The sequence below is a fragment of the Camelus dromedarius genome, chromosome 9, assembly GCF_036321535.1.
Source record: "Camelus dromedarius isolate mCamDro1 chromosome 9, mCamDro1.pat, whole genome shotgun sequence".
NCBI lineage: Eukaryota > Metazoa > Chordata > Mammalia > Artiodactyla > Camelidae > Camelus > Camelus dromedarius.
The window spans coordinates 23,091,274-23,162,122 of record NC_087444.1 but is presented as its reverse complement, the minus strand read 5'-3'; the positions used below and the strand labels follow the sequence as shown (position 1 = coordinate 23,162,122).

Sequence of the window (70,849 nt, the reverse complement as noted above, 5' to 3'; positions counted from 1 at the left end):
TAGGGAAAAGGTCATGGTGCCTGAGTTACAATATTTGGCTGGTCATTTCAAAATGACAATAAAACATTGCAAGAGAGAGAGTGACATGATTATAAACAGCCTTAGTTCTTTCTTAAGTGACAAAACTTAATTTTCTTAAATTATAAGGGACATAATAAAGTCAACACAAACCATAGAAGGTTATTCTAGTAGACAGTTGACACAGTGAAGAAAAGAACTTTTATATTTGTAGCTGAAGGAAATAAACAGTAAATCAGAAAACAAACAGATTGTAGTTAAATCCATCTTATAAGATTTTAAATATTTCATAATTTTCCAACTTGAGTAATTTAAACCAAAACAAATAGAAATTCATTTCGAATTTGTGTTTTTCATCCTGCTCTTTCCTATTCTGGAACAAGTAAAGCTGATATTTTACTTTAGGACCATCTTCTCAAGAGAGAAGCATCTCATCACGTACAAAAATCCTTAGTAAGATTATCAGCAGTGTTTTCATCAGTCCGGAAGGCAATAGGCAGACATATCCAAAATGCTAAAAGGGAAAAAATCTATTAGTTAAGGAGCCTGGATCCAGCAAAACGGTCCTTCAAAAGTAAGGAAGAAATTAAGACATTCTCAAATAAACAAAAGCTAAGAGGGTTTGTTACCACAAGACCTGTCCCGAAAGAAATGCTAAGAGAAGTCCTGCAGGCTGAAATGAAAGGACACTGGACAGTAACTTGAGGCCATTTGAAGAAATAAAGCTCTCAGTAAAAATAAACACATCAGCAATTATAAAAGTTATAAAAAAATTATACTACCATAACCTTTGCAATTTCACATTTTGATTTCAACATAATTAAGCAACTAATGCACTAAAATGTATTAGTTTGTGTTTTGGGACACACAACATATAAAGATGTGATTTTGTGCCATCAACGTCTAAAAGGGTGGTGATGGAGCTGTTAAAGGAGCAGAATTTGTGTATGTTATTGAAGTTAAGCTAATACAAATTCAAATTAAAGTGTTAGAATGTCAAATGTAATTTCCATGGTAATCACAAAGGAAACAGCTAAACAATATATACAAAAACAATGAAGGTATTATCCTTTTATAAAAAAATATTACTTTCAAATTTGAATAATGTATATATTTTTTAACAAGGAAAAATACTTGTAGATCCCCAGTTATAAGAAAATTATCTTCTTATATTTAATATATGCAAACATTAAAATAAGTATATATGCTTTATACTTAGTTTTTATAAAACCAAAAAAAATGACCTATTAAATAGTAAGAAAACCATATAGCTAATAAACTTCAAATTCACATTGATTTGGTTTAAGAGAGAATGTCAGTTTGCTGCAAGTCAAGTAGGCTTATAAAAGGAGCTGGTACGTTTTGCTATGGTTCAGATTCTTTTGAAGTTCAGCAATTACTTTATGGCTCAAATACCACGTTGCTTTTCTCCATCCAAACTACAACAAGGCCTTTGTTCTTTGAAAGCCGTGCAGCCACACTTGGCCTCTACTCCACACTGTGTCATAGGAAGTCAGCCTGTGCTCTCTCTCATTTACTCACAATGAAAGTAGTTCTACTTGGTACCAGTGAATTTTATCATGAATGCATATGCAGCGTGAAAATCTCAAGGCACTACTCAGAAAGTTATTAAACGTATTATACAGAAAATTATCTTTTTTCCTCCATTTTATCAGCAAAATGAAAAGACACTTTTAGAAGTTTTTTCAGAGAGCCAGCAAACTCCCTAAACTATTCTTACAGAGCGTGAGGGGTGCATGGTTTCAGCTTGAGAAGCACTTCTCAGTGTTTAGTTTCATAAAGCAAGTCTTTATAGTCCCACCTCAACCCAGGAGTTCTCTTCATGCCAGAAGGCAAGAACAAAGCATTTACTTTGTTGTCAAGCACACTTGGGTTCTAATCCCAGGTATGTCAATTAGAGCTGTGTGACCTTGAACAGCTCACTTAACTTCTGTAAAATGGGAGGACAAAAAAGACTTTTTTTAGGATCATTGAGTAGATGTAATGAAATTGTTCATCAAGGAAGGTATTAAATTGGGAGCACAGTGACATGTGTCTCTATACTCCTGTAGCAAATCTTCTCATTAAAGAAATAATGCAATTGAATGGCTACTCTCAGTGTATTGTAACTGTATATTGCCTTGGGCAGGCCTTGTCTTCTTCTTTTTTTTTTTTCTTTTTAGTGTGACCAGGTGAGGTTTATTCCAAGGATTCGAGACTCAGCACTTGAAAAATCATTCAACCATTCAACTTAATTCATGAAATTAACAAACCAGAAAAAAAGAAAGAAAAGAAAAGAAAAAATATAATTCAACATTTAGTAATAATAAAAACTCTCTGTATCTAAGGAATCGAAGAAAGTTTCCTCAACTTGATAATGAACATCTACAGCTAACATTATATTTGATGTTTACAGACTTATGCCCTTTAAAGAGTAATGCTTTTTTTTTTCTATAAAAATTTAACAGAAAGTTTTGATGCTTGATCAAATTTCCCAAGATTCATGGTAAGCAAAGTTGCCACAAGGAAAGAGGTGGATCATTTGCATATGCAGTTCCAGAGCAGGGGTGGCATGTAGCACCTGGACCGGAAGTGCCTTTCCTGTGGCAGTGAACAGACACACCAACTGAACATGCCTGACCCCTCTCTGATAATCAGAACACTAGAAAGACCAAGAGCAATAGAGGAAGACCAGCATTTGAGAGAGCAGTCTGCTCCTGGGGAGCACCCAGGTACAGGGGTGGCCTGGATGCTCAGAATCACTGCTGATTTGGGCAACAGCAGTGGACTGTGATGAGAGTGAGATTGAAAGGATCCTGCTTGAAGATTATTTTTAATGGGAGAACAAATCCAAAGTAGCTTGCAACGCTATTCACAGGAGAAGAGAGAGTAAATACAGCTTTATTAGAATATTAATTTTTCTGATTTCCAGTGTGATGATAAAGCAGGGAAATGCCTTAAAAGTGATTTTATTTTTTCAAGATTCTGCCTTTGTCTCTAAATTTCTGAAAAGACTGATCCTGTTCTTGGGACACAAGTGGACACAATAGAGCCTGGGTTACAAGAGCATGCCTGCTGCCCATGCTGGGGCCACCCACAGAGACGAGGGCTGACACGTGGAGCCGTCAGTGGAACACTCCGTTCGGCCAGACTGAAACGCGAGATGCCGGAGGAATCTTCCCCATCACGCCCCCTTGCACCCCATCTTCAGGGAAGAAATATTTAAATGTTGACGAGAGGCAGTACTGGCATGCTAGATAAAGCAGATGTCAGAAAGCAAGAACAAGAGGAGGTTAAGTTGGTTCCACTCCGTAGCTGGAGGGAAGTTCTTGGAAGCCTGAAAAACAGGATTTGAAAATATAGAGAGCTGAGGATAATGATAAATGTTTCATAACTTCTCAGAGAACAGAGGAGAGAGCTTCAGCCTTATAGCACTTTAGAGGATTGCCCTAATTCATTAGTTAAGTTGCTGCATACACAGGAAGAAGAAAAGAACTTCACATATCTCGTTACAACCCAACAGGCTTTTGAAATTAGCCAAGGAACAGAGTCCTGCGATTCTGGACCTGGTCCTGATCTTGGAAAGACCAGGCTCTACTGGATTAAGTTCTCCAGAAGGAATTTAAAGAGAAGCATTAGTGAAAAAGCCTGTATTCACCAGAGAATTGGTGGGCCATCCAAATGTCACTTACTGTGAAAACAACTCAGGAGGAACAAGAAAAGGTGACAGTATTGGCTGTTCTCACATAACAAATCAAAGAACAAAGTTGGACCTGGAAGCCTTTGAAGTCAGATCCCTGGCAGCAAGTCCTAAGGAATGGGAGAGAGCGGTCCCAGCCTCAGGTCAGAAATTTCCACAAAGAATGCAGCAGTTTTCCATTGTTTCACAGTTTACCACAAACTTAGTGTCTTAAAACAATACTCATATGTTATCTCAGAATTTCCATGGGTCAAGGGTCTCTGCATAGTTTAGCTGGGTCTTCTTGCTTGTCCAGAGGCAAGACCCAGATCGCAGCGGACACCCCCAGTTCTCTGCCATGTGACCCCCACAGACAGCTCAAACACGGTGGTCTGCTTCTTCAAAACCAACTGGAGATTCTCTCTCTTCTAATGTAATATAAGCACAGAAGTGACTATTCCACCACTATTCACCCTATTCGGTTGGCTAGAAGCAAGTTGCAGTTTCCATCTACAGTTAAGGGGAAGGGATTACACAAGGGGTGTGACTCATCAAAGGTCACCTTAGCATGTACTGCTGTACACTAATACAGTTTATTGTGTGTATGTTTGCATACATGTGCAGTGGGTATGTGTGTATGTTTATGGGAAAGGTCTGGGTCCCCCCAGATTCAGACACTGAGACAAGGATTCACATGGAATTGGGAGGTGACCCTAGGAAACCTGCAGGGGAATGAGGAACTGAGATAGGGAAAGGAGGCAGCTAATAAAGGGTGTGTGAATGAATTACAAACTGTGGGCCACTTGAGCTTTAATCCCTCTGAGGAACTCTGGAAGCCCACCTGGTATGCAGGCCTCAGAGTTATCACATGGAGGAGTGATATACACAGAAAGAAGGAAAGACCTTTACATATAGGCCAGGGAGTTGAGGTATTTATACACCAATAGCAGGCACTGAAAATGGTGAGGACTGAGAGGATACAGGCAGAGCTAGACACCAACATAACAATCCCAAAGTCACAAGTGTGATCACTAGACTCCCATACTCCCATACTACTTAGCATCTAATTATCTTAAGAAAGAAAAAAAAAAACAAAACAGAGAGGAGAAGAAGATAAAGAAATATGTTTGAACTGTTAAGTTAGTAGAATACACAGTTTCTTCTCCTAATCTATCCAAATCTAGAGAGTTTGTGAATCCAAAATTGTAAATATTTGCAAGTACTTTTCTTAGGTGAAAAAAAATGGAACAAGAACATTTTATTTGCTATTCACAAGAACTTCTGGAAGAGCTATTGAAGGCTAGAAGGCCAAGTAGGATTGTTCTCTGAAAGAGCAGCATACAGAACAACAACAACAATAACAACAACAACAAAAACTGTACCTTCCAGGGACTATGCAAAACAGGGTAGGACGCTTATTTGGAGCAGAAGCTGAAAATATTCATGAGCAGGAGGGATACAGCAAGGCTAAGAGCTGAGAGAGGACCCCTTGTTGGCCAGGCAGCCAAGCAGATCCTTTGGGAAGAGCAGGAATGTCTAATAAGATTTCTTTAACTTTTTTGAGGTATATAATATACACAAAAAAGTCTGCATATCAAAAACGCACACCTCAATGAGTTTTCACAAACAGAACACATCCATGGAACCAACACCTTGATCGAGAAACAAAGCATGACCAATACCCTAGAAGCCGCCCTTGCATTCCCTTCCAGTCATGACCCCTCCCCCCAGGGTAACCACCAGCCTGACTGTGAACAACATGTTTAGCCTTGCCTGCTTGGTGCTTTAAATGGGATCATGCAGTCTGTGGCCATTTTTGTCCGGCTTCTTTCACTCGGCATTGTGTATGTGAGGTCATTCATGCTGTTGCATAATTGTAGACCACTCATCCTCATTAGTTTTCCTGAACTTTTAGAAGGTAGAGTGGTGCGGGGTAGGTTTTCTAACTTTACGGAACTCCGCCCTCTTTTGTTTTTGTGCAGTGTTCAGAAACACAGCAGCTTGCGCTCTGAGATTTCCTGCCTCTGTTCCACCCCCCAGTGTTTGCCTCGACCTCCTGTTTCCTTCCTTGCTGTTGTCCTCATCCTGCTCAGTTTTGACTCCACTCCCAGCAGTTCCTATTCAGCCTCCCTTTAGTCCTGGAAAAGAGCCCTGATTCTTCCTAGAGTTCACATCTGACTCTCACTTTGCAAGGATCAGTTGTGCACATTTCTCCCCAACTTTGTATTCATGTTGGTAGCTTGCAGTCAGCCCTGACAGGAATGTTTACAGCATGGAAATCAGCAAACACCACAGACTGGACTGTTAAACAGGTGCCAACACACCACTGGCTATGCTGCTCCAGCTCCTGAAACCCTCCTGGGGAGCTAGGAATTAGAGTTTGCCTCACTGGCTCTGGGGTGGGCAAAACGACTTCCATTCTGAGCCAGTGCTCCCGAATTGGTCTACCTGCCCTCCAGCGGTTTCTCCTTGGCTGTTGAAGGGTTCTCTTGATCTCAAATTCCTCAGACACACCATTGCTGCCCACTGCTCTCTCCCTCACAAAGGCCACCGCAGGTTTTAGGACTGTTGGTTTAACCTCATCCATTTGTATTTTGGGGGTCACAGGGATATGCTATCACTTAATTTTATTGCAAATGTTCATGAGCTTTTGGTTTTCCTTGACCTGTTTCTATGTGGGGATTCAGAGCTTCAAAGAGAATGCCACCACAATCTTCCCAGTGTCTACAAGCTGGATGACTTGCAAAGTTTAAATTCTAGTTTTAAAATTGTCTGGGTTCAAATCACTGAAAATTCTTTTGTGAAATAGTAAATTGGATCTAGACTAGTCACTGGCCTCCCATGAGACCCCCAAAGTCCTCCTGCGGTCAGGGCTGGAGGGCTGTTGATCAGTCTCAGAAAGAGTTCTTATAGACGATCCTTCCTCTGGCCACCGGGCTCTGGGGCCCAGAGCTTCCCCTTTGAGCCTGATGGCGTTTTGCCTACTTCACACAGACTCTGAAGTTCCCCCGGCTCCCTGGTCACTGTTCACCTCAGCAGATGCCAAAGTGAGCAGATAAAACAAAACTAAGTTTTCATCTCCTCATGGACAGCTACTTTTCTGGAACTGCCGCCTCCAGAAAAGACGATCCCAGGACTCCCGGCCAAGAAATGTCTTCTTAGATTTGACTTCAGTTCCTCACTTTGCAAATAATATAATTTTCCACAGGACTAGACTGGACAGAGGAGTGAAAATATCTTCAATATTAACTTTTAAATAATAATGTTACTTACTCTGAGTTGTTCAGAAAAAGAGAACCAAATATACATATATTTATATATGTGTGTGTATATATATATATACACACATACACACATATATAAATATAAATATGAATATATATAAATATATATATATATATACCTCTTATTTGGGGGAGGGTCAGCCCTTTTGTTCTATGCAAGCCTTCAACTGATTGAATAAGCCCCATCCACACTAAGGCGAGCAATCTGCTTTACTCAGGCTATTGATGTACCTGTTAAACTCATTCAAAAATATCCTCACAGAAGTACCTGGAATAACATTTGGCTAAATATCTGGCATCCTGTGGGCCAGTCAAGTTGTCATATGAAATTAACTGTCACAATTACTAATATTCATTGATGCATTCCAAGTGTCAATTTCTTACAAATTATCTCATTTAATCCTCACAAGCCTTAAAAATCTCGGAATTTATTATTCCAATTTTACAGGTGATGAGATTAATGGCTGGGATGTTGAATATATTGACTAAGGCCTCATAGTGGAGTAAATCTCACAAGAAGATCCAAATCCAAGATTTTGTACCCTCCTTTCCATTTTCCTTTCCTTCTTTCCTTTCTCCCTTCTTTTCTCTGTTCTCTTTATTCCGTCCATCACAAATTATTGCTGCAAAAATTTAGCAGATCTTGGGGAGGGTATAGCTCAGTGGTAGAGTGTGTACTTAGCATGTACAAAGGCCTGGGTTCAACCCCCAGTATCTCTGTTAAAAAAATAAGTAAATAAATAAACCTAATTACCTCCCTCCACTCCCCCCCAAAACTTTAGCAGATCTTAACTTCGCATTAGGAAATAGCCCTTTGTATATTGATTTCTACATATAGCAGCATTAGGTTTGTAGCTGTCGACACAGTTAAGGATGAATGAAAGTTTCTGACATGGGAAGAAGTGAGAATTTCTAATCAGCCTCCCATTCCATATTGTGTCAGCAGCTCAATAGGAAGCATGAGGAAGACGGTGCTGTTCGAAGAGCTGCCGCATGGAGCCTGGAGTGGACCGATGGGAACTAGGGGCTACTGAGGAATATGGTTCTTCCTAAAACAGATAATTCTAGAAATCGAGGAGAGAGACCAGTGTGAGCTATGATGGATGGTCTGGAGAGAGTCTAGTAGGGGTGAGTCAGGCTCTGGAGAACGCGTGTCTTCGTGTCGATGGGAGGAATGGGACAACAGATATGGGACAAATATTTCTTTAGGAAGTACACCATAAACAACTTAGTAGTGTATAAACAGAAAGTGAAGGGGAAAAAATGACTTCTAAATTAGAATAAAAGAAAATCAGTGTGGGGACTTGGGATATTTGAAGTGCATTCACTCACCCACTACCAGCTGGAGGTGCTTAGAGTTTTCTCTACTGGTGGGACGTTTTTTCACCTTTAATATATCTGCTCAGAAATTACCCACTAAGGATACACATGAAGGTGTTAACCATGCTTCTGATAGAATCATAGTATGTTTTCTGTTTGCTTTTCAGCATTTTTCAGAAATGAGTTTTGTCTTCATATTAAGAAGACAGAAAACAAGAAAACTTCCTTTGTGGAAAAAAAAAAGTTCACATTTGCTGTCCAGATGATTTTATTAAGAATTTCAGATACTTAACAATAATTTTCAGGCATCAGAGTTTTTACAAGAGTCTGAAGTCCTTGATATCACCACTTGAGCAAAGCATTTCATTTTTCTGAGCCTGTTTACTCTGTTGAATGGCTTTAGTACCTGCCTTTTCATCTAAATCCTATCTTTCCATAACCAAATATGAACTGATTTCAAAAGGAAGGAGAAAAAGTTTCCAATGAGCACAAGAGGAAATTTATGCTGCCCTCTCACCCTGAGCTTGCAAGTCAGCCAAAAGCCAGACTAACTCAGACTGCATAGGAAAAATCCTTTATCTCATCAAGTTGTAATCAAGAATGACCTGTAGGTATAAATAAAAGATTGCAGTCTGATGTTCTAGACATGGACCCACCAAAGTTACGGGCTGTCAAGTTCCTTCTTTAAACTTCTTTGCCGAGTTCCTTCCAATGATTCTTCTTCTCATCTCATGAAAGGTTAACATTCAGACAGCAGAGTCTCCTTGATTTCCCAAGGCCCAGCCAGCATGCATCAAATAAGCTTCTTTGGTAGGAAAAAATGAACAGTGGGCAGTGAAAGAAAGAGAGCTTCAGATAAAGCCCAGTGGTGTCTACAGGTCCTCTTCAGCCTGTAGATACTGGTTCATTTTCTCATCCCCTCCCCAACACATGAAGATAATAATCACAACATTCATGTATTGAACACTTACTCTGCTCAATCCCTTTCATGCGTTATTCCACTCAGCTAGCTATCCCCACAATCCAATGATACAGGAAATATTATCCTCCACAGCTAACAAGTGAAGAAACTGATTCTGGGAAATTTTAAATTACATTTTGTTTTCTTTTGTGGGGGGAGGTAATTAGATGATGATGATGATGATGATGATGATGATGATGATGATGATGATTTTAAATGGAGGTACTGGGGATTGAACCCATGACCTTGTGCATGCAAGGCACGCACTCTACCACTGTCAAATTCTTGCGAGTGAGGAAATTTTAAATGACTATTTCAGGTCCTCCAAGTAAGATACGAAAAAGTTAAGATTCAAATCCAGGTCTGCCTGACTCTAAAGTTTATGTTAATACCACTGTAATATAAGATCATATAGCTATGGATACGAAATGTGTGGTTTTACCATTATTTATTTTTCCACTCTCAGCCCCTTCCCCTACCCATTCCTTGGTAACCATTCCTATTTCTATCTGTTTTTATAAAATATATATCATTGTTTTGTGAGTATTTAGTTTAAGCTTACATAAATGTTACTTTGTATTACTTCAGCCTTGCCTTTAAGATGCATCCAGGTTGCTATTTATGCATTTAACCTACTGTTTCTGTTTCATAGCCCTCCGGGTTATACTTCCAACCGCATTTTACCCATTCTCTCTCCAATGATAGGCACCCAAACTACCTCCAACTGTCGTATGAGTTCAGTTTCATTTTTCTCCACAAAGTACATCAACCATTAAATAAGCTATCCTCTCCCAACTGATTTGTCAGATATTAATATTGCTATCTCAACTTTCTCTTGATTCATATTTGTACAATATGTTTTATTCCAACCACTCATTTTCAACTTTTGTGTGCCATTGTGTTTAACAGATCTCTTTGGCAGGTGATAAATCGTCAAATCATTTTTCATTCCAATCAGAATAATGTTTTATTCCAATCAGGGTAATAATTTATCTATTAAATTTATGTTTTTTAATAGATAAATTTAACCTTTTGGAATCTGTTATAATTAGTATGTTAAATATGAAATCAGACAACTTATTTCATATTTTCACTTCATTTCATTTTTTAAAAACCTTTTCCTGTTTTCAAATAGATTAACTTTTATTCTGCTGGTTAAATTACATATTCTATTTTTGTTCTTATGGTAGTTGTCTTAAGACCAACACTTAACGTTTATTTACTCAGTTGTTTCCGTAACGTTATCAACATCTATATCTTTGCTGTAACACAGATCTCTTGTTCCTTTGGCCTTTTATTCCCCAACCCTCCCCCCATCATGTAGATAGATCTAGATTTTTTTTTATTGATTGTTATGGTTATACTTTCTCATTTTCTTTATTTTGGTTTGAACTTTTGTACAGGAAACAATACATTTACCAAACTGTATGATCACTCCTACTTTTTTACTCTACCTAGTGCTACATCCTTTTGAATTTATTTCTCTTTTCATTTGGGTACTTCCTTCAATTTTGTTTTCATGATAGGTCTTTAAGTACCTGAGAAAGCATTATCCCCTTACGTTTGATTGACAATTTGCTGTGTCATTTCCTTAACTCTCTAAATATATTACTTCATCATCTTATTGAGTCCAGTACTGTTATTGAGAAGGGCAATGCCACTTTTTTCCTTTTCAGGTGATCTTTCTCTCTAGAAGTGTTTAGAGTTTCCTCTTTGCCTATATGTGCTCTAGACTCATTTTCTCCTTAACTCTCTTGCTTGTTTCTTGATGAGTTTTTTTCCCAGAACTGAGATGTGTTATCTTTCTTAACAATGGGAAATGTATCTTTATGATTTCTTTCAATGTTTCTCATTTGGGGAGTCCCATTATTCAAGTATTGATACTTCTACATCTAGTCTTCCAGCCTCTTAGCTTTTTAAACACAATAGTTTCTCCTTTTGTTCTTTCCTGTTGGCCTTTTTGAGTGTTCCCCAACTGAATATTCCTATGCACTAATTTTTTTAAGCTACATTCCATCCTGTAATAGTTCTCATCTACCGAATTCTTTATTATATAAGATTAATAATATATGTAATTCTTTGCTGTGATTCTTACTAGCCCCCTATAGTACGAAATCCCTTCTTAAAGACACATTGGATGATTATTTAAAATTCTTGGTCTATCTGTTTCAAAAACTCTGTTTAGTGCACTATCTTCCTATCATAGACCTCAGTGTATCCTTATTTTGGAGCATGAGCTCATGTCCCCTGGGGATAATAGTACTCTCTACTGCTGTGTGCCACGGAGGCACTCAAGTCTGGCCCCAGACTCTGTTCTCTAAGGCATATTTCTGGTGAGAGGTGGGCACAAGCTCCACATAAAGAGCCCAGCCATCACAGAACCACTGATGACCATCCTGTTTGTCGCCACTTCACCAGGAGACTCTCCTGACCAGGGCTGCACGATTAAACTGCTAGGGAGAAACAGCTCCTGGAGAAAATATTCCCAGGCCAGCAGTTCAGGGTTTGAGGATGGAAGTTTGTTAGAGTAACTGTCAGAGTATGATTGTTACCAATTCCAAGCTCCTTCTGCTTGCCACACAACAGGCCATTAAATCGGGAGACGAGGTGTTGGGGCAAGGAATAGCGACTTGATTCAGAAGGCCAGAAAACTGAGAGGATGGCAAAATAACATCCAGGAGAACCATCTTCCCCAAGTCAGAATTCACGCTCCTTTTATACTAAAAGGGGGAGGGGGTATACTTGGTTGTGGCAAACTTCTTGGTGTAGGAGTTCTTTGTTCTTACATCTGTCCACGTGGGTCAGGTCACGGTGTCTCTGTAAACCTCCAACAAAACAAACACTTGTTACCTTTATCTGAATGGAAAAGTGTTAAATCCTTAAGGGTCAGAGCCTTGAGAATAGGCTCTCCTGTGTATTTCAGGCTAAAGGCAACATTATTTTACAAAAGGTGCAGAGCCAGCATGACTAAGCCCAGGAAACAGAGCACAGGGTTACAGTGAAAGGAACAGATCTAATGTGGAGTCAGATTTGTTCTTTCCGAACAACAAGCGAGGTACCAGGGTAGGGCTTTGTCAGCGTTCCTCCTCCTGCTGTCCCCTCCAGCCATCCTTCCCCTTAGGCTCCAGCCCTCATCCAACCTCATCCCTGCCTCTGCTCCCACATCTCTTGGTCCAGGACATCCTTCAGATTCCTCAGGGATTTCTCAGTTTTTTTCTAGGTTGTCCTTCATATGTATGCTTTATTCATTTTTCTAGTGTTTTCCAGGTTGATTAAAAAAGAGGCACGCAACAGCCTATGACAGTTTGCCATGTTGCCAAGTAGAAAAAAATGGACATGATAAAATGCTATGCAAATATAAATTATGATAAGACAAGTACATGATAATTATCTAACTACAAAATCCTGAATGCTCAAAAAACCAGATTACTTATGCAAATTGGTTATTTAAAATGACTGTGAGAACATGGTTTGGTTTTGTTTTTCCCAAACAGTTTAAATGCACGTGAAGATGAAGGCTGAACAATAAATGCCAGAGAAGGGGTGACAGATGATGCCAGGTTTTCTCTTCGAGAATCGTGGGCAATACCACCATCACACCACTGTCTTCCCCGTACAAATACGGAATCTTTTCCTCTTGAGACTGTGAACTGCCTTACTAGGTTTACTCCCTAGATGAAATAACAAACGCAAGGTAGCACCTGGAATGCTGCAACTCGAAAGAACTGACACCAGTGCTCCGTGTTCCTCTTGAGAGAACCCTCACCAGGCCTATTCCCCAACTTTTCTCAGGACCTCTCACCTAATTAGATAGGAATCTGTGCACGCTTCCTACAGGCCTCCATAGTCCTCCCTCATAAAACCCTGCAAGCTTTGGAATCAAAAGTCTGAAAGTCACCCCAGGCAATCACGAAAGGCAAGACCTGGCAAATGAGAGATTGGTTAACCAGTAACAAAATCATAAGTAACATTGCTTCCTCCCCTTCCACAGCAGAGTCCACGTGTAGGTGTGATGAAACAGCCCTAGAGTCTGGACATACAACAGAGATACCTACTTCCAGCCATTGTCATGAACTAGCCACACAGGCACAAGGCAGGCCACTTGATCCCTGGAAGCTTCACTGTCCAGATCAACTTTGTAGAACCGTTGTGAGTACAGATTGCATGTGAAAGCATTTCAAAATTGATGAAGCACCAGATATGCTTGTGTGGTATTAGTATTATTATTAAATAAACAGGGTTCATCTCCAACATAAAGACTTCCCTAGGTCTACACTTTCCGTAGAAGTAACTCTCCTACACACCTTCTGATGCCTGCAACTCTGAAAGCACCGCTCCTCTAAGTTGAGGTACAAAGTGTTAAGTCTGCAGGAGAGACTTGTCAGTTTACCAGTCATGGGGGCCTTGGCTAAATGCATTTTCAGAGCATTTGTTGAAATGAGGACAGTGAGTTTCTGAGGGAGAAGAGAGGTAGATGCAGCTTAAGAGGCTAAAGCTAGGTGCTTGGGAGCCTTATAAATAATTTCGCTCTCCTAAATCAGCTTTCTTGGCAGAATTGCATAAAAAAGCAAACATTGTTTTTGCAAGACTTCACCCTAGATATCTAAACTTTTTAATCCATAGTAATCAATCTCTGATTCTTACTGTTTATCTGGCACCTGACACACATTTGGGATTAATCAACCCTCTATCTTTCATCAACAGTCCAGCCAAAAAGCTGCAGCCCAGGAGTTGAAGGGCCCCACAATCTTGAAGCAAGAATAAAAATGTCGGTCTTCATTTAGAAAATATCAAAATGTGAGTATGGAGTTCATGTAAGAGTTTGAGAGCGAACCACAGCCGAGTGTTGTACTTTATTTCCATCAACAGTTTGGACAATTACTTTATTGCACTTGAGCATAATTACTTGACTAAGTCAACCAAATTCTCTTCACTATGAAAAGCTATCACCTGATGGTGTTTTACTGCCATTTCTCCCAATTTATACTTTATATATTATATTCCTGGTACTTCCTCAACCTACAAGTTTACCTTATTCCAAAGGAACAACTTAATGTTAGGTTTAACCACATGAAGTTGTCACTTGTTCAGGTCAAAAATGGCGGAAGATGGGCTCAGATTATACATCAATCTACACAGTCTAGATTCAAAGTCCATTTCAGCCACTTACACGGTCTAAAACCACAGTTGGTTATATAGTTTTTCTAAACCTCAGTTTCCTCATCTGTAAAACAAGTATAATAATAATAATATCAGTCTCAGTTGTGAGAATTAAATGAGATAATGTGCAAAAAGTGCTTAGCATAGTACCTGGCACACAGAAATTGTTTAGTACCTGCCGACTTAAAAGAGAAAAAGGAATGAAGTTGATCCATCCACCTGTATTTCCAATGCTTAGCACAGTGCTTAACCAGTTGTATATACTAAATAAAGCTTTACTGGGTTGACTGGTTTTGGTCTTAATTTTATCAAAATAATCCATTATGTATCTATAATTCTGTGTGAATGTTTGTGTATTTTGGCCTAAGAGACTAATGTTCTTCTTCAGTTTCATCTATTTTCTTAGTGAAATGAGAAGTGTGTGGGAACAGCCTGGAGCACTCCAAAATTTAGAGATCAGAGAGAGCAGTAACAGCTGTGAGGAGTGGCCTGTGATTTGGAGGAGAACCATGGGATTGTCAGGTTCTGTGAGCCAAATGAGAAAAGTATTTCAAGAAAGAGGGAGTGAGAAGACTTGCCATGTGCTCCTGAGAGTTCTAGTAAGCTGAAGGACCAACCGTTGGATTTGGCAAAAAGGAATTCACTGATGATCTTGACAAAAGGAATTTCAATGGAATTCTGGGGACAAAAGCCTAAATGGATCAGTTAAAGACAGAGTGAGAAGTAAGGATGTGGAAACACTGAGAACAGACAGTAATTTTAATGGCTATAGCTATGGAGGGGAGCATAGATTTGCTGGCACATTTGATAAGACATATAGAGTCAAGAGGGAGTTTTTAAAGATGGGATGTACAACGTTAAGAAAGACCTAGTCAAAGGGTAAATAATCAGGAGGAAGAGAGAGGACCAGTTAGAACCACAGTCCTCATGCAGAGCAGAGGCAATACATTCAGTGCAAAAGTGGTGACATCGGACTTATTAAACCCATGCAGGGACTGTTCCTCTGGATAGGAACAGTGGGAAGGTAGAGCATGGGGTATAAAGGCAGATGATTTGCTGAATTTGCTAATGAAAGATGGAGTGGTACTCTTCTGATTGTTTCCAGTTTCTCAGTGAAGTAAGAGTCAAAAGTAATCAGCTGAGAATAACCAGAGGAAATGGGTTGAGACAGAAGAGGAGGCATGACTAGTCTTTGGGTACTGGGAGAGCAAGTGAACTAGGAGAATGCAGTAGAATTGCCAGGCTCTGCTGATGACCCATTTGAGATGTGTGCTTGTAAATGTCAAGCTAACCGGTTGGTACCATATTGCGTTTTTCTTCAGCCTTGGTTAGCTGCTCAGATGCAGGCATAGAGTAGACCAAGAGTGGGTTTAACCAAAGTTGAAGGCTTGCTTGGCCAGTCTGACAGAAAGAGTAAATGGTGAGGTGTGTGCAAGGGATTATTTACCATCATGCTCCACGGGTGCTCTGAGCTGAGTAAAGAGAGAAAAGAGGTCATGAGATTGCTAAATGGTGAAAAAAGTAGAGGAGCCAATGGTCATCCCAGTGGGAAAAAACAGGTGAGGGTACTTTAAAAGTGAGCTGGAAAGATAGAGGTTATTAGAGTTGGGTTGCATGCAATTAAAATTTTGGAGGTGGTATAAATGCTGTATTGACAAAGTCAAGAGTATGAGTGTGGAATGGAAGACGGAAGGCAAGTGGAGGACAAGGTCTTGAAAGTGGGAACTTAAGTGAGAGGCCAGCATGGCCCGTGTGAATTATCTATGTGAGGGTCAGCATCTCCAAGGATGCTGAGAGGACTGAGGGTGGAAAGGAAGGCAGTGATCCATGTGCTTCAATCTTCATGATCGAGGGAAGTGGAGGAAGATTGAGAGTTGACTGCAAGAATGAAGGGCACTGGCCATCTGAACTGATAGCATGTGCTTGAAAAGAACGGGATCTTTGAGAGGAGGGAGAGGAAAAAAACACTGGAAGTGTCAGTGAAGAACAAGAGGATCTACGCTTTATTCCAAACACCTCAGTACATTGGGTACTGGAAGCCAGCGGGTGGATATTGTGTAGAGCAAAGAGCGCAACTGCCTTTTGAGAGCTGCAGTCTGAGATAGAGCAAGAAGCAAAGATTGGAAATAAAGAATTTTAAATTGGTGACAGAACTTTGGAAAGGGCTCAGTGGAAGGGCACAAGGTGACAGAACAAGGTGGGAGATTGGGTTAGATCAGTTATTCACCAAGATATTTAGAGGCAAGAATCGAAAGTTGATGAGAGGGGAGGGTATAGCTCAGCGGTAGAGGGTGTGCTTAGCATGTGCAAGGTCCTAGGTTCAATCTCCAGTACCTGCATTTAAAAAAAAAAAAAAAAGAATCTAAAGTTGATGGAAGACCTAGGAGACTTGGACTTCTGGGTGCACCTAGAAGTTCTATGTCTTCAGGAAAATGAAGTCACCTCTGTCTCCCTTAAAGCAGGAACCATTCTGGCTCATTTCCATGCCCTCCACAGAGTCATGTTAGACAGAAGGAGTAACAGGGTGAATGCAGGACTCTTGTGAAAGACAGAGGAAGATCGGTGCCACGAAGAAGGGATGAATGGAGAGATTCATTGGAAGAGCTTTTTATTGCAAAGTAGGAGACCCAAGTGGAAAGAAAGATCAGAATCTAGAGTCCAAAGACATGGTTGAGTCCTCAACCTTCCACTTGCAAGCTTTGGGAAAGTCTTTGGGAAAGTCTTTGGGAAAGCCGTGTCACCTGTCCACATATCACTAGCCTCATATGTAAAGTAGACCTTTCTTCCTCAGGAGATCTTGAGCTTCAAATGACGATCACCTCTCTGGGGCTTTTGTACTTTTATTAAAGCACTTGTTGCCTTTCACTTGAAAATGGTGCAAAGCTCTACAAATACAAGGGTCACAATAAAAACAGGAGAAATATAGCAGGCCCACATCCTCTCTAACACCCATTCGTTTGCCTATGTGCCAGTACCCTCTCCCAGCTACCTGAAGGGCTGCTGTGGAAAGATTCATCCTCTTTGGTTTTGAAAGATTTTTCTTATTCTGCATAATACATTAAAATAATGGCTAACTTGGCAGGGAGCATTCCGGAGCACCAAGCGAGAGGTAACTCAGACAAGGAGCCAAGGTCCAGGACAAGCCAGGTGGGGTTACCTTGGGATGTGTTACAACAAGGAACACCATAGCTCCCAAGATGGGAGAATAAACAAGGCTGCCACGAGAGCCCAGGAAAGAGGGATCAGAGCCACCCTTTCCCAAACACGCCCAGAGCAGGGCAGCTCCGTACATGTTGGAAAGGTAATGTTTTTCTTTGACTCACCCAGGTTCTGTGTGAGACCTTTTGCCCAGTGTGAGAAGCCACAGAGCCTTGATAAGCAGGGGCAGGGCTTCCGGAGGCAGGAGTCCCAGGGCTCTATAAAGCCTGACCAGACACCACTGGACACCCCAAGGACTGTGAACTGCTGGCTGGCTGCTTGCTCCTCTGAAAAATGCAGCGGCTGTTGACTCCAGTGAGGGGGGTCTTGCAAGTGAGGAGAGTGGTACAGGAAGCTTCCCTCGTGCCAGCTCGCCTTCTCCCGGCAGCCCACCAAAGGTGAGTCACCTTGGTCCCAGGGACTGCACTGGCCACTCTTTGAGAAGCATCACAGAACCCGTAAAAGACAGGCAGAGGACCTGCCATAGGAAAAGCTCCCTAGAATTCCAGTCAAAACCTGGCAAGCCTTTTGCACAACCTTAGATAAGCAAGTTAACCTCTCAGGGTCTCGGTATCTCATCTCTAAACAGACAGCCCAGGTCTGTTTACAGATTTCTGAGATCTCAAACCTCTGACACTTGCTGTTTGTAAACAATGACATGTTTCCTCCCCACCCCACCCCACCCCTGCTGCACGAAGCAGTGGAAACATCACCAGGGCCCATGGCATTCTCCTCTCCATCACTGTTTCCACCTTTACCCGCAGCCCCTGCTAAGAACTTCAGGATTCTGCACCAACTGCAGTGTGAGTAAAACCAGCTGCTTCAAGCCACAGCAGCAAGTTTCAAAATGGACTGAGGATAAGAAGCGTATTTCTCCGTCCTTTGACTTCTTAAAATGGGGAAGTGAGACGTAAAGATAAGTGTGTGTGTGTGTGTGTGCAATGTGCTTGTGCACAGAAACACACACATACTCCTTTTTTTGGGTAAACACTCCCCAAGTCTGGCCCAAGTGCTTGCAGTCTCCCATCATTGATGGTGACATGGCTACCGCTAGCACCCCAGGACCTGCAAACCATCCCCTGGACTTTGGGACAGGACAGCCCTTTCTTACCTCCCATTTCTACACCACATTCCGTGAATATTTAGGAAAAAATACCTTTGGTCTAGTGCCTTCCCCTGGCTGGTGCCCAGGGAACCTGAGCGTGTGGATGTGTGGGGTAGGAGGTGATGCTCTTCAGCCTTCGTATTTCCTTCATGACTCCCCACCATCGTCCACATTCCCCCCCTGCCCTCCACATACAGGTCAAATGTCCCAGCTCAGAGTTTAACCTGTTTCTGTATTTGCGAGGAAGGGATGGACATGGGTTTGCTTGTTTCAATAAGCAACTCTTGTCTGTCCTCCAAGAGACAAACCTCACTCCTCACCATCCCGCCCCCCTACTCCTTCCAATGTTCGTGGTTCAAACGTTTGGAATCATTGTTCATGTTTTCCTTCGGTGGACTCACAGCTAATCCCATTTTCCACAGCCTGAACGAATATGAAGAATCCTCTTTGGGGGAAGTGTATAGCTCAGTGGTTGAGCACATGCTTAGCATGGATGAAGTCCTGGGTTCAATCCCCAGTATCTCTATTTAAAGAAAAAAAAAAGAATCCTTTTTATGGGTCTCCTTTTCTCTGTAGGTCTTTCCCCTTTAATCCAATCGGCATCAGCTCTAAACCCAACCTAAGGACTGCTCCTGTCTCAGCATGCGCTACACCACTTTTAAAATTAAGGAAACGCCATGTCCTCTACTTCCTGGTCCCTACCTACTTTTCTCATGTGTTGTCTCCCTGCTCCCCTTCACTCTCCGTTCCAGGTAGCCTTACCTGTCCAGTCACCCCCTGCTGTGGCACTGCCCTGAAACCCCCTCCCCCAGCTCTTCATCAGCAGAAGCTCCATGTATCCATCAAGGCTGACCTTCATGGAGCCTCTTCCATGAAGCCATTCCTGATCCTCTCCCCCGCAGGGGAGCTCTGCTTCCTTTGAACTCCTGTGGGATTTTGTCCATATCCCTGTCGTGGCCCTTTATCACATTCTGACTTTCAGCTGGGTTACATGGGTATGAAAGTGCTTATCTCATTCTTCCCACTGGTCGAGGACGTCCACAAGAACCTTGACCTCCTGCTTTCTTTGCCCACCCCTTCTCCTCTCCAGCCCTCCCTAGCACAGCGCCTGGCATGTAGTAGCTAATTTTGAAACACAAGGGAAGGATGTGAGATGGAGTAAAGAAATAAAAGCTTGATGCATATTCTTGAACAGAGCAGCACCAGAACAAAACCAATTTTAAATTAAATAAACTAATTATTCTTTAGAGAAAATGAAAGATTAGAAGAGATTGGAAACTCTCCTTGCAACCTAAGATTTCTAACTGGGAAGAGAAAGATGGAATTAGGTCAGAGAAGACAGAGGGAGAATGAGGCTGAGGGAAGCCAAACACAGGACCAAGAGCTGGTTAACGTTAGCTCCTAGGTACTGGAGAAGTCCCTTCACAAATATGTGAGAGGACAAAGTCCAATTCTTTGGGTGGCACCAAATAAATAGGGCAGATAACTAAATTCCAATCTTCTTCTGTCAGACAGAACCCTTTATCACTTCTGTCAGATGAAACTTTATCACTTCACCTCACTAGCTTATGAACATATGATCCATTTTTGCTTCACAGCAGTCCTTCAAAGTGGGAAATGATGGGAAACCTGGGGTTACCAGAAGCCCAGAATCCTGATGAAGACAGGCACACTGGGTCTGAGCTACAATTCCTGTGGCATAGAGTTAAATTTATAAGCTTGCAGAGCCATCCTGTCACTCTTCCACGGTCAGGAATTCTGCAGCCAGATACAAGTCAAAGGAACTGGGGGGCACCCATGAGTGTGTGACACATTGGACTGGTGCCCAAGCACAGACATCCAAGGAGAGGACAGAATGTTTGTAATACAGGACAAACTAAGAAGTTACTCTGAGCACATCACTTCACCAGTGTGTGCCTGGCTTCCACCACATGTAAAATCAGACTATCACTAAAGGAAGCAGCTTTCAGGTCCTTTCATGTGCAACAGATGGAGGCTGGACTTGGTGAGTTCAGCTCTTCATAACTCTGGATCTTCACCAGAGGTATTAGAAGTCAGGGTTGAAGGCAGGTGGTGGGTCCAGGAAAGAAACAGTTCATCTTTTCCCTCTTTTCCTGACTCTGTCCCCCATTTTTCCTCTGCTCCCATTTAGAATGCCCTCTCTGCCATCTGTATTCTTACGGCCTTTGTTTGTTCCACATATATTTAGCTATAAAAATGCCAACGCCTCCATTAGACTCTGCTCCCTTTGTGAGTACAAAGGATGCCCTATTAATTACTGTGTATCTGGAACCCAGGGCTGTGTTGGGTGTGCTCAGTAAGTATGGGGAGGCCCAATCAGAAAAAGTAGAGAGGATGGAATGAAACAGAAAACTTCCTTAAAAAGAAAAACAGTAGGTAGGAAAAAAAAAATGGAGAAATGGGGATCACAAGACAGGCACTTTAAAGTGAATAAAACTTTCTAAATGATGTCCTATATAATATAGCTCAAAGGAATGGAGAGGAAAAATGAAGTTAAACTAAAGTAAGATTTTTATGCTGTTCAAAAAATAGCAGAAGTATTAATTTTTAAGTGAGATTATGATAAGCAAAGAACATATACTGTAATCTCTAGGGTCATTCCTAGAAGAAAAAGGACAGAACAAGATAGACCATGAAAAGAGTAATAGAAAAGCTAGGGCAGCTTCATTAACATTGGGGAAAGTAGACTTTATGGCAAGAAAATCACAAAGATAAAGAGGGACATTTAATAAGGATAAAAGAGTCAATTCAATAGAAAAATATAACAACTCTAAATGTGTATTCATCTGATCACATAGCTTCAAAATGTATTTTAAAAAAAATGAATGAAATGATTGCTATATTGTCTCCTAAGGAAACTAGCTAGACACCACTCATGGGATTTCTTTTTCTTTTTTTTTTTTTCATTGAGTTATAGTCATTTTACAATGTTGTGCCAAATTCCAGTGTAGAGCACAATTTTTCAGTTATACATGAACATACATATATTCATTGTCACATTTTTTTTTTGCTGTGAGCTACCACAAGATCTTGTATATATTTCCCTGTGCTATACAGTGTAATCTTGTTTATCTATTCTGCATATGTCTGTCAGTATCTACAAATTTTGAAATCCCAGTCTGTCCCTTCCTACCCCCCGCCCCTTGGCAACCATAAGTTTGTATTCTATGTCTATGAATCTGTTTCTGTTTAGTATTTATGTTCTTCTTCTTTTTTTTTTTTAAATTCCATATATGAGCGATCTCATATGGTATTTTTCTTTTTCTTTCTGGCTTACTTCACTTAGAATGACATTGTCCAGGAACATCCATGTTGCTGCAAATGGCATTAGGTTGTCGGTTTTTATGGCTGAATAGTATTCCATTGTATAAATATGCCACATCTTCTTTGTCCAGTCATCTGTTGATGGACATTTAGGCAGTTTCCATGTCTTGGCTATCGTAAATAGTGCTGCTATGAACATTGTGGTGCAGGTGTCATGCTGAAGTAGGGTTCCTTCTGGATATATGCCCAGGAGCAGGATTCCTGGATCATATGGTAAGTCTATTCCTAGTCTTTTGAGGAATCTCCATACTGTTTTCCACAGTGGCTGCACCAAAGTGCATTCCCACCAGCAGTGTGGGAGGGTTCCCTTTTCTCCACAGCCTCTCCAGCATTTGTCATTTGTGGACTTTTGAATGATGGCCATTCTAGCTGGTGTGAGGTGATCCATTTGTGGAATTTTTATTGTTATCTCTACTACAGGTTTTCTACAGTTCCTGCTGTCCCCTTGGCCAAAACAGATACTTGGCCAAAGGATGTGGGCATCCTTGCCCTGGAGGTCTATTTCCCAGCCCAATACGTGGACCAAACAGACCTGGAGAAGTTTAACAAGGTGGAGGCAGGGAAGTACACAGTGGGCTTGGGCCAAACCCACATGGGCTTCTGCTCAGTCCAGGAGGACATCAACTCCCTGTGCCTGACGGTGGTGCAGCGGCTGATGGAACGCACACAGCTCCCGTGGGACTCTGTGGGCTGGCTGGAAGTGGGCACTGAGACCATCATCGACAAGTCCAAGGCTGTCAAAACAGTGCTCATGGAGCTCTTCCAGGATTCAGGCAACACTGACATTGAGGGCATAGGTAACACCAATGCCTGCTACGGTGGCACTGCCTCCCTCTTCAACGCAGCCAACTGGATGGAGTCCAGCTCCTGGGATGGTACGTGCTGCCAGACGCTTTAGGTAAAGAAAGGAGCTGGGTTTACTTCTCTGTTCCCAGCGTGGTTTCATCCAGGAAGGGAAAGACAACATATCCACACAGCTGCTACTATCATCCCAAAGCTACAATGATAATAACCACCCAGACTTGTTTAGCTTTTATACAGTTAATTAGGTAGCCTGTTCACATAGCCATTCATTTAGAACAGCCTAGAAAGTGGGTGTTATGCCAGATTTACAGTTGAGACAGTGGAGATCTAGTATCTTACACATAGTGTGTGGCAGGAGTGAGACACCAAACCAAATCCAGTGTATTTCCGATTTCATTGTTCCTGTTTCTCCTAAGTCTTTGAGAGAGAGAGACTGGAGATGTTAAAAGATTTAAACAAGTTTAGATGTTAAGGAGAAAACACCCTGGTTAAAATAGACCCAAAGAATCACAGGATGGACTATTACACAGAGTATTTCTACTCTCTCTCCTTGCCTGGTTTCTAGAAAATTGCTTCTGCTTAACATATTAACATTACCCTGTATCTTACTTCTAACTTCCCTCCATGCTGTATCGGTGGAAGAACCTCTGTTGTGATGGACGGCAAGAAAAGGTTCAAGGGGAGCAGTACAAGTTGAGAGTTAGAAACCTATCTCTGTCAGTAATTGATGACAAGTCCCTTAACCTCTGTGAGCCTCGGGGTTCTCATGGGGCTGCCTGGCAGGGCTGGTAAAAGGATTAAACAACGTGTCAACGGAGTTGTGAAAAAGCAGTACCTGGGCAGACAAGGCACACTATTTACTAAGTTGGAAACGAGAATTGAAAACTTCAGAAACCATAATAAATATTAATTATAAAATTAATCATGAAGTCTTGATGTTGGCAGGGACCTTAGAGATTACTTAATCCAATATTCATTTTTTTAAAAAGCCCAAGAAGAAGAGTTTAATGATTTGCTTCTGTTCACACAGCAAGGCAGTGCAATTCCATACTTTCATTCAGTGTGTTTTTTCAACTGCCCTGCATAGGTTTACCATCAATGGTTCCAGCCTCTACATCATCAAATCTGTTCTTACAGTGCTTCTCCTGCTTGGCACTCATTATTCCCTCTCCAGAAACCCCTGCTACCATCACCGCCAATATATCCAACCAAGCATTTAGTTGGAGAGTATAAATGAAGGGCAAGGGACAATTACAGCGTTTAACCAAAAAATCAGAGCCCATATTTGGGTCCATTATAAGCTTCAAGCATGTCATTTCATTTGCATTTCTTATTATTTTTTTTTAATGGAGGTGCTGAGAATTGAACCAAGTCTCTCATGCACGCTCAGCATGAGCTCTACCAACTAAGCCATACCTTCACCCCCAAACATGTCATTTCCAACGAGTAGATTCTGCTGAAAGAATTGCAGGAAAGAACTGTAGATGCATCCTTCTTTAATGTGATGTCTTGATGGGGAAAAAAAAATTTAAACAAACTATTGGGATGTGACTTGTTTGTATTAAAACAAAAAGCATATTTAAGCTTGAGCCTAATGGCAACTGCCAAAACCAGACAAGGCCAGTGTAGATGTGATCTCTGTTTCTGACCGGGCCAACCATCCACCTGGGGACCCTCAAGTGGGAGGAGGTGGTTCTGGAACTCACCAGGAAGTTCTGAAGCACTCCAGAGAGACAGCAGGTGTGAGGGAAGGAAAGAGCAATGCCCGCTCAGATTGCCTGAGAGACCTCGTTTTTTCTTGTCTTTTCTTTTTAAATGAAGTTAATTGAAACCTACAGTGTGTGTGTATATAAATATATACATACATACATACACACACACACACACACGCACACAAAGCGTAAAGAAAAATTTCCCTTTGATACCCCATTAACACTTCCCAGAATTTAACACTAGCAGTTCTATATATTATTCCAGAAATTTTCTATGTACCTCCAAGCACATCTCATTCAGCTTTTAACATTGTATACTTTATTCCTCATCTCTATGATGCCTTAGAGGTCATTCTCTCTATATAGAGAGAGAGAGAAATATATAGAGGTATGTATGAGGTCTACTTTATTCTTTTAAAAGCCATGTTAAATTCTATTGATGGATACGCCAAACTTTAATTAGTCCCATATAGATGAATATTTAGATTGGTGGATTTTTTTGAAGTTATAAATAGTGTTTTAATGAACGTTGTACAGTAGCTTTGCATGCCTGTGATAATACGTTGTAAGAACAGATTCACAGAATTGGAATTGCTAGTTTGATTTAAAAGTTTGGTGAAATGTGCCAAATTACTCTTCAAAATGTTGTACTAAAGGACATTCCTACAATATCTCTTATCAAGCTTTCTAATCGTTGTCAATTTCATAAGCAAAATAATAGTATCATCGATTTTCCTTTTTTATTATAAGAAGCTGACATTTTTATGATGTTTATTGGCCATTTTTCTATTACATATCTTACCTTTCTTATGAGACTTTTATAAATGAAGGAAAATAGGATTTTGTTGGCTTTAAGAACTGTAAATACTTCCCCAGTTTGTCTTTTGAGTTTGTTTCTGATAGAAGGTTTTAATTTCTAGGTAGTCAAAATTCTGAACTTTATATACATATATAATTTGTTTATATACATTTATATTTATTTTATATTTTTATACATTATTTATAAATATAAAATTGGGGAGAAAAAAACAACACTGCTTTATTGGGGTTGAAGCTAAAGTTGTTATATACTCTTAAGAGAAAGTTCTTAGGTTTCAGTGAATTTGGGTTGGAATCCTGACTCTGAGTCCTTATCCTACCATCTATTACCTGTGTGGCTCTGGGCAAGTGACTTAAGTTTTGGGCCTTAATTTCTCTGTCTATAAGGAGAGGGTAACTGTATCTGATACATAGACTTATTGTGAGGACTAAACTGTATAGAGATATAACTCTCAGCGCAGTGCTGGGGTAAATCCTGGCAGCTTCCTCGCAGAATAGGTAGAATACTGGATACTCCTGCCATGTCTCTCCCACAAAGCCAAGCTTAGGGGCAGGCAGTACTGGCAGATGAAAGAGGAATAAATAATATTCAGGACAACAATCATTTATTGACTAATAGTCTGGCTATTATTGAAGTAGTTACTATAGATCATCTACATTTAATCTGGTTACTCAGCGTAAACTCTTCTCACAATGGAAGTAGTACCAAATAGTTCAAAGCACATGGTTCAGGATCCAGTCAGAACTGGGTCTGAATATAAAAGTCCACATTCACTACGAGGGTGCCCTTAGACAAGTTACTTGATCTCTCTGGAATGCAGCTTCTTCCTCTGGAAATGTGGGTATTACCTGCCTCACTGGGTTGCTTTAAGGATTGTTTGAGGGTAATTAGTATCTATCTAGTATTTCAAATATTAAGTTTCCCTCCCTATCCCTTCGCCTTCTGTGATTTGGAAGGAATTTCCATTTACAGCACCACAGAGTACTGTGAAGTGATCTGTACAAACCTAAATTATCTCCAGAAATGCCAATTTAGAAATTTTTCATTGAATTCAGAAACTGAATTCTGAATAAATGAGCATTTTACAATTAGAGTAACAGGACTCCGAGTTTTGACGTTGCACTTCAAATGTGTCATGATGAGTTTCACTAGAACGTATGTTCCACAGGGCAGAAAGTTTTATTTTGGCCCATGGATCTTACCGCCAATACCTAAAGTTATGCCTGGCACTCGGGAGGCTTTCAGTCTGCTTGAGACTCGGTAGTGATGATAAATATTTCTTGTCTCTTGTTACAGGTCGCTACGCAGTGGTGGTCTGTGGAGACATCGCAGTGTACCCTGTTGGTAACATTCGCCCCACTGGTGGGGCCGGAGCGGTGGCAATGCTGGTTGGGCCTAAGGCCCCTCTGGCCCTGGAGAGAGGTTTGTAGTAAATTACATGGTTCCAGGAGACTGTGCAGAGGATCACCAAATGACCCCAAGGTGGCATACACACCCACTACATGGGGCTGAAGTATGGATTTGAGAATGATAGTGCTTGCCTTCAAGAGACTGGATGGGGGAGCAGAGGGCAGGAAGGAAGGGGAGAGAGGGTTCAGCAAGGTTTCCTCTCTGTGCCATCACACACTGGGATAATGATGTGTGGATGGATGGCACTGATGCTGTTGACAAGGACCCTTTGGGGGCAACTGAAGATGAAGGAAGATAATTGGGTATAAAGCGAAAGTTTTCCTTTGAGACTCTTGGTGTCTATTCCAAATTTTTTAAGCCCATGTAGGTGTGGAAATGGAAATATAAATCTCACTTATATATAAGTAACAATCTAATCAGCTTCCTTTGAACACATGAGAGATGTTCAGTGGGCTCAGGCTTGTGCATGAGACCGGTAAAGACCAGGAGACTATTTACACACAGTTCTCCCATCCTCTCTGCTCGATGTGGGCTGCATCGTATGCCTCTGTGTGCCTTTCCAGGGCTTAGAGGAACCCACATGGAGAATGTATATGACTTCTACAAACCAGATATGACTTCAGAGTACCCACTGGCGGATGGGAAGCTCTCCATCCAATGCTACTTACAGGCCCTGGACCGATGCTACACGTTATACCGTCAAAAGATCCAGAACCAGTGGAAGCAAGGTATGAGGCTCAGAGGGCACAAGGCAGGGACTCTATCTACATGAGGCCAAGAGTTTGTCCTAAACACTTAAGATAAAGATTCTTTTATCCTCCCCAAATATTCTCAAGAGAATTGTTTCATATTCCATTCTAACACCCTTCTCTGGGTCTGTGCTAAAGTCCCTTTGGAAGTCATCCAAAGTCAAGTACGAAATTGCCTCTAACTTGAGCTAAATGAAAGAAAATAAATAATCCAAGGCCAAAGCTGAAGCCAGTGGGTGTCAGCCACCTGGGGAGGTGCTGTGTGAGCCAGAGTGACCGTGTTCTGTGGAGGCTAGGATTACTTCCCGCTGAAGTCAGGAGTGATCTGCCTCTCGGTTTAGTTTGCCACCTTTTAAAATCTGGCTGATGTTGAAAATTCTTACCTATATTTTCAATACACTTAAGTGTTACTGGTGATTTTTTTTCTCTGCATGGTAGTGTTGACTTGATTTTCACCTTTAGTTTATAACGTTTTCTGCTTAAAAAAAATTATGTAGTGATTTCATAATCAGAAGAGAAACAAAGCAGGGGAAGGGTAAGTTCCAGTGGCATACGTGAGGTCTTGAGTTCAATCCCCAACACTTCCTCTAAAAATTAAATGAATAACTAAGCCTAATTACCTCCCCTCCAAAAATTAAATAAAATTTAAAAAGAAAAAATGAAAAGAGACAAGTCATTTTTAAAATACAGAGAAACCTACCTACTTCTTTAAAAACTGAAAAAGGTTTCCTACCTGTTCAGCCACATCCAGATGGGCAACTGAAAAAGGTGAGTTTCAATGTGGGAAAAAGGATGTGCTGAAACATCAGAGCAGGGGTGCTTTAGGAGTGGCTTCAGGGGCCACTTCTTGCCTCTTTCCACTGTACTGGGTGGGATGCTGGCTGTCCCCATGGGTAAGGAGTCGACTTGGACCTCTCTGCCTCTGCCCATCCACTGTAAAAGTACTATTGGCTAATTACTCTCGCCTCCTCTAAATTCTTATGACATCCTAACTTTACTCCCTATTCTCACATGGCATTTGTTCGGTGCTGCTTTGAATCTCAGCACCAAACTGTAAACTTTGCAGGGGCAGAGGGTACACTGCCTTCTTCTTCAGAGTGAGAGAGAGAGAGTCTGGAGTGTAGAGTCAGAGACATCAGAACCTAAATCCAAAGCCAGTCATTTTCAAGCTGGGTGACCTTGGACACCTGACTTGGCTTCGTATTTTGAAGACTGTTTTCTCCCCTGGAAAACAGAGAAAATAATACGCGGTTGATTTGAGGAATTATCCGTCCTAGAGGTTGGCAACAATAGATAGGAAGAAAGTATTTATTTCTTTCCCTTCATTCTCTACAAGGAGAGGGTTTAGTAAGTTGCTTGTAAAATGAAAGAACAAACCTCTGTGTGTTTCTGGAGGCTCAGCCAGATCTCGGGGAGGGAGTCTAAGTGGCTCACGCCTCATCCTTGCTTTCACACCCCCTCTTCCAGATGGCATCAATCAGCCTTTCACTCTCGACGATCTGCAGTTTATAATCTTTCACACACCCTTCTGCAAGATGGTCCAGAAGTCCCTGGGTCACCTGATGTTCAATGACTTCCTGTCAGCCAGTGGCAACAGGCAGACCAGCCTCTACAAGGGGCTGGAGGCCTTCAGGTGAGTCCTCTTCACGAGGAGCCTGCAGGCTCTTGAGGGGTGAGGAAGGAGGAGGCTCCCTCATGCCTTAAGTCTGGACCACCAGCCACTCCTGTGGGGAAAACAGCAACTCTCCAACACAGTAGAAGTGACACCATGTCCCTGCGTGGGTTAGTGGGTTGTAGTCTATGTAGGGCCCTCACCCTGCATCTCAGGGCTCACACAGACCCTGCCAGTACCTCTAGACCAAGTGACTATAAGAAGCTTCAGAAAACGAGATAAAGGGGAAAGCGAGTGTAGCTAAGTCACTCAGTCTACAAACATTTTACGAACATCAGCTATATGTCAGGCATCATCCTAAACTCCGGGAACACAAAATGGACATGAGTCTCTGATCCCTGCCCGGAGGATCTCACAGTCTAGACAGACAGAAACACCTAGAAACAAACAATCACAGTGCAGGATGGCAACCTGGGGAGTGTCCAGTCTCATCCTCACTTGCCATTGGCTTAATCAATGTCTTGCTCCTTGCTTCGAACTCCTCCATCTATGAAATGGAGATAGCCCAGCTCACCCCTGCTACGTGTCAATAACGCAGGAAGAATGCTGTTTATTGATACATTACTCCAAGATATTTAGAAAAGAAGAAGCCACAATACAAACAGTTCTCACTGAGAAAGGACTCTTTACCCTTCTTCTTGGGATCTGTTCATTTCACATTTTGGAGTATTCTACCAACATCTGCCCCTGTTCCTAACTGCTACTGCTAACTGCCACTGACTAAAATGTCCAAATGAGCACAGACCCTGCTTCTAAGACTTGCCTCGTGGGAAAAAATAAAATAAAATTCTAACATATACCAAAGATAATAGCTTACTATCTTTTATACCTGAAAGTCTCATCAACAATAAGATAAACACACTAAGTGGAAAACTGAACAAAGGCTATGGATGAGAAATGTTCTCAAGGAAGAAACACACACAATCATATTTTTAAACGTTCATGTCCGTTAGTAACAACTATAAACAAGTTACTGTTTTCTTTACATAGCCTTTTTTTAAGAGATAGAAACTTTATTCATTCAGGGAAGGGAGTAGTCTTGATTACATTTTTAAAATTGAAGTACAGTTCGTTACAATGTGTCAGTTTCTGGTGCACAGCACAATGTCCCAGTCATTTACGTAGCTTTTTAAAATTCTGAATACCCAGAACTGACAAAGCTATCAGAAGATGGGCAATAGCAGATGTGTAAATTGATACAGTGGTTTTGGGGGCGTAATAGGAAAACATGAAACCTTAAAGATGTGCACACCTTTTGGCTCAGTAATTCCACGTGTTTAAAAGAGCATGTAGCTTTTAGCTGCTGAGGTCAGGAGGTGGGGAGGAGATTGGTTAAGGTAGGGTACATCCTACCACGGGCCATTTTGCAGGCTTTAAAAATAATGTTAAAGAAGATGATTTAATGTCATAGAGAAAAGTAGTGAAGGAAGCATGCTAAACAAAATTTATAGGATGATTTTATTTTCCAATAAACCATATAAAAGTAGGGATGGATTCCATAAGGAAGATATGACTTAAGTGCTCTCTCTGAATGGTAAGACTGTCAGTGATATTTTTTCTCAGTGTTTTCTGTATTTCCAAATATAATATAATATAATATAATATAATATAATATTTCTTATAGTTCCAAATATTCTAAAAACATGGGTCCCAAAGTCTTCTCTCCAGGAGCTGTTACACTTTCCCCTTGCTCCCTCCCCCGCTCATGTGGCTTCTCACCTTGCCTGTTTGTCTGGCTGCCTCACAGGGGGCTGAAGCTGGAAGACAGCTACACCAATAAGGACATAGAGAAAGCGTTTCTGAAGGCCTCTCTGGACATGTTCCACAAGAAAACCAAGGCCTCCCTGTACCTCTCCACCCACAACGGGAATATGTACACCTCGTCCCTCTACGGATGCCTGGCCTCGCTTCTGTCCCGGTGAGTACTGCCTCCGGCCCCACCTCCTCTTACCCCTGGCTCTGGTCCGAGGGGTCAACTAAATTTTGTTTCTCTTCTGGTTCAGAATTTTTTCAAAAAGGAAAGAAAGAAGGAAGGAAGGAAAAATGAAAGAAACTTCTTTCAAAGGTGGATGTATGGGCAGATTTATTTTCAATATTAAACAGTGGACTCCAAAGTGAAGTGCATGTATGATGCTGGGGGAGGTGCAAGATCTATTTGGATGCTGTGAAAAAAAAAAATAGCAGAACTTTTATGCATATTTTATCTCATCCATTTAAAATCTCTGTACTCAGTAAAGCGTGGTGGGTAAGCAAGTCTAGCTTTAGAGCCTACAACCTGCGTTCGAATCTCTTTGCCACTTACTAGCTTTGACCTTGGAAAAATACTTAACCTTTATGTTTCTTATTTTTCCCAACTATAAAATGTGTACAATAACAATTCCTACCTTCTTAGGTTTTGATGAATGTTAAATGTCTAAAGCAATTAAAAGAGTAATGCTCACCAGGTGCCCAAATGTTAGTTTATTTTTATAGATACTCCATTTTGTAGATTTGATAAGAAAATACTTGTACTATGGTTCATGCTTATAACATATGAAAAAAATATGACTGGACTTGCGCAAATAATTGCTAATGAGATGTTAAACATATTTTTAAACTGCTGAAATATTACCAGTCAATATGGGAGCCCTGAGGTGAGTCCAGGGGTCTGACCTCGACTTGGAGGTGCCTTCAGAGTTCGCTGAGTTCATCTTGTCTTCATGGGTGGGGAGAAGTTCCTTTCACATCCCCGAAATTCTGCTGTGCTCACTGTGACTTCTGATTCTTGGATTTCAGCTGCTCTCCTCTTGGCCAGCTGTCCTCCTTCTGGGTCTACCCCTGGGGTCTTCCAAAGAGTCCCTCTTTGTGTAGAGTGCCCAGAACCCATTTCTTGCTGCAAGAGGTTGACTAGATAGGGTTGATAGGTTGGTGGTTTATTTGCAGTGAAGACTATAATGCTGATGTGTATTGGGGGGTTTGATGTCCTTCCCTGCAGTCACTCTGCCCAGGACTTGGCTGGCTCCAGGATTGGCGCCTTCTCTTATGGCTCTGGCTTGGCAGCAAGTTTCTTTTCATTTCGAGTGTCCCAAGATGCTTCTCCTGGTGAGTCCTGCCCTTCTATCAGTCACTTCTGGGTGGTTTCACCTGGTAAAAGAAATGATTATCTGTCTCACCACTACTGAGGCTTCCGTTCTGACAGAATTATGTTGTTCTTAGGAGCAAAGGAAAGCCCTGAAGGAATTTAAGCAACAGAGTAACTTTGTCTAATTTGTGTATTTGAAGAAGCATCTCCCTTGCTACTACTTAGAGACTAGATTGATGAGGAACAAAGGTGAACATGGGAAAACCAGTCAGATTATTCCAGCAAGTAGTCTAGGCAAGAGGTGGTAGTGATTTGGTTACAGCTGGTTAAAGAGAAGTTGATGGATTTGAGATATCCAGTAAACATTTGCTGATTATTTTATGATGGATGAGATCAAGGGCATACATCTAGGCACTAAATGGGCTACCCCTTGACTAAATGAGTGTGTCTGCCTGTATGTTTTGCTAACAATGTGTTTGCTAATCTTTATCACTTCTTGACATTCTAAGGCACGCACAGAGCACTGTCCCCTGGGACAGGGGCTCCCACAGAGCCTGGCTGTCCATTGGACTCACAATTGGTAGCAGTGATAATGACAATGAAGCAAGTTTAAGAGTCTTACTTTTGCTTCCCAGGCTCCCCTCTGGAGAAGCTGGTGTCTAGTACATCAGATCTGCCAAAACGTCTTGCCTCCCGGAAGCGTGTGTCTCCTGAGGAATTCACAGAAATAATGGAACAAAGAGAACAATTCTACCAGAAGGGTAAGAAAAAAGGAATAAAGAGAGGAGAAGAAGGCAGTTTTTCTCAGATTCTATGCCACTAGCTGGGAAGCAGCAAGGGATTCATCAGAGGTCTAGAATACAGTGGGTGAGAGTGACGACTTCTATGAGATATAATTGGAAGAAAGCTTGTTAGATGCAAATGGGGAAGAACTGGGTGGGGAAGCAGAAGGCAGAGTTGGAAAGAGGTAGGAGGCAGCATGTGGCTTCCCAATAAAGAGTGTAGATAACGACCCAGTAGAGGATGCTGGACAGTTAGGGCCCATGGAAGCCAGATGGATGGTCTTTGAAAAATGCTATCTATGCAGCAGCTGAAAAAGCCCAGACTTTGGAGCTAGACTGACCTATGACACTCACCAGCTCTTTATCTTTGAGAAAAGTATTTAACTTTTCTCACTTGTCTAATTTCTAAAATCTTACCAACTTTGTAGGCTTGCCAAACAGATTAATGAGCGAATTAATTAATGATAAATAAGTTATCAACAAATATCACTGTCTCCTTCCAACTGCCCCCTTTCCTTAACCAAACATAAAGCAAAATATTGCCTCAAAAAGCAACAAAGGAAAAGTAAACCAAAGCTAACACTGGGACTGGAGAGACCAGGTGGTGATTTTAAAAGCGTGGTAATCATATTTTTTTCAAGCAAAACTCAGGACACATGGTTTGCACTGTGGTCTGAAAAGGAGGCGGAACATATGGGATTAGGAATGTTCCAGAAAACTCAGATATAGTAATCATTGATCTTACCTGGAACAGGGGAGGGACATGTTAGAGCAAGAAAAAAGACAATTAAAATAAAAATAGAGTTTCTGAGATGAATGTTAACGAACAAAGCTCTGAAATACTGCGATGAAACAGTTGGAAAACTTAGGGCTAGGCTGGAAGTGTCTGTTGGAAGACAGGGTTCTCTGAGGTACCCCTCAGGCTAGGGTACCACTGGCAGAAGGATGTCATGAAGAGTTCAACGGCAGAAGGACATGTTTCTTTGGGAAAATGCCAAACTCCTATAATAAAATTTCTAGTAGACAAGCCCTAGGTACCAGCTCCAAGAGAGCTGCTTCTGGTTCTTCTGCTGGCCCAGTGCTCTCCTGAGTGTAGACGAGGTGAGCCCGCAGCCCGCTGCAGCACAGCTGGGAGGCTTTCGCCATGACGTTCTAGGCCTCCCAGCCCCACATTGCCCTTTGTGAGTTCTGCCTCTTCTCCTCGTTCCACAGTGAATTTCTCACCACCTGGTGACAAAAGCAGCCTTTTCCCAGGCACCTGGTACCTGGAGCGAGTGGATGAGATGTATCGCAGAAAGTATGCCCGGCGACCGGTCTAAAGGTGGTGAGTGAAATTTTGGAGAGCTGGTGGCTTAACGTTTTCCTCTGGGCAACGGATGTGGTTCTGAGAGTGCAAGCAGACCAGAAATGGTTCGTAGTTTCCAAAAGGATCAGAGGTGGGGAGTTTGTACCATGAGGACAGTAAAACTCTTGAGGATCTTTGCCCTAAAAAGGCAAAAGCTAGGGGATTGAGGGGGCGGGGGGGGTGGCATGTCCTTAAATCTTGAATGTGAAAAAAAAAGAGTCAACTTTTTACCTAATCTGCTTATAATAGGAAGCTCCCCTAGAACCTTTATAGAAAGAAAATTAGCTTCTATAACAAGAAACAGTCTGTGAACCTGAAACCATGGAACTCATTACTCCAAGGGGGTAAGTCAGTGGCAAAGACAGATGAATAGCTTCAGAGAAAGTACACACCAGTGTGCTGGAGACAGGTTCTTAAGGAAGCAGGGTGTTGGGGATTCTGTTAGAGCCAGGAGGCTCGGCTGGAGGGAGTCAGGCTAATGGGCTGTGTAGCTATCCTCACTCCATGCGATTCCTTCTGGGGGGAAGCAGTGAGATTTGGGGAGTAAGTGTGGAGCGGCTCAAGGAGGAAAAGAGTTCTGTGGAAGAGGACTGGGGCCAGAGAAGAAATGGGAGAGTTCTTTATGTTGATTTTTATAGGAGAATCAAGGGTTCGGAATTAGAATCTTGTAATCCGTGGACCCAGATAGCTGCCTTCAGTTTAACTTCCAAATTGGTACCTTAAGCAGAATGGAAGAGTGAGAAGCAATTTGTTTTACAACTGATAAATCTTCATAACTCAGTCCCAAATACCTCCTCTATATTTTTCTGATTTTTAATTTTTTTACTCCTAAAGGAAAAGGAGGGAGGCTAAAAAGGTTTGGCATGAGCAGGGGAAGGGGAGGAAGGCGTCTGCGGGTAAAGGAGACACGCAGAGACAGCGAGAAGACTACAGGATGAGGGGGTCCTCAGTTCACTCCTAACCACTGCCAGTTCCGGGCCGTGTGGCCTCCTGTGCCAGGGCGGAAACGTGCCTCTGGGATGTTAAGAAGGGGCTGGGCCGGGGGGCAAAGGGGCTGACAGGCCAGGCTGCAGGTGCAGCTGAGAACGGCAGGGCAGTGTGCAGGTTCACCAGGCTCTGGCGCTACCAGGGAGTCGTCTGCTTGCTCGTCGGCTTGTTTGTTTGTAATATATTTCTTAAGAGCAAGTCAGTGGCAAAGAGGGGCTATTAAATGTGTCAAGTGAATTCAGTCATCAGAGGCAGAGAGAGAGAGAGAAGAAGGAGGAGGAGGAGGAGAGGAAGAGACAGAGAAAGAGAATTGGGATTTTCAAGGGAGAGTTTCCCAATCAGTCTCCCTCCCTCTCCTGGTCCACAAGCTTAGGCAGCCTTGTACCTACGAAAAGAAAAGCTGGGCTCATCCTCATCTCACAGGAGCACTGCACCTGCACCCGTGAGAGGTTAGTGACTGAAGGCTTTAACGCCAGCGCAGCGCTCCGCGGGGCCCAGCCTGCCCACCTGTCACAGGCAGAGCGGGTCGTGGGGACCCTCCCCTGGCCTGGGGCTCAGGGCGCTCAGGCTTCCAGCCTTGCTGCTGGGCGGGCAGTGGGACATCCCAGCCCTCAGGACGCAGTTAGGAGAGCCTGCCTCAGCAAAGAGCAGGTATGGGGGAGTTTGGGGTGCCCAGGGTGAGACTCACGATCGAATGTCCTTCTTTCATGTCTTTAAATTCTACAGATATGTGAAGAGGCTCCTGGGAAAAGTATGTGACAGGACTTTTGCCCTCAATCAGTCATATAACGCCCCCCACTCTTCACTGGTAAATAGATTGGATTGGACACAGCAGCCCCCGTAAGCACTGGCCTTGTAAGGCAAGGGGCCATCCTTTGGGGGGTCCTTCGTGCCTGTCCCTGCTGCTGCAGTCCCGTCATGGGCTTGTGCTGCCAGAGGAGACCTTTGTGAAAGAAGGAGATGGATGCATGGAGGGACGGCGCGGCCTTGAATCACAGACCAGAAATGTGGCAGACCCGTTGTCCCTTTCAAGGTCCAGCTAACTGGCCTCTGCTTTGTTGTCACTCTGTTATTACTGTTACTGTCATATTTCTGTGCTGTTATATCTTCATCTGTTTCTTAGGGTTTTCTGAGAATTTTGAAATTTTATGTTTGGTACTAAGCCAATATAACACCATTAAAAAGATAGAGAAGGAGGGACTGACAACTGCATTTCTTGGAAACCAGAACACAGACGATGCACCAGCGGAGAAGCCTGCCAGGCCTCCTGGCTCTGGGGCCCCACCTGCATGTACCCCCACCACAGCCAACTTTCTGAGCACCTCACACCCTCCCCCTCTGCCCTCCAATTCCGTTCTCTGAAAGGCACAGGGAAACTAAGAGAGATACAGCTTCCACCCCCAGCTTCCTTCCCTGATGGAAAGACACTTTACAGATGAGGGCCAGCAGACAGGGGACAGAAATGTCTTCAGATCTGCGGACCATGCTTTGTCAGTGTTGTCTGCACAAATAAACACAGGACAGAACTTATTAGGTTAAAGTTATGGCTCCTCCAGCCAAAAAAAAAAAAAAAAAAATTCAATACTCAGCCTGCAATGTTCCCATTAGAGGAGTGTTTTTCCCCCTTGAGTTAGGGCGCACCTTCATCTGGGATCCTCTTGTAAAAGAGCAGCAGTTCAGGGAGGTGGGGACTGAACTGAGGAGGGCAGTGGGAAACATCAAGTTATTCCCTTTTAGAAACTTCCGTAAGCCACTGCGGGAAAGGGGCCCTTTGGAGGAAGGAGGATGGTTTCTACTGGTGGGGAGAAGGGCTGGCATGGCGGGGCGGTACAGGGATATGGGACACTGGGCATGTGAGGATGAGATGCTGTCCTCTCCTTCGCTGCCTGCCCCAGGGTGTTTACGTCACAACAGGGGCCAGAAAATCCAGGATAAATCCCAATGTGAGCACTAATCCACCATCAGCTGACTCCCTTCCCAGGCCCCTGGCCACGTGCTGGCTGAACTCCTGCCGTGTTACACCCGCCGTAGCAGCTGCTACCTCCCACCCTGGCTGCCCCCTGTGGTCTGCTCCTCCTCGGGAAGTGGTCTGGGGGCCCTCGGGCCAGTTGCACCCTTGGCAGGACAACATGTGCCTTTCCTAAGATCTCTGGAGTAGTGTCTAGTCATGGAAGAGAAGCCAATATTTACCTGAGTTCCTGAGGTAGGAGACTCGGGCCGGGGGGTGGGGGGCTGGGGACAGGTGCTTGCCATCCATCCATATAGTTCACTGTGAGGTCTTTGTGTTGAAACCTGCCTCCAGTGGCCTTAGCAACCAGGAATTTCCACATCACCCAATGCTGGAGCCGGGCCTGCCTCTGCTCAGAAGTCATTTGGACACAATGTAGGGGTGACAGTAAAAATATTTAACAATGAAGATATCAGGGTGCTGGCCAGTTGAATGGATGCTGCCCATACCCTGCACACCAGCTGAATATCAGCCCTGGTTCAGGCGCAGGGCACCCAGGATGGCACTGGTCATTGTCACCACTGCACAGACAGAGGTTCCCAGCCCCTTCTACACTAACTTCGACACTAAGCCCTAGGCCTTCCTCTGGTGGCTCTGAGATCCACTTCATTAAATGACTCCTGCTGGCTCTGAACAAAGCCCGCTCTCCTGTGTAAATACGGTCAGCATATGAGGGAGTGGTTTTCCAATTGCCTGGTCACCATTTTCACCCTAAGGTCAGCTACGGTCATGCAGATAAAGAACTTCCCCATGTGGGCAAAAAATAATCACCTAGGACAACCTCGAGCAGGAAAGGTGGGTGGGGAGATTACTAGATAAAGGCACTGAGCCCTGCTATACTCATCGCGAGCAAGAATATTCAACATGTTATATTAAAACAGATGGGAAGACTGGTCCAACGCGCTGACCAGGAGGCAACTTCTGGTCTCCAGGGGACACACTAAAGACACACGTTTCTAATCTCAGAGTTGCAGGAGTCAGCGTCCTGAGGCCGGTTCCCTCCTGCCTTACTCTGCCTTCCTCACTCAGCTTTCAGCAAACTCTTCCGCTTCCCAGCCAAGGTACACAAGAAAGAAATTGCACTCTGAAGTCAGGCAGTGCCAAGATGCCATAAATCACAGGAGTAAACTGCAAGAGCTGGAGCTCAAAATGAATCTTGCCTTTTTAAATTTAGGAGAGTTTATGCGGTGAGCCACAGACAGGGTGACGCAGTGAAAGCGTCCCATGCCTTCGCATGCCACCCATGTGTAGGAAGCTATTCGAGGATGCTCAAGTCATTTGAGTTTCTAGAATTGTTCTGATCACCACAGAGCACAGAATATGGTTGGTCAAGGGGCTTCTGGGGAAAAGGGGTAGCAGGCTGAAGATTGAGCTCAATTTTTAACTAAGTTTTGGCTTCATCAATCTCAGCCTGTTTTGCTAGCTGTCAGCAGGCTCCAGTGAACCCCGTCACCAGATGCCACGTGATGCGAGATCTCTCTCCAGTAGGAGGGAGTGGGTTGTCTGATGTTAGGACACCCCACGTCCAGATTTGACAGAACATCACAAGGGCAAAAGGAGGGTCATTTGGTGTACAGAATTCTGTGTTAGAGACTGAGTGAGACCTGCACATCTGTGCTCAGAGAAAGGCATAGGGATGAAGAAACCAGTGTTTGCGAAGTGGACCGGGGCACTTCCCACAAGCCACCTTTTAATCCCTTTAATCCTGAAAGGCATCATGATTCCACTTATTGAAGAGGGAACAAAGGCTTAGGGGAATTAAACAGTGCTCAAGGTCGGAGCAGCTCAAAGCCACCTCGCTGTTCATGTCCAGGCCCTTCCCTTTCCAGGTCTGCTAGCTTGAGGCTTTAACACACGTTCCAAGCTCATTGCAGATGCCGGCACAGCGAGCAGTCCTGGTGGAGTTTCTATCAACCTTTGGCTCAATTACAGCACTGAGGCCAAAAGGATGGGTTTGCCCCTGCCAGTGCCAATCAGCTGCCCTGTGCAAGGCCTTCCTAGCCTGGGTAAGTCTCAAAAACAGACATTATTGGGCATTAGGGAGGAATGGCTCATCCCCTACGGATGGAGGGAAAAACCCTCAAAAGGTGAATCATTAGGGTGCAGACTACCAATCTATCACATTTCATGAAAATCATCTTCAAAAAATCACCCAGTAATGCATTGTCCATCCCGTCCTAAGCTGGCTGTGAACTCGCCAAGTAGCCCCAGTCCTCCTGCCTCTGTGAATACTTCTTCCCCTTGTATAATCTTCCCAAACCTCTCCTCGGAGCCACCACCCTCAGTTCTCTGGCCTCAACAGAATTCATATACACTAGCTGTGGCACTCTCCTCGCTGCTGCTGCTGCTGTGTGCTCGATCCCCTCAACAGACGGAGACTGCTAGGGCCACCCTCGGAGCTTTCGTCCTCCCCCTGGGCAGACACCTACCCCAGTGCCTGGCACTGGTAAGGTTTGTTGAGTTATATTTATCAATGTGCATCTATATTCCCTCTTGGAAGGGATATCTGAAATAGCACAAGACTCCAAGACACCTTGAGCTTTGTTCCTAAAAAATGCCTCTGAATAAGCTGAGAGACAGCAGAGGGATCCCCTTCAGGGCACCCACACCCAGGCATGCAGTTGGCCCATCTAGATCTCCCTTCGGCTGTCAAATCCAAGCCTCACAGCGGCCTGCGGATGCCCTCTGGTGGCTCTTCAGGGTAATGACAACACCAAGACGCCCGGAGAGTACGGGTAGGCTCTTTATTAAGTGGTTATTGCTGTACCACGGAGGTCAGACAAGGGCAGGAGCCTAAGCAGTGTCAGCCCCATGAACACAGATCTCCTCTCCCAGAGGGCATGTTTCTTCAGGAAATCTCGCTAGGCTGGGACGGGTGAGTCCAAGGTCAGAAGTGGAACTGGAAAGCCTCGGTCACGTGCTGCTTCCAGGGCTCCAAGCTGGGCAGCAAGGAGGAGATGCCCATGACATGCCAGGTCTCCCCGTCTGACACCCCTGAGGTCTGGTAGGACAGCAACTGCACTCCTGCCTCTGTCAGGAGGCCTGGAAGTAGAAGAAACCCCTGGTTGGCAAGGGGTGTGGGGGAAGGAGAAGCAAGAGGCTGGGAGCTAGCTAGCAAGACTTGGATTCCTGAGATCAACATTGCAATGGGGGTGATGGTCTCAGAATCAAAGAGCTGAGACAGAGAGGGGACAGAAGGCTCTGCTCAGCTTCCCTCGCTGTTCCAGAGGCTTCAGGAACACCCTGACCATCAGGCAGAGCAGGGGAAGGAAGAGCAGCCACAGAGAGCTACAGCAATGCAGGCTTGCTGGCTGCTAGTTTTATCCAAATCATCAACAAGGGAGAAAAGCAGGGGAAAGTTCCTCTGGGCAGCTGGCAAGGACAGTGAAATTAGGCCCTTTGAGATCTGTGGATATCCTCTCTGCCAAACTTGGACATGCTCCAGAACCCCCAGCAGCCCAGGCGCCAGGGAACTGGGGCGGGTGCAAGATCCCCACAACTGCTGGCAGGGATGCCCTGACAGGCTTTGCTGGATCGGGCTGGCCACCCAGCCTGCAGTCAGGGGCTCCTCTCAAGGGCTCCGAGTTCCTGGGATGCAGCTCCACAGACAGATCTAAACTGTGCACTTAACGTGGTGAGCACCTGGCTCATCACAGGGGCACGGGGCCCGAACCCTGCCGCCCTGCTTTGCAACCTTAGATAAGGCACTTTCCCTCTGAGCTCCGTACCCACTCCCCAGATGTCCTGGAAATTGGCGTGACAGACCCTCTGTATGCTGCAGATCCAGAGATGCCCGCAGGCGTGGAGAGGGGCAGAAGGAAGCAAAGTCCAGGGAGCCCAGTCCCAGGACAGAGCCACACACACACACACGCACGCGCACGTACACACACACATGCCCGCCTCTGCCTCGGGTGCACTCGCCAGCCCTCCAGGCTCCCTCACCAATCACGGTCGGCAGCATCGCAGGGCTGGAGGGCTGAGCCCGGAACACAAGCAGGGGCAGGCCCTGGTGGAGAGGCACCTCTGGTCTGAAGACGGCTCCATTAAGCGCCCGCAGCACAGGTGTGGTGCCCTGGACCAAGCCCACAGCCTGGTAGGGGGCACCTGCCAGCGCCACGGTCAGGAGGCATTCCCCGGAGTCCTGCTCCCCGGGTGCAGCAGGGTTGTGGGAGGTGGTCACCTGTAGACAGACGGCAAGGAGTCGAGGTTATGCCCACCTTCCTTCGGCCTAATCGCCAATTTGTGGGGCTTCAGCCTGGCTGACACGCTCAGCAATTCAGGGCTGGGGGAAAGAGCAAATGGGTAAGCCTTATGCCCCCAAGTGTGAGCTTCCTGCGACAGTCAGTGACCTCCCTAAAGGGAGGGCAAAGAGAGATCTACCAGCTACAGGTAAAGACTTGGAGAGGAGAAGGGAAACTGGGGAGGATGAAGAGGGAGGGAGGGAGCAGGGCTGTGAGAAGGGCTAGGATTAGCAGACCTGCCACTGGAGGCCGATCCAGCCTGGTCCCTCCTGCTCTGACTGTCTCCTGCCCAGAATCAGTGGCCTGTAGGAGTGCAGGGCGGGGAGAAGAAGGGGGCCTGGGAGCTCTCCTGCCCATTGCTTCTGCCAGCTCCCACTGGCTGAGAAACACAGACTTTGATCTAAAAAAGGGACCAGAGGGAAGACACCGAAGGGAAGCCAAGAGGGGCAGCAGAGGCTAAGAGGGTGTGTTGCAAGCAGCCAGAGTTTGCACGCTAAGCAGGCAACCAGGTGCTGTGGTAATAGGAGCCCTGGATAGAGAGTCAGAGGCCGAGCCCGCTGGGCTCATTTTCAGCTCCCAGCCTGGCACCTAAATTTCCTCAGCTGGGATGTGGGGGTCCTGCCACCCTTCCTGCGCACACAGCGCTCATACACAAAGCATTTCACGAGCATCAGTTCACTCGCAGCAAAGTGCAGAGGCTGACGGTACCTCCAACTTTGCAGATGACGAAAGTCTCGCCACCCTCACAGGTAGACACTGTCACACACCCAGGGCTCCCACTCAATGAGCGGAGCTGTCAGGTGCTCTGAAAATGCAGGGGAGCAAGGCCGGGCTGAGCGGGGCAGGAGTAGGGGAGAGGCAGGTGGGGTGCACACCTCAAGGCCAGCCTCTTTCACCAGCAGCGTGGCGTTCACCAAGTTCACATCTGCCTGATGGGACGCCTTCTTCAGGAGGCCAACAATGACGGCGGGGCTCAGGCAGTTCCCAGAGTTCTTCAGGGACATTCCTGGAGACGGAGAGAAGCCACCGTAAGTCGCCATGTGTCAAACAACACGGGAGGGGGCAGCAGACCACTGGCACCAGGTTCCGAGTCCTCACCGCCCTGGGGGACCCTAACCCCATTCTGGGGGGCGCAGTTCTGCCTTTCTCTGGAGGATGGAGAGCCAGTGGTGGGAGACACACGGGGTTCAGGCCAGGCCCCCCGGGACACTCTACACCAGTCTAAGAAATGCCCCTCCAAAACAGCCCGCCTCCACGGCCCCTGCACACTTGCCCCTGGCCTGGCCACCCTGTCCTGCCTGCCATTCCCCAAGGGGACGTGAAAAAGGTCCTGCCCTCACCCCTGCTGGCACTCACCCCCTTGCCAGCCTCGGGAAATAGAAGAAGAAAAGGACATGTAGAGAACCTGCCGCCCCTGTCTGCCTCACCTCCTTGGGGCCTGGGCACTCAGGCCAGTGGGGACGCCTGGCTCTGCCCCTGCCCAGCGCTGGGTCTGCCCACCAGCACCCCAATCTCTCCCCAGCCGTCAGTGGAGAGGACAAGCCTCACTCAGCAGGGTGAAGGGGACCAGAGTCCTCCCTGCTCTCTCAACCACACCTGCACAGGGCCGGACCCTGCAAAGACAGCCAGAACCTGCGGAGGGGCAGACAGGGGGCGCTGTCCTGGCCCCGCTCCCCTGCTGAGCAGATGCCCCACCCCCACCCCCGAGGACGTCAGCTTGCCCGAGAGCCCACCTCAGTATGTCACGGAGCACAAAGCATCCCCACCGCCTGCTTGTCTGGCACACCCGCCCTGACGCTCACGTCCCACATGCAGAGCCCAAGGCTCAGAGAAGGGAGAGCCACACAGCAGGTAAGCAACCCGCTCAAAACCAGAAAAGGTTCTGCCACTTCACCCGGACTCCCTCCACCAAACCTACTGCCTCTCAAGCGAAACTCCAAATGCTGTGGAGGTCCCTCTTGCACTCCAAACGTGCACATCTTAAAAATACTGCATAAACATGACTTATGACAATTCAGTATATTTTCCAATGAGGTTTTGTACCCCTTCCCCTCTGTTCCCCCTCGATAGCAGGACAGCCACACTCAGACGGAACGTGAGACATGGAGTCAGAAGACCTGGGTCACCTCCGAGCCCCCCACTGGTCTGTGACCTGCGGTAGACACGCCCCGCTTCCCCCTCCCCCTGCAGAGTCCCCGGCTCACCCTGTGTTGTCACCTGGATGGTCCCTTTGGGGGACCCAGCCCAGGCTTGCATCAGTGCCCCCAGAGCTTCTGCCAAACCAATCCAAGGCTTGGTGTGTGGAGAGAACGCACCGGTAAGGGCCTGGGCATTTACCTGCGGAGAAAGGGGCCTAGGGCTGAGATCAGGAAGTGGCGACAGGGCACACCTGCCTGACTTGGCACCCAAACAAGGTCTTCCTGCCAGGACCCAGCTCCACGTGGAGAGCAGAAGGCACAGGGTCACCCTGGCTTTGGGTGCTGGGGGGTGGGGAGGGACAACCTCTATCAGCCACCAACAAGACGACAGCTTGTTCCTATAGCTGGGGACACCTGAGGAGCCAGAAAAGGGCACAAAAAAGGCCAAGACCACTGCAAACTGCGGGAAGGGGAGCGGGGAAGGGGGAGAGGGACATCTCCCTCTCCTCTGGACCTGTGCCAGCCTGGGGAGACTCGCTTTTCCTGTGCTGGGGAAGGAAGGTGGGTCTTTGACATAAAACATACAGGGAGTCACGGACCACTAGGACGTAGAGTGGTGGGCGTCTCTGGGACGGCATTCCTAATTTGCTTTCATTTTTACTTTCTATCTTGATTTTTTTAATGTGGTTTTTACATTGTCACAGAACACTTTGCGCAAATACCAGTTTATAAGGGTGGATTCGTAGACTTTTGACGATACTATCACTCTTCAAATGTTGACCCCTGTGAACTCCCACCCCCCACCCCCCACCCCCGCAAGACGTGCTGGGCAGCTGACGGAGGCAGAAGCCACACAATCGTTTAACGTTGTGAGTCTAGGAGCTGGCCGGCCAGACCCTTGCCAGGGGCTTGATACCAAAGCCAGCTTGTTCTGGTCAAAATGTCCATTCCATCTTGTGGCTCAAGACGTTCTGGCTGTGTTATGTATTTGGCCACTTTTATTGAGGCAACTCATAAATAAAACCATCTAAGAAGGATTTAATTAGAAACCTGGGGTTGGAGGCAAATCAAACAAGCAGTGATCAGATGTCATGAAAAGAGAACGTGGACACTTCTCTTCCCGTTTGCATAAAGCTACAACTGGCAGAGAATTCAAGAAGAGTTGTGATGTTGGAAAGGACAGAGGCAGCGGGACTCCCCAGCAGACCCTTCTGTGTAAGGGGCTCCCTCGATCCTCTCTGGGGGGCCCAGAAAGGGGGGGCAATGAGTCCCAGAGCTGCGGGAAGGAGAGCAGAAGCACCAGGCAACAGCTTGGGAGGCGAGAGCCTGCAGCAGGCAGAGGGAAAGTGCTCAGCTGAGCAGCCCCAAAGGCAGGCATCACACCTGGTTTGTCCTCTGTCAGGGCCCCAGCGCCCCACCCCAGGGCGGCGCTTGCCGAAGGTCTGCTGAGTAAAAGTCGTCTTCTCTAGGTGAGCAGGAGGCTCCAGGCAGAGCAGATGCCTTTGGGCACCAACCTGACCACATGTTAGTCTGCGCCTAAGGTTACAGCAGAACTAAACTGGAGAGGACCCAGTAAAGAATGAGGGACAGATTTCCTATGTGACAAACATGTCTTTCTTTCCAAATGCCTACTCTACCCTACCCACCTCTGTGGTTGGAGAGGTCAACTGGCCAAATTTAGCTATATGACCAAGAGATATGACCTCTTAAGAAAGAGAGAAGGGAAGAGAACAGCCCAGACCAGGTGGCAATGGTGACAGCCCAAACCTCACCTGGGTCCCTGCAGCCTCACCAGGGAGGCAGCCCATGGCACGCAGAGGGAGCAAGAAAGTATCCTGTCCCGAGGAGCCCACAGACTCAGCACAGAGAGGAGAGGGCGCAGCCACGGACGGACCACGCTTCTTGGTGGACTGTCGTGCTGTGGTCATCCCCAGGCTCTCCGGGCCTGCCAGTTGCACCTGGGGCGGCCGGCCCCATAGGACAGCAGCGGGCTCCCTTACTTTCTCAGGATGCAGAGGCCAGGGTGGCCTGGAGAGCAGGGCTCTCAATCAGGGCTGGCAGGGCTGGACAAAGCATCCTACGACTCTCCTGCCACAGTTCTGTTCTCCACAGTCAAAATCCCTGTGCTGAGTCAGGAAGGTCAGGGACCACCCCCCAGCCCCTGCCCCTACCCTCATTCGTTGTAGGTTAAATGCCCCAGGCAGAGCCACATGAGCCACAGAGCAGCTTATATCTGGGTTTGTTTTTTGTTTGGGGGTAGGTAGAGTTGTCCTCTGAAAACTTAGAATTTAGAATAAGGGCTAAGATATAAACTCATGAAACCTTAATAACAAGAGAGAATGTGGTTTGTTGCAAAAGGGTTGGGATGGAGCTGGAAAGGCCAAGCAAGTCTTCGCGAAGGGGTGGGTGGCGAGCTATGCCTTCCTCGTCCATCTCTGTATCCCCAAAGGGCTAAGACAGTATCTGGTACCCACTGGACCTCAGGGATCATCTGAAGACCAAACAAAATGGACAGGATTTGAAGTGTAAGTCAGGTTCGGCTTGGAGGAGAAACACACACGTGGAAGGGCCCACTCTGAGCAGTCGAGAAGGCCTGATTTGGGGAAAGTAAGGGGCCAGCTGGCGAGGAGGGCTCCTATGGGGGGCGGGGTGGAGATGTGGCAGGTTGCCAGGGAAGGGCGTATCCCTACCCGGGGCTCTAAGAAAGAGGGGATGAAAAGCGTGCTCAGGGTCACAAGCTGAGAGCACCCTACGGAGCTTTCCGCACAGCCATCCCCCACCTGTCACCACCACGGGCATCCCGCCCTCCCGCCAGCCACGCTCCTTCACTCCTAAGGCCTATGGAGAACAAAGAAGCCTTTCTCTAGAGGCAGGGCCCTGGGAAAAGCCGCAGTCTCTGCAGCGGAGCTACAACGGAACAGGTGAAGCTGGCTCCCCGCGGCAGGGCCTCAACGATCAAGGCTAATCCCGGGCAGCTCCCCTCCCCACCCCTCAGAGCGCTGGCTCAGGTGGGGTCTCTGATCTTCAGCTCCCAGGGCTGAATCCAGGCACTAACTCACTGCCCCCAAGCCCTGCCCCATCATCAGCCCCAGAAACCACAAGCCTTTCTCCAGCTCCTCCCTCTAACCTCCAGGCCCAGCCCTACAGGGCGATACTCACGACCCCGGCTAGAGATTTCCCCTTTGCCATGTCCACGAACTGCACGGCGATCTCCTCCCCGCACCGGCTCTGCGCCTCCTTGGTGCTGGCTCCCAGGTGTGGGCAGCTGATGACGTTCTCGTGCTCCACCAAGGCCCGGTCCCGCGGGGGCTCCTGCCCAGGAAGAGACACCTCTGGGTGGGCTGTCATGGACCGCCCCAGGGAGGTGGAGGGGAGGAGGGCAGGAGGGAGGCCGCCTCCTGCTTAAGTTTGGTCAGGATGGTCGCTGGACCCAATAATAACCGGCTTCCTTGTGAAGGTCCCACCACAGCAGAGTAGACAGAGTCTTAGACCAATCTCAGCTCCACCATTTACTATCTGTGTGCCTTTGGGCAAATCTCCATCTCTCTGAGCCTTGGTCTCCCAATCTATAAAATGGGTTAATACTACCTACTACCTAACACTATTGTGGAGATCATGCAGTGATAGAGGTTTTCAGCTGGTGGTAGCTGTTGTCACTGGTTTTTCCCCTCCCCATCCTAGTCCCCTACCCAAACCCCCCGCCCCAGCACTTACTGTCAGCTCTCAGCAGTCTTCATGGGCACTCCGCACAGGTGTTGCAACCAGACTCTCACCACGAAAGGCAGCCCACCTGGGCACCCCTACCCTACCCTCCAGTGCCCCTTCCACCCTTCTGCTCACTGGACAGCTTGAAAATGTTACTGACACCTCCTCTCTTCTGGTCATTCTCCCCAGGACTCATTGGCTCCCCCTGGATTTTGGCCTCGTAGGCCTGAGTGCCGACCACAGAGTACTAAGTGCCATGAGGAGCCCAAAGAGAGCAGGGGGGAAGCGGGGAGAGGGGCTGTGGTGGGAAATGACAATACAAGAAGGACCGGGTGCGCCCCTGCCTCCAAGGAGCTGACGACGTAGCTGAGAAAGATGAGCAGGACTACAAACCTGATGCACGCGGTGCCCTGAGCAGGGGACAAACAGTGATCCAGGGGCTCTGAGGGCCAGGGTCTTGCCAGGGCCACCCAACTGGTAACCAGCAAACCCCCTCTGCCTAACAAAGCTCACGCTCTTTCCCCTGGACCCCTGACGCTGGCAGCAGGATTTTTAAGACAGGCCAAAAGGATTCAAGTGGAAATGCACTCATCATCACTCCACCTGGGCAGGACGGGGGCAGCGGGTGAGCACAGGTTGTGTCTCTACTCCTGCAGAGACCTAGGGAGAGCAGCCCCCGGGACCAGGGGAAAGGCTTCTAACCACTATCCTCAGCTTCCTTCCCCTCCCTGGGAAGACAGGGAGGGAAAGGAAAGACAAGGGACACTGAAATTCATTTCCCCAGAGACCTCTATCAGTACGTTAAACCCCTCTCTCCCGCCCCAAATCCTCCACCTCAGAACTGATGTGCTGCTCTGATTTCCCCTGAGTTAGCAACAGGGCAGCCATCTAGGAGCCTGAGGCCAGGGATAGGTTCTATTTAAAATCTGAGTTTTGCAGAAGACAGCAGGGTCACCTCTGCACCAGGCTCTGCAAGGGCTCCTCAGGCCACATAGGTGTTCTTCCTGGCGACACAATTTCTATTACCTCTGACCTATTACCTCTGACCCACAGACAGTGAGCCCCTGGCCTCTATACAGGCTGGGCTTCCCTCCCAAGCCCCTCCGCTCCCGTCTCCCCACCCCCAAAGACCACGGGCCGGGCTCTGACCTCTGTAAACACATCCAGCGCGGCGCCAGCACAGTGACCCGACCGCAGGGCCCGCAGCAGGGCGCCTTCGTCCACTATCCCTCCCCGAGCACAGTTCACCACGCGCACCCCCTTCTTGCACCGGGCGAAGGTGCTGTCGTTCAGCAGGCCTGCAAGGGAGGGAGGAGCAATGGGATCCCCCGTGCTCTCCCGCATCCCCACCAGAGGCCCTCCCTTCCCCGCACCTGCTCTTCCCCACAGGCCTCCTTCCTGCAGGACCACCGCCTCTCTGGTCTCACCCACTCCCTGCTCTGGGGCAGGAGTCCTGGTTCCGGATTTGGACCAGACTCAGTTTAGAAACACCCCAAAAGTCCTTGAGATATTAGTGCTTCCTTCAAATGGGCCCAGGAACCAGACAGGCCTGCAGTGGCCCCAGGATGTATCCACAGCGTCACTGGTCGTAAAGGTTGACCCAGCTCACCCAGATCCCACGCATTTCTAGCTAGCGCACCCCTCCCTGGTCTGATGCAGGGCCGTGTAACAAAGCATCACCAGGCTCCGTGCTCGCAGGACCTGGGTGTGCCCCCCAACCCCCGCTATCTGGTCACCAGTGTAGGCAGAAGGCCCAGACTGACAGTCCACCTTTATCTGGTCTGTGGCTTCTGTGGCCAACCCACAAGCAGGGACACACCTACCTGTGGTGGAGGGCAAGAGAGGTGTGTGCACGGTGATAAAATCACAGAGAGGCCAGATCTCCTCCAGGGGCAGCTGCTGCACACCGAAGGAGGCCGAGATCTCGGGCGAAATGATGGGGTCATACCCTATAGTCTGGAGAGGCGAGAGAGAGGCAGTAAGTGTCACTGTTAATTATTAGTCCTGGTGTTATTAATCACGGAGACCGTTTATGGAGCGTTTCCCACAGACCAAGCACTCTCTTAAGCCTTTCCCAGTTTATCTCTCATCACAACACAAGGGGGTTGGCACTATTCTTTCTACTTTAGAGCTGAAGGAAGTGGGGCTTACACACCAGAGGGACAGGGCCAGAGTTCAGAGGGAGGTTCGCCCGCCTCCAAGGTCTGAACCTCAAATGGGTGCACAAGCAGCTGGTGTGCAGTTGGACCAGCGGCGCTTAGAAGCCCTTGGCAAGTAGAAACCCCACGTGAAGGAGGACAATTCTGGGGGGAGCAGTGCGGGAGCCACAAGGCAGAAGCAAAAGGAAGGGAGAAACTGGCTGCAGCCAGAGGCCCCACAGGCCAGGAAACAGGCAGGTGCACGGGCCACCTCAACAGAGTGAGGGAGAAGTCGGGGAGGAGAGCATGTGGTGCAGGGCAGGGTTACCAATGAGACGAGGACTCGCCACTGGGCAAGGGGGTGGAAGACCAGCAGGGAGAGTGTGGTCCCCTCTCTTGCAGTTTCTTTTAACAAGCCTTGAAATGCATCTTGTCTTAGAAGACATGACATGGTGACTAATCACACAAAGGTATACATGACTAAAGACAGATACTTTCAAGGAGAGATCCTTTCAACAAGGCAGGTCTGACTGGGGTGGGGAAGGACACCAAAAGGAGGAAGTGAGACATCAAGACACCCTGGATGGGGAGGACCCAGAAAGAAGCTTGGTCTGGGCTGGCCGGGGAGGAACTGAGCCCCCAGAGCACTGGGACCTCCATGAGACTGCAGAGAAGGGAGGAAGGTTGACTCCTGGGAGACGGGGACGGGCAGGAAGCTCGGCGGTGTAAACTTCACCACCTCGGGAAACCCACCAAAGGTCATCGCAGGTTGATGGGAAGAGGAAACGCTGGAGAAGACAGAGCTCAGGAGAAGGAAGAAGGGACAGAAACTCATAGCTGATAACGGCAAACACGTCTTTAGCATTTACTGTGTGTCTCATACCTGATGGGTTAGGTACTGTTATTTCTCCATTTTACAGATGAGGAAACTCGGGCAGAGGTTAAACGGTTTAGCCCAGCTCACAAACTTAGTAGCAAGTGGTAGACCTGGGACGCAAGTTCGAATTCTGGCTCCAGAGCCCGCCCTCCCAGTGCGTACCCTCTAACCAGGGGTGGGAGGGGAGGCCCACAGGCCCACCTGAGAAAACAGGGGTGGAAACACATGGAAGCATGGCTCCTACATCCGCAGCGGTCCTGTGCCAGCCACACCTCTCTCAGCAAGGGCAGTACTTTGGGGGTTGCCAAGGCAGCACGCGCAGCTGAGAAGAACGTGCAACCAGGTGTGAAGCGTCTGCCTCTTGCAACAGCGAAGACCTACCTCTTTCTGGCTGGCCCACCCAGGAGGCCTTGCCGGGGCTCTCTCCATGGGCTCCGTCCGCGCCAGGAGCACTGACTCAGGGGAAGAGGTGTTAAGAGCCATGAGAATCTCAAAGGCATCGGGGTCCTCAAGAAGGCAGGACAGCCGACCGAGCCAGGCAGGTCTGCAGGACCCAAGGTGTGGGTTCTGCCCCAGGAGACCTGGGCCTGAGTCCTGCCTCAGTCACTGTCAACTGTGTGTCAAGGCGCAAGTCAGAGCCCTCCAGGCTGGGGTCCTCAGCCCTAAGGAAAGGAGCACTCCTCAGCACAAAGTCACTCTCTGCTCTGATTTCCAACAATTCAATGTTCTGTGGAAAGAAAGCTCCCTCAGCCCTGAGAAAATGTTCAGAGTTGGCCCAGGATTAAACAAAAACAACCAGGAAGAACGCAAAGCATAACACTTCAACAGCGCTTATCTCTACGGGGGGAGATTAATTTCTTTCCCCTTTATGCTTTCCTATGCCCTTTGGACTTCTCCCCATGGATCACGAATTTCTTTTGAAATTAGGTAAACATAAGTTATGTGAGAAAATAATGATAGAGACGAGTGCTGTATCAAGTCGGCACTCCTAGAAAAGGAAACAGTTATGAACGAGGTGTCACTCTTGGAGCACATGTTTTCATCATGGGACTTGCAGGGTGAAAACAGCCAAGTGGATATATTGTAGCTGAATGTACTTCAAGTTAAAAAAAAAAAAAAGCTATTTAAAAAAAAATAGCCAAGTGTGCTGTACCCCAACCATTGGTGGAGGTTTGTGGGAAAGGGGCTGCCTTCCCCAGGCCCTCCAGAATCCTGAGCTCACACCCAGGACAGGCCCGTGTGGCCATTCCCCCAAATGTAGCCTACTTATATTTCATAAGGGGAGTGAGATGTCCGGGGAGCAGAGGATCCTTGCCCTTGTTCTCACAAGTCCTCTTTGTCTGCTGGCGCTGAGTCTGGCTGGAATAAAGGCCCCATTCATGTCTAATCCAGATGTACTTCTTTTCCCATGAGCAGGCAGAGGATGGGGACACCCAGAGAGGTCACACAGCCAAGCCTGGTGGAGCGAGTTCACATAACTCTATTGCCTCTGGGCTCTCAGGAGCCAAGAAGCAGCGTGGGGCTGCCGGGAGGAAGGGTCCTGCAGGCTGAGTCTCGCCCAGTGGCCCCGCTGCAGGTGTCCGGGGCTAAAGGGAAGTGGACGGGAGAGGCGGGGACAAGCATCTCCCAGCTGTCACAGATGACAGTACCTTGTTCATCTGCAGACAGCTGCAGGGGAAGAATTAGACTGAGAAAACCCCTGCTTTCACTTTTCACTAGAGATACCCAGGGCAGGCAGGAGCTGAGTGCAGCTAGTTGGGGCTCCTTCACCAGGAAACTGTGTTGGGGGCCAGGGGGTAGAAAGGGTGGCATCAGGCCCAGGAGGTCAATGCCTGAGTAGGGTCCCAACGTGTCCTGCAAAGGTCAGATGTCCTCAGGTACAGAAGCTGGGGCACTTCCAGGTGCACACCATCCATTCCTAAAGAGGAGCCTTGGGGAGACACACAAAGGGATTCCACACCCCAGTCCCAGCCCCAGGCAGAGTCCTGGTGCTGGGGCAACAGAGGAACCCCCGCTCGTCAAGCAGTGCTCCGGGGCGACCTCCGAGCTGCTGTCACAGAAGGCAGCCTTGGGAGGCTGCCCGTGCCGGCCCCCCCGGCCCTCTGGCTGACAGAGGAGGGAGAATGGCAAGGAGGCCTTCAAAGTAAAGAGGCTCCAACAAAGAAGCCAATGGTCACGCCCTCTCTCTGCCCCAGAGCCCAGCTTTTGGGCTTAGCCTTGGGACTCCCTCCGGACACAAGGAGATCTTAAACAGAAACCCAACATAAAACCAGATCAAGTCACAGCTGCAGAGGTGAAGGCCCAGAGTCCCACCACCTGCTGCCCCGCCGGGCGGGCACCCTGTGTCCCTAAGGCACCTAACTGTATCTAAAACCTGAGGTTCTAGAATGCATTCGAACATCACTGCTCTAGGGCAGGAGGGATTCCAGGTACCAGGCTGAGATGGGAGCTGCCTGTCCTGAGAATGGCTGAGCAGTGACTCGGCATGGAGACTGGTTAACTAGTGGGGATCAGGACAAAGACAGAGGTGGTGGCAGCGTGCAGTGTGCAGGGCAAAGAGCACCCGACTGGAAGTCAGGAGGCCCAGTCTGAGTTGGACTCCACCACTTACTACTCCTATTACCGTGAGCATCGTATAACCTTCCTGGGCCTCAGTTTGTTATCTGTAAAGCTGGGATGATAACACTGAGCCCTGAGGGCCGTTGTGTCACAGTATCTAACACAGCAGGCCTCAGGAAACATTAAGAGGACCTGAAAAAAATCAGTGACAACTGGTGCCCTGGGTTCAGCATCCATGCCTCTGGGCTAATATTAGATTCAGGACAAAACTGGCCGCAGAGAAGCTGCTGAGAGATGCTGGTGTGCTCCTCACAGAAAACCTTGATAAGAAAGTGCAAGGCTCAGCTCCTGGCTGGCTGGGGCCTGTTCACACATTCTAGGGGATGTGCCAGCTTGAAGGAGCTGAGCTTCCAGAGTTATACCATATTTTTCAGCAACAACATTGAGAAAAGGCTTCAGGAAGAAAGAACAGTATAGAGTGTAAGACCTGAACGATTCACCCAGCAGGCTGCGGGCTGCCAGAATCACCCTGAAGCCCATGTCGGCATCTGAGGCTCAGGGCGAGTCAGCAGCGGCTCCAGGGTGGCACGCCAGGGCTCGTCCTAGGCCTGTGCTGCTGGGAGGGGCAGCCAAGGTGGGCTCCCCATGCATCCATCCCCCCACACACACGTCAAGTGGTACTGGGAAGCCACCTGGCTGAACTCCCTCTCCCCTGAGTGACCAGGCAGTCACAAAGAAAGGAAGGGAAAGGGCGGTCTGTCCCCAACACATGAGTACAAGGTCTCTCCTTACAACCCCTGTGATACGCAGGAGTCAGCCCTTAAATCCTGATACCCTGGACAGGGTCAGGTAGAGGTCACCCATCGACAGCCTAAATAGTGGCTAACAGCCTGGGTGACGGATCAGGCACAGGAAAGGACCCCAGGTGCCAGGACAGAGGGGGTGATAAAGATAACCTTCCTGCGCTTCATAGTCCTGTCCAAGCCAGCCGACCAGAGCTACTCAGTGTCCCCAGTGCCTGCTGGTCCCCTCGATGTCTTTAGGTTTTTATCCCAAGTTACTGTACCAAACACAGTCCTTAATAATTTGACAGCATTTCTTATGACCACACGGTGAACTCACTGCCAGGACCGTTTCACAGACTAAAGAGACTGGTAGCCTAATGGGATGATGGATGCTCAGATGTCAGGGCTCTAAAGGGCACCTGCTTCTACCTCTCTGCCGATGCTCCCATCCCCTCATCACATCCTAGCCAAGTAGTTACCTAGTCTCGTGTGTGTATCTGCAGTGACAGGGGCCTCACTTCCTCCTAGGACCACTCATTCCATTTGGTGCCAGCTCTGTGTGTAGCTCTGTCCTCTGTGCTATGCCCAGAGACACAGGTGTGCATTCACAAGCAGGCTTTAGTCATCTCTGAGCGGTGTCAGTCACTTCCGCTGCTGATGCTCAAGTCCTACACCCCTCTGTGCCCCTCGGAAGCAGCTTCAGGCAGCAGCTGAGTAGCTGAGTGGTGCCAGAGGAACAGACAAGCTTCCCAGTCGCTTCCATTATCCAGGAAATGAGGTGGGGCTTTTCGTCTGGGTTAAGTCACTGCCAAAGTCTCAAGTCCTTGACAATGAGTGTTTCCGAACTAGGAGAGTCCAGGGTGCTGCGGCTCCACATGGAAGGGGAGTGAACATAGTGGAATGGCCGCTGGGCCTGGCGACCATCCCACAGTCCCTGTATCATCAAGGAAACGCTGATCTGTTTGGCCACATGTGCCCTGAGTTTTACTTCACTCCTGACCCCTGCTTTTATTATTGTTTTTAAATTTTATATTGCTTTTTTTTCAAGTTTTTTTGAGGGGGGAGAGACAATTAGGTTCATTTACTTATTTTTAATGGAAGTACTAGGGATTGAACCCAGGACCCCGTGCATGCTAAGCATGCACCCTACCACTGAGCTATACCCACCCCCACTGACCCCTCCTTTTAGACAATCCAAATTTTCCACAAGCTGAACCTTTGACCTTGATCCCTCACAAAAGAGGAAGGAGGGGAAAGGGCTCCCTGTGGCTCCTGGCACCTCACCACCCAGCACAGAGGACATGGCTTTGGCCCATTTCCATGATCAATGGATCCTGCAGGGCCACACCCACCTCTCACAGGAGCCTGAAAAAGTAGTGCCCACCCTTCCCAGGGCTGAGGCTTAGGAAGGACGTCCGGCTGACTTAAATATATACGGTGGGAAGTAGACGCAGGAGGGAGAAGATGTTCAGTGTGGCACAGTGGGATGCCTGCCGGGTTCTGGTCCACCATCCATCTGCCGTGAGCCTTCAGCAAAAACTTGCAAACCCCAGAGGCTGATATAAAGTTAAAGGTTAATCTCTAAGGTCCCTTCTAACTCACTGAAGGTGGGAGGGTCTTGCAGAAAGGAGGGAGTAGGGGGAAAAGGGAAAATGCCATCACAGTTCTATGTAAATTCTTCTAGACCTGCAATGATCTGATTTTCAAAACTATTTTCTTTAATGTTTAACTAAAGCTTTCCTGGCTGCAGTTTGAACCCACAATCCCTGCCTGAACAGCCACAGAAAACCTGGAGAGGTCCGCCAGCACTCCCAGCTGCCTCATCTCATACCTGGGCATCCTTGCGGGTTTCCTCTCTTAGTTGAATGGCCTCCCCCCAGCTTGGCAAGGTCTCCTGGATTGTGCCCCCCCAGAGGTGGGGGGCACTGCTATTGACGACAAGCTTCCCTCAACCAGAAGGGCTACTGAGCTCCCAGAATAGGAAAAGGGGGCACCCTGGTGGGAGGCAGGGTCAGGGATGATTTCTGAGGAGCCTATGAGGTCTTCCAGGACCATTGGCTCTACAATCATCTCACAGTGCGTAGGCAAGGCCCTTTCAATCTTCTCTGGGCTATGAGGGAGCTAGAAGATGGATGGCCAATTGCTCTGTTATAAGGCAATAAATTTGCTCCTGTTTTCTGAATTATCACAGGAGACTAAAACAGCAAAACAAGGAGGCCCTCACAGCAGGGGAGGAATGGACAGGCCAGATACTAGACACCCCCTCTCTGCTCCACAGGGACTCAGGGCAGTTACTCACCCCAGAGCGGAAGGACCGCCAAGTATTCCCAAATTTTGAGTTCAGGTGTCCAGATCTGCAGGCCAATGTTCCCTCCCTCCCTTGAATTACCACCTATTTAGTCGGAGGCTCTGAAGGGGAGTCAGCCTCTCTTAGGACAAAGCCTTGAGCTGCCCTCCAGCAAAGCTGCCTCTCTTCCAAAGCTGCTGCAGGAAGCCCCACATCCAAAGGGTCTGGTGAGCTCTCACCTTCATCCCGAAGGACTGCATCCGGGTGGCCACCTCTCTCCCAATCCTGCCCAGGCCAAGAATTCCCAGGATCTTTCCATTCAGCTCTGTTCCCATGAACTGCAACCAAACAGGCCAAGAAGCTGAAATCAGCACCCAGCGTGAACTTCAGGCACCAGCCAGGCGGGGTGAGGCAAGGCCGGCTGCTCACCTTCTTCCGCTCCCACTTGCCATCCTTCATGGAAGCCATTGCCTGGGGAATCTGCCTGCAAGGACAGACACATTCAGCAGCCCCGTCCCAGACCCCACCAACCCAGCAAGGAGGCGCCAACATGAGGGCTGCACAGTGACCACCTCCGAGGGTCATTCCCCCAGGGAACCAAGCTCAGGCTGGGTCTGGGGGCTCAGGTTCAGAAACACCCAGGATGGTCAAGGAAGTGGAGCAGAGGGAAACCCTTGGCAAGACCCAACTTGGAGCCCTGGGATTTCTGTCTCCAGCAAGGAGTCTGGGAGGAGGTTCTGATTCCATTTCAGCTGCTGGAGTATCAACCTGAGTGACTCTTGGCGTGTAAAAGGCAATAGGTGATCCTCCATGGCTTGTAGGAATAATGGGATGGGGTACTGGCGGCCTCTGATGGCGTCAAGTGCTCCAGAAGGTCAAAGATTTTCATTTTCCTAATCCATGCAGAGCCACAGCCTATGACATCTTCCCCTGTATCAGGGACAGCCGATTACTTATCCGCCCAGGAGAGTTAGGCTGGACTAGGATGGGAGAGTGCTGCAGTCTACACTTCTAACATCTACACCACCTCCTGTCCCACCACCAAAAACACACACGCACACACACACACACACACAGCCTATCTCCTCCTATTGGTCAGCCAGGAGGTCTGAGTCTCCATGTGTTTTCCAGAAGGGACAAAGGAAGTTAGGGCAATGTTAGAGGTGGGAGGGCATGACATGTCACGTGGGACATGGTCCTCTAAGCTTCTCTGGAAGGGAAAAAGGAAGAGACAAGAAACAATGTTTAAATGCTACCTCGTTTAATGCTCAGAACAACTGCATGGGGGGAGGCACTGGGGGTTAAACACTCACCCAGCATCACTCAACTAGAAGTAGCGGAGTCAATTCAAAGTCAAGGAAGACACCCCCACCAGTTAGCCTCCCGAGTATTCAAATGCAGGCTTTCCTGCTGGCCACAAAATTCAGTGGTGTGTGCATGTGTGTGTGTGTGTGTGTGTGTGTGTGTGTGTGTGTGTCTGAGACAGAGAGAGAGAGAGAGAGAGAAAAGAGAGATTCTAAGAAAACTGTTTCTGCATTCCTGCTCTACTGACATAAAAACCACTCTTTCCTGTTTACACATCACCAAGACACAGACTTGCATCCGAGGCTAAGGTTGACGGGGAACCTGTTCAATGGTCAGAGCCCCGTGAGCGCATGGGTAAGCGTAAGTAACAAAGCTGAAGTAGCAAGTTCATGGGGAGGAAGTTCCATCTCACTGCCCCAGCCCATCTAGCCTCCGCAGAGGGGCCTCACGTCGGGAATGTATTTAAGGACGATGACTTGCCTTGCGGAAGTGCTCCCTCAGCAAAGCCGGACGGAAAAACGCCTCTTACCGAGTGAGACAGAGCCCGCCTGCCCCCTCTCCATGCTCCCGCCTCCTCACCTCTGCCCGCAGGACAGCATGGTGCTAAGAGCTGTGCTTAGACCACGGAGCACAGCCAGGCCCACACCCGCCCTCTTGCTGCCCCATCCAGCTGGCCGTGGAGCCTCCCCAAAGGTTTCAACACTTTGGGGTCCTCACCAGGTCAGTCTGGGGAGGATCATGACATGGGCAGGGGGACCTCCTGAGAATTAAACGGTGGCCGGCCTCACTTGTAAGAGAAAGTAAAGCCGGCAAAACGGTGAACTCTCCACTCTCTCCATGTCAGGCGCTTCTCCTGCACCTCAGGGACCCGTGCGCCTGTTCAAAGTCCCCCTCCGAGAGGCCCGCGCAGGCCGCTCTCCACCCACATTGCCCGATGCTCTTAATTTTACTGTCCTACCTCCTGTTCCCTCCTACTTCTGCCATGCTAGGTAAGCAGTCTGATGAAACCAGCACACAGTAGGTGATGAGACTGGTAATTCCTTCCTATAGGCTGATTATTTCATAATTTTCATGAAACTTTTTGAGGTCATGGACGGATGGCTGAGGACAGGGCGCTTCCCTTGAATCCCACCATTTCACCTACGCCTTTAAATAAAGCTGGTCCTGGAATAGGAGGAAAATCACTCCTGACTCTGGAGGGAAACTTCACCTCCAGAAAAAAAGTTAGAGAATCAGAAAGCTGCTCTGAGATCCCTCCCTCCCTCCCTCAAAAAAAAAAAAAAAAAAAAAAAGAGAAACACCACCAAAGTTAATGGCACAAGTGACAACAGGGCATCAGACCTCAAGTCCTCTCCAGATGTTCTGGGAGAGCAGCTTCCCGTCCATCCCATGGACCCACTGCCTGTCACTGCACCACCCCACGCAGCAAGACTCTTGTACTTTACATGCCACCTCCTTTGGTCCCTAGGCTGTCCCCTCTACCCAAGAGGCCCACCCCTACAATGCCTGCTGGAAGAGCAAGACATTTGACCGTTTGAGATCTCGTGTGTTATGAATCCACAGGGAGGCACAGGGATCCCGGGGCAGCTTTCTGTTCCGTTCTGCTACATACAGATTTGTGAGGACAGTGACAGAGATGAGCCCTGGGGGCCAGGAATAGGGAATCCATCTGGGGATCCAGAGAGTGTTTCTTGGCTGAGTTAACCCTCGAGCTTAATCTTGAAGAATAAGATGAGAATGACCTAGACAGAGACGAAGGGGAAGGATGCTCCCGGCCTCAGAAACAGCATCTGAGAGACTTCGAGGTGAGAGAAGGCATAGTGTTTGCAGGGGCCTCCTGCTGTGACTGGCATGGAGGATGGAAATGAGGAAGGAGAAAGACAAGACCACACACACGTTTACTTTCTCAGGGAGCCTGCTCCAAGGTCATAAGCAGCAGCCGTGTGACCGCCCTTCCCTATCTGTAAGCGCTGGGAACCTGAGAAGCCACCTGACCTTGGTGTGCCAGAACCAGCTCAGTAGAGCATGGACGGCCTTGAAGGTTCTTAACAGCCTGCGTGTCGCCAAGCTGAAGTGTTTCTACGTTTCCGTGGGTCAGTTTGCTTAGGGAGTCACAATAATTGGCATACCACAGAGACTGACTCTGCTGAGAAGGCAGGGACTTACCTGGCCAGGCACATGATCATCCCACAGGTGAGTTCCGCAGCACTGAGACTGTTCCCATTGGGGGTGCTAAAGATCAAAGAAGAAAGGGGACATCAGAGGGCCAGACCCAGGAGTCCCACTCCTGGCCCAGTGGATCGCCTCCAGTGCACACCATGCTCTCTCCTGCTCCGTGAGCTTACCTGTGCTTATTGCAAACCGCCAAGCCCACGCCACTACCTGAGTCCTGTGACGTAGTCCTGCCCTAATCCCAGGGCTGGAAGGAAACTCCCTCTCTTTGACTTTATATTGTCCTGCGGAGGGACCTCTGTTAGAGAAACACGCCTGGCCTCTCTCTACCTACTCACTTCTCCCGAGACAGAGAAGTATCACTCTCGATTGGGAGAGAGGTGTGTGGCTCAGCCTTTTTCTCTCCTCTTATTTCAGGATCTACCTGCCAACAGAAAGCACCAGTCCCTGCTGCTCTGTGCCATCAGTCTGACAAAGGCTGTGCCCATGACAAATGCAGACGTCGGCCCCTTGCCCACAGACCTTCCCAAGTTGCCTGACCTGGCTTTTATCCCCATCTGTTTGACTTCTCCTTCTATCTCTCAACCAGCTCTGCACTGAGAAAGCTTCCTCGCATGTAAACCACAGGGCAGTGCTGACTCTGCCCATTTTACAGAAATGAGAATAGAGATAAAATCCATGAAGCTTTTTTTTTTCTTTTCTCAGTCTTTTGTTTGTCTTTTGGAATAATTAACAGCCGTGCTCACCCTCCTTCTTCTACTGGGTCTTTTCTTCCCTGGAAATGAAGGTTACCAGAAGAAAAAAGGTCAAGAGGTTCTATTTTTTTAAAATTAAGTGCGGAGGGGTAGAGCTCAGTGGTAGAGTGCGTGCTCAGCATGCACGAGGTCCTGGGTCCAATCTTCAGTAACTCCATTAAAAAAAAAGAAAAAGAGAATGTGCTCTTAGAAAATTAAAAATCGAGATAAAAGGATTCTCAGAGTCTGTCTTTCCATAAGCACACTTGGCTTCCTGTCGCCCACGGAGAACGATCAGGCTGTATGGGACACGGGAAGAGGGGCAGGGGTCGGGGGCTACTGCCTCTGGGTCCAGGACAAGAGGTGACCAGGGTGGGTTACCATTTAACGTTTCTTCTGTTGGAGACTGACCTCAGGCAGACAACCGGGGTCAGTTGACCCCTATTCTATAGGTCTTAAGGACACTGAGGCTTCCGAGGGAAGAGAAAAGGCTTGGGGACAGAGAAGTGGACCTGGAGATAACCTTGCCACACCGTCCACGTGCCAGATGGGAGCCAGAAATGAGTGTCACCTAGTGCTGGCACGCTGCCGTGACCTTTGCCCTGGGTTTCTGCAAAAACAGCTCTAAAGGGGACCCTTTCCTCTTGGCCTTGAAGCCTGAAAAACAAACTGCGGTCCTGGCCCCAGAAGGGTGCCGAGAAGTGAGGACAGAGAAAGAATGCAGAGTCCTTCTCCTAGCAAAGGTTGTGCATTTGCAGAAGGGAGATAACAGCAAAGCAGAGCCAAGGAAACCTGGCTCCAGAGGGAAACACGGGAGGGCAGGGCGGGCCTGAAGCAGGGACCAGGATAAATTCACTTGCATTCTCCTGATTCCCCAATCGGGCTGCAATGTGCAAGCACCTGCGGGGCAGCTTTCTGAAGCATTTTGAAGTTGCATCAGTATCAATACCCGGGGAACCACTCAGCTGTGAGCGCTGACCCCCTGCTTGGCCTCAGCCTGGAGCAGGAGTCCTCCTGGGAGCCCTTCTAACTCTGACGTGGCTTTGCCTTCCCTACAGGTTTTTTCTTCCTCCTGACAGTCAGTCCCCACCCCCACCCCCACCCCAAGCTTCCCGACTTACTTCATGACCAGGATGCCCTTCCTTGTGGCAGCCTCCAGATCCACGTTGTCCACGCCTGTGCCAGCCCTGCCCACCACCCGGAGCTTCTCGGCAGCCTCGATGATGTCAGAGGTCACCTTGGTGGCTGAGCGGACAATAAGGCCTTCGCAGTCCTGAGGCAGAAGAAGAAACACCAGGGCCCACAGAGTTGGTTTCTGAGACCTCGGAGAGCCTCTCTGCCCAAATGAGAGCTCCCGCCAGCTGGCTGACTTTGGAAATAGTCAAGGAGAGGAGGCTTTGTACATGCACACACACCTGAAAGCCTCCGCCATCAGTCAGGCCTAGCGTCAAATCCAAGCTCCAGCCCTCACGGGCTATGACTCTGAGCTTCGGCCTCCTCAAGAGTGTGAGGAGGAAACAAGGCAGATACAGGTACAACACCTGGCATGGTACGTGGCCCTGCTCAGTGGACATCACGTCCTCCATCTGACAAGGAGCTAGTGAAGGGGTGGGTGGGATCGGATTCTACTTTGTAAGCCCCCGTGCCTGGTATGCAGGGGGCACTCAATAAATATTGGTTGGCTGAATGAATGAATGAATGAAGTGAATAAAAGACAAATTGTTAAGGGGGGAGCGTGTAGCTCAGTGGTAGAGTGCATGCTTAGCATGCATGAGGTCCTGAGTTCAATCCCCAGGACCTCCATTAAACTAAAAAGATAAACAAACAAACCAACAAACCTAATTATCTCCCCACTAAACAAATCAAAAAAATGTTTAAGAGGTGACAATATTTTTTTTTTTTGAAAAATACAAATTGTTAAAAGGAAAACATTTCCTAAAATAGAGACCGAAGGGAGGGGAAGAGGAGAGAACAATTAAACAGGTCTATAGTTACTCGGAGACCCAGGCAGTCTTAGACTAAAAATGTATATATGTGTGAAAAATCAGACCTTCTGGATTCAACAGAGCAGTTGCACTTGGGCTAAGCCAGACCCCAGGACAGTCTTCCTCAGGCCCAATCAGAATCCGGTGGCATCTTCACAAAATAAGGATATTGTTGCCAAACTCCCCATGAGAATCCCCAGGAGATGGAGCAGGTGAACAAATGCAGAGCCTGCCCAGAACAGGCCGTCCCAGGTGGGAGACGCCGCAGCTCGTGTCACTGCACAAGCAGCAAGCTGGGAACCAGGAGGCCAGGCTCTAGTCTGGGGTCTGCCAATAACAAGCGGAGTCACAGTGCCAGTCATGTCACCCCACCCCCAGTCTCCTTCTGTAACATGAAAGTGTGGGAAGGAATGGCCCCTGGGGTCCCGCCCAGGTCTGATCAGACACCCGCGAGTGTAGGTCTCGCTGCCTGTCCCCAGTGGAGCACCCAGCCGGATCCCATGAGAACCTTCTCTCTTCCCTCCCCACCACACAGGTTCTGGAGACAGAGAAAGGCCATGGGCATCTGGCTCCCAGGGTGAGGGCTCACACTGTATTTACTGCACACAGGCCCTGAGCCTAGGAACAAGTTTAAACAAGTTACCTGCAGAGAGAGAAGAAAGCTGTTTTCTCTCCACTGAGGGGAGAAGAGGAATGAAGCTTATGCTGCAGCCTATTTAGATCTGGAGGGCTTCTCAGCACTGGGATGAGTGCTCAAGAGAGGCTCCAGAATTACTTCTCTGAAAGTGTGCATGCCTCAGGCATCCTCACTGGCTGGGGGCTAAGCCAGACCGCAGAGCTAGACGGAGGACCCTTCACAGGCACTCCAAGCCCTTTTATGTCTGTGGTTCTGAAATTGAATGCTCTCTCCAAAGCTGCCACCCTCTCTTCAAATCTGGCAATCTGCTTCCCAGAGGATACACTGAGTGGACAGGAGGATACAGACTCCCCATGAGTCCACCCTGTTCTTGCGGGCTCTGAGGACAAGCCCAGAAACAGCACTAGTTTTTCCTTAACAAGCACAGCCTCTCTCTGTGGAAGGATCTCCCTTATGGAGATTTACTCCAAGTCTCTCTCTTTTCCCTCAAGGGTGTGTCCCTCAAACCAGCTTTCTGCGAAGCCAAGTGTGAAGAGCCTGCAGTCAGATCAGCACAGATGTGCACACAGAGCTCATCTGTCCCCTGGCAGACTCCCCTTCAGCAAACGCTGTGGCCAGACCTGATCCGGGCATCCCTTGTGGCCAGAGTTCACAAGCTTTCAAGACCCCTTACATCCTCAACTACCCCTGTTCCATTCAGTTCTTCATTCAGTTGCATTATCGATGAATCCATTCAATCAGCACACATTTATTGATGGCCTGTGTGCCAAGCTGTCTCTGGCTGATCCCCAAAAACCCCTGCACTCCCAGGCACCACCCTCTTCTCAGGCCACACGTCATCCTACTTGGCTCCATGCTGCCCGCTCCTCTCCTCCACTCATGCCCACTGTGGCCCTTTGCAAATCCTCCCACATCCTCCTGGCGGTTTGCTGTGATTGTAACTTTTCTTCTGCATCATCCCGAGGCCCCCTGTGGCACTCCTGCGGTGGGAATCTCAACACCGCACCCACTCTGCTGTCTACATTCTCCCCTCTCTGGGTGCTGTATCTGTGTACGAGCGCCGGCTGGAACAGACATTTTCTACACTTAGTGGTCCTCCCTGCTCCCAGTCCCTCAGCTGCCTTAGAGCTGAAAAACAGCAGGCCGCTGCTGTTGGATTTACAGCTGTTCCTGACAAATTCTGCCAACTCAGCAGTGGAAACCCGTTCACATTCTTCAAGTTCACACATGCTTCCTTTCCCAAGGAGGACAGGCTCGGCCTTGGGGGTGGATCTAGCATAGCTCCTGCGTCTGACTTAAATCAAAAAAACTCTTCAGGTCATTTTCCCCAGCTACTTAGAAAATGCAGGCAGGCACTGTTTGGCACAACATGCATGATCCTGATGAGGTAGACGGCTATTTAACTTTTGCAAAACAAATCCTAGTGTAAAAGCTGGAAACTTGCTATTTTAAAAGAGTCTTTCAAAACGTGGACTCTGGCATGGAAAAGTATTTCCTTCTTTTCCTTTCTTAAAATGCAGAGATAACTGACTATACTTCAATTGAAAAAAAAAAAGATATAAATGTGCTTCAGTAAATAAAATGCATTACCGGTAGAGGTAGTGGATTCTGGCAGGATATAACCAGCGAGGTAGTGGATTCTGACCAGCACTGCCATTTAACGAAACAGAAGAAAGTATTAGGAATTAACACATATAGTAAGGATAATCTTCCATGAAACTTTAGTGTATGTGTGTACACACACGTGTGTGTGTGCTGAGTTGTGATGTAAAAAATGAATTTCCTATTGTGGGTCATGGTCAAAGTGTAAAAGTCATTGAGACGTGGTAAGATTTAAATGTCCCTGCATATTAGGTTTATTTAAGATGTGACATCTGCTGATAGAAGAGGGGCACACAGTCTAAGTAACAGTTTGTTGAGCTCCAAACAAGATGCTCTTATTATTCCAAGCCAATGTTTTCCAAATTTCTGACTACAGCCCACGGTAAGAAACACGCATTTAAGTTGTGATTTTATACTCACATAACCACACACACGCATACACACACCCCACCACCACACACGTAATTGAAACAAATTTCATGACCCAATACTTAGCCTAACTATCTGCATCGTTCTCTGATTATGTCTTACTTTTTTTTTTCCAATGCTAATCACGTCCCATTAAACTGACTTCATTACCCACTAATAAGCTGTGATTTACTTCAAGTCTGAAAAGCGTGGTTCTGGGGGATAATTGTACTTTCTGACCATGGAGTGAGAGAGAGTAAACTGTGCCTGCCCAGAATACCAAGGAGGGGCAACAGAGGCCAAGCCTGGTTCAGGCAACGTACTCAAGTTCCCTTCAGTATGAAAAAGGTTTAAATGGAGGAGGGCAGGGGGCACTAACCCAGACTCCACTCCATAAAGAGTAACAAGACATAGCATGGATATGAGGACCCTCCAGTGGTCCAAGGAGACAAACCAGCTCTCTGAATCTAATGTCTCACAAAAAGAGACAGAAAGCCCAGGCACTCCTAAACCGCTCAGTGATGCCCAGTGGCCATTAGCCAACAGACACCCTCCTCTCCTGCCAGGAGTTTTCAGAGCCTTTCAAACATCCTCCAAGTTTCAGCTCCAGCTTCCCACCACCCATCTGGCCAACTTGCCAACTTCATGGGACCCCTCCACCACCAACAGAGGCCTCCCATTCTTCTCAATTCTGCACTGACCACTCCCTGTCCCCACCCTACCCCCGGGGTACAGGACTTTGGTTTCCATAAAATGGCTGTAAAGCACCAAGTCCAGGCCACTCTTTCCAACTTGGTGTTCTGGTGGAGGTGAGGGTCAGAAGGTGGTCTGGAGACCACTTCACTGACTTCTGGCCATTGCCCAAAGCAAGGCCATTGACACAAAAGAGGAAGTGACAGATGTGAGGTGCCCACCTCCCATCCAGCTCCAAGGATTTGGGTCCTAAGCCCTTGACTCCCCCCGCCCCATGTCCAGGCAGATCACCTCCTTCTCTCCATTTGCAGCAGCAGAGCCCACAGAGGCCATGCTGCTGGATGGTCTCAATGCTCAAGTACTGTGTCATCTGGTCAGTCATCTCCCGGTGTGTTGGCCAGGCCTACAAGCTTCTTGAACGTAGGAACCAGTCAGAAACTTCTCTAAGTACAGGACAGGGGCTGGATACCCAGATACAGCACCATGGGGGAGGGGAGGCAGGGGGGTCCATGGAGAAACACAGCAGCAGATGCAAGGGCAGACAAGGGGGCACAGGCAGTCAGGAGGACCATGCATGTGACTGCCTCACAGCTCAAGCAACAGCCGTTGCCTCTGTGGTTTGACTGAAGGGGCTCTCGGAGCAGAGAAGGGTGGAGGGGGTGAATCTGCGCTGAGACTGGTTGAGGTTGGTAGGAGGCCACACTGCGGGGTGAGGGAGTTGGGGGGTGGGGTCCGAGACGCCTGGACACTGGGTGCGGTACAGAAGTAAGAGGTGCGGGAACTGGAGGGAAGAGTTCACCAAAAAAAAAAAAAAAAAAGTCACAATCCTGGATGAGGCCAGCAAACCTCGCACGGCCCTTACAAACAAGGTAGGAAAAGACTGGAATTAGACTGCACTAATTATGTAACACAGCCGTCAGAGATACGTTTCTGAGAAAGATCTGCTAAGAAATGTACATTTCCTGAGGTTGTTTGGGATCGGATTCTAGTTCAATCTGGTCATTCCTGACCACGATGAGGCCAAAGGTGAGGCCATCCTCCGAGGCCACGGGCGCAGACTAAGCCTGGACCCCGGCAGTGGCAGCACGGCCGCGAGGCCGGCGCGGGGATCTCGGGCGCCCGCGCCAGCCCCGTCTTCGGAGCGCTCCCTGGAGGCCAAGGCGCAGTGAAAACTCTCAGCACTCTTGCATCAGACGAAAAGCGGGTATGGCGTTTGCTGCCCGAGTCGAGCCGACTTCCCTGCAGTTTCTCAGGCAGCCACGAGACAGGCTGGGGCTTCGCCAGGCACCTCCGCGCCCACCCCCTTTCCCGGGAAGGCGGAATTTGGCTAGGGGAGCCAGGGCTTGGGAGGGGAAGGATGGCCGGTCCCTGAGCTCTACGCAGTGAAGCCACTTTAGTGCCCGTCCCCTGGCGCCCCAGCGCGGGGAGTGGGGGATGGAGAGAGAGGCGGCGCGGAGCTGCCGGGGCCACGGAGCGCAAAGACGCTGGGAAGCCGCGCTGGCATCCCGCGGGCAGCCTGCAGGACCAGTTGGAGCAGCCTGCACTTTGCAATGCTGGCAGGAGGCACGCCAACGAGAAACACGCGGTTGCAAACTCAACAGAAAGTTTGCATCCTGCAGCTTGCCGCCGTTTGTTTCTGCCTCCATCTCCTCCCTCCCCCGCCCTCCCTAGCCCCCAATCTCAGGAGATCCCAAGACTGACTGACACCAAGGACAGGGATGGGGGGTGAGGGTGGGGCGCGCTGGGCCGAGCGCGGCCAGCCAGTGTCCGCGGAGGATGGCACGCAGCCCTCGTCTTTCTCCCGCTCGCCTCACCTGCAGCTCGGCTATCAGCTCCTCTTTGCTCAGGTTCTGCTTCTCCACCACCTGCAGCCCTCCATCTTGCAGTATCTTCCGGCAGCAAGGGTCCAGGCTATCACTGATAAGCACTTTCCGTAGATTTGCAAAGGCCATTGCTGGAGTCAGCCTCGGAATCGGTGGCTCTCCTCCCTGGGCAGAAACACCAAAACAGAGAAGCGGCTGTTCCCGCTGGCGTGCTCATGTAACTGGGCAGGATTCGCGATCTCCCGCTCCCCCTTTATCCCCCCTTCCTGCTCCTAAAGTCTCCTTTTGATTGGACAGAAAATGCTCCAACTCTCGGTGACTCCGCCTCCGCCCCCCGGTTCTGAGCCTTCAGATCCCCGCCCACTTCGTTGTTCTCCGGAGATGAATTTCTCAATCTCAGCCAAACATTTCTCTACACATGGTGAGCATAATTTATGCTGACTAGCTCATGCATACATGAAGCAAACTGAGAAATATTCGTTCTCATAGTGAGAGAAATGTTTCACTTCTTTCCTCCCAAGGACCCATTCACTAATTCCTTAAAAAGCATTTTTTGAACGCACCTATTATGTGCAAGAACCCCGTGCTGGTTGCCGAAGGGGCTCGAATATCAAAAAGACATAGCCGCTAATATCCAAGGGTACCAAAGACACAGACGTGGAAAGTTAAATAATAAAAAGCAATAGGAAACTGCTTCTGAGCCCTCACAAAGCAGTGATTAATTCCAAATGAATGATGCGATGAGAATTATGAGCTTAAAAGAGAGCAAGAGCATGATGCGTTTGGACCAGCCAGAAGGCTTGTTCAAATTCAGTATTCTCCTCTTCCTCTACTTCCTCTCTGGCTATGAATAAGAAGAAAAGGAAAATGAAACATGGGACTCGCCTAATTTATATATGGACCAAGGAGGTACTTCCCAGCTCTTAACTCTTTTCTGTTTAAACCCCACAATAAACAGGCTCCTCTATGCCCCACCTTCTAGAATACTGGAAAATTCCATTTTGGATTATTTAAGGCCACCTAGGATTAGAAGCAGAATCAGGGATGGTCATAGATGAATTAGAATTCAGTTGTATAGATATATCCAGTCCAGCTAACCGTTGTATTCCGTGATCCTGCACCATTCACAAAACTCCAGTGCTAGATCCTTATCCCATAGATCTATGCAATGTTGATACTGTAAAGTAACGAAAGCTTGAACTGATAATTCCTAGGCACAAATCAGATGTTAGATCAAATGCTCCCAATGGGAAAGAAGATAATTTGTCTATCGTGTTTACTGGTTTGGCTGATTTTTTGGTCCTAAATTCCAGCACTTGTATTTCATTTCTCATCCTCTCAGGAGATGCCCAGCAGCCCTGGGGGGCCTAGGAACAGACAGTGGACCTGGCCCCAAAGACTAATGAAGTGACTTGGAAAGCACCCATTTTGGTTACCACTTTCATTCAACGGCTTCCAGGACTCACCCTCTGCTCCCATTCAGTGTAGAATCTAAAGTCTGCTGTCTCTAAAGTATAACCCCACGTCTTTACCCCAAGGCAAACTTCTCAGATGCTGTCTGAATTCTCAGCCAGAGGCCTTTCCACGCCTGTCACCTGGGCATTATTTTCTTTCTTTATTATTTATGCCCCACCTGCTTTCAAAATGGACACATGAAAGATACTTCTAAACCCATTAAGAAAAATAGTCAACAGATAAGATCAATTTCCAGGCTGAAAGGAGGGTGTGTGATAATGTTTTACGATAAACAAGTCATAAAGGTTACTCTTTAAATTTCTATAGCATTGTCTTCAAGTTATGTGCCTTGTGCAACATATATGTGAACATACCATGTCTATTTCCCCACCCCTTCCCCCAAGATGAGATTCAGCTTTATGTCCCTCTCATAATGCCTAGCACAGTGCTTTCTCGGTTGGAGATTCAGAAGACATTTCGTTCAAAATTAACCTATCAAGCAAGCATCTACCATGTGCCAGGTACCGGGGCTTAGCACCGGGGGTGTGGTGATGCTCAACACACACCTCTTTCCACAGAAAGAGAGAAAAACAACATTTAGAGGGTAGCATTAGAAAGATGGATAGAGATGGGCCAAAGTGCTTTGGGAGCAAGAAGGAGACCCCCCAGGAGCCCCTTCCTAGGGGTACCAGGAAAGTTTCTAGTAAGGTTGCCTTTGAGCTGATGCTCTGATGCTCATTGAAGGCAGCCACTCTGAGAGGCCCAAGGATACAGAGATGAGTAGGCGTCCAACATACTCTATTTTCAAGCTGTTCATGGTCAAACACCTAATCTTGAAAGCTGAATAGGAAGCAGCCAGGTAGACCAGAAATAACATCTACAAAGGCCCAGAGATGTGAAAAGTGACAAGGTGTTTATCATGGCTTCTCCAGGGGCACTGGCTGTGGGAGATGCCCGAGAAGCAGATGAGACCACAGAGGGGCCGGGGTGAAAGGCCTTGTGCTGAGAAGAGGTGTAAACTTGACTGGAAAGGTAGTAGAGAGGTGCTGAGTCATTTTTCGGGAAGTGGTATGATTAAATTAGCAGCTGAGCTGAGCCCCAATCCTGCTAATGTAGATAATATCCCTCTGCACCCCACCCACTCCCACCCCTCACCCCCAACTTCTATTGTAAGTTGGAGATTTTTCTTTTTCTTTTTTTTTTAAATGGAGGTACTGGGAACCCAGGACCTGGTGCACGTTGAGCTCTACCGCTGAGCTATGCCCTCCCCTGGAGGTTTTTCTTTTATAACGGAGGGCTGGAGTGGGGCAAACGTTCTCCCGCTCCCTGTGTTTTTGCCTCCATCCATAAAACAGAAACTTCGGCCTTCTTGTAAAGATTAGGAAAAATGGTCCAGCCCTTCTCTCCAGACCCCTCCCTACCTCCCCTCCCCTGACCCCAGCCCCAGGGGAAGAGAGCCTGAGCTGACTCGTGAGTTTAGGGGGAAGTCCCAGTGCGAGCCCAGGCCAGTCCCCTCTTGGCTCTCTTTTGGAGCTGGAAGCCCACAAGTAATAGGCACTCTCCTGCTCCCTGTGGGTGGTGAGCCCACCAGCGCAGGCCCTGCCCTGTGCCCGGAGGGTGCAGGAGCTGCAGCCTCGAGCTGCTCTGCCGGTGCGGGGTCAGGCCAACGTGGAGGGGGCGGCGGGAGAAGCAGGATTCCCATTTCTCCACCTGGAGCCCGGCTGTGATCTCCACACTCACAGTGTGAGTCATAAACAGATATTTTTGAGAAGTAGGTGAGGAATTGTCATCGACAAAACACATCCATCTGGATTTGAATTCCAGTTTCTCAAAGTACTGGTAATGTGGCCTTGGGCAAATTTAATTCTCTCTCTTAACACTTAGT

General features: G+C 47.6%; 2 protein-coding genes across 2 annotated transcripts; one reads left to right on the top strand and one right to left on the bottom strand.

The window, feature by feature from the left end:
• The first annotated feature begins 17,863 nt into the window (after positions 1-17,863).
• On the top strand, positions 17,864-36,545 carry HMGCS2 (3-hydroxy-3-methylglutaryl-CoA synthase 2). The gene is made up of 10 exons (XM_010980526.3): positions 17,864-18,018; positions 22,491-22,945; positions 26,703-26,828; positions 27,380-27,544; positions 29,033-29,198; positions 30,985-31,155; positions 32,212-32,318; positions 32,934-33,059; positions 34,293-34,404; positions 36,139-36,545. The coding sequence occupies exons 1-9, from the start codon at positions 17,915-17,917 to the stop codon at positions 34,397-34,399; spliced, it is 1,527 nt and encodes a 508-aa protein (XP_010978828.3). The 5' UTR covers positions 17,864-17,914; the 3' UTR covers positions 34,400-34,404; positions 36,139-36,545.
• A 3,605-nt stretch (positions 36,546-40,150) lies between these two features.
• On the bottom strand, positions 40,151-67,779 carry PHGDH (phosphoglycerate dehydrogenase). The gene is made up of 12 exons (XM_031457915.2): positions 67,501-67,779; positions 61,483-61,634; positions 59,622-59,687; positions 56,580-56,634; positions 56,390-56,488; positions 49,328-49,460; positions 48,654-48,802; positions 46,959-47,111; positions 43,866-43,998; positions 42,537-42,667; positions 41,363-41,600; positions 40,151-40,462 (listed from the first exon to the last, which is right to left on the bottom strand). The coding sequence occupies exons 1-12, from the start codon at positions 67,636-67,638 to the stop codon at positions 40,308-40,310; spliced, it is 1,602 nt and encodes a 533-aa protein (XP_031313775.2). The 5' UTR covers positions 67,639-67,779; the 3' UTR covers positions 40,151-40,307.
• Positions 67,780-70,849: the final 3,070 nt, after the last annotated feature.

Coding starts and splice junctions, on each gene's coding strand:
- HMGCS2 (XM_010980526.3), top strand. CDS start 17,915: ATGCAGCGGCTGTTGACTCCAGTGAGGGGGGTCTTGCAAGTGAGGAGA. Junction 22,946..26,702: donor GGAGTCCAGCTCCTGGGATG/GTACGTGCTGCC, acceptor CTCTTGTTACAG/GTCGCTACGCAGTGGTGGTC. Junction 33,060..34,292: donor AGAACAATTCTACCAGAAGG/GTAAGAAAAAAG, acceptor CTCGTTCCACAG/TGAATTTCTCACCACCTGGT.
- PHGDH (XM_031457915.2), bottom strand. CDS start 67,638: ATGGCCTTTGCAAATCTACGGAAAGTGCTTATCAGTGATAGCCTGGAC. Junction 43,999..46,958: donor GGAAATCTCTAGCCGGGGTC/GTGAGTATCGCC, acceptor CTTTCTCCGCAG/GTAAATGCCCAGGCCCTTAC. Junction 40,463..41,362: donor GATGCTGCCGACCGTGATTG/GTGAGGGAGCCT, acceptor TTCTACTTCCAG/GCCTCCTGACAGAGGCAGGA.